This window comes from Carettochelys insculpta, chromosome 22 (assembly GCF_033958435.1).
Source record: "Carettochelys insculpta isolate YL-2023 chromosome 22, ASM3395843v1, whole genome shotgun sequence".
Taxonomy (NCBI): Eukaryota; Metazoa; Chordata; order Testudines; family Carettochelyidae; genus Carettochelys; species Carettochelys insculpta.
In genome coordinates this window covers 3,492,898-3,562,474 of record NC_134158.1, presented here as the reverse complement: position 1 = coordinate 3,562,474, position 69,577 = coordinate 3,492,898, and the positions used below count along the sequence as shown (strand labels likewise).

At 52.3% G+C, this 69,577-nt stretch overlaps 3 protein-coding genes across 4 annotated transcripts; 2 read left to right on the top strand and 1 right to left on the bottom strand.

Annotated features, from left to right (window-relative positions):
* Window positions 1–1,905: 1,905 nt before the first annotated feature.
* LOC142024771 (uncharacterized) lies at window positions 1,906–9,428 on the bottom strand. Of its 2 annotated transcripts, none has more exons than XM_075016976.1 (3): window positions 9,352–9,428; window positions 5,189–5,267; window positions 1,906–4,490 (listed from the first exon to the last, which is right to left on the bottom strand). In XM_075016976.1, exons 2-3 carry the CDS (start codon window positions 5,256–5,258, stop codon window positions 2,497–2,499), a joined length of 2,064 nt encoding a protein of 687 aa, XP_074873077.1. In that variant the 5' UTR covers window positions 5,259–5,267; window positions 9,352–9,428; the 3' UTR covers window positions 1,906–2,496. The 2 variants fall into 2 exon arrangements, with proteins under 2 accessions (XP_074873077.1, XP_074873078.1); XM_075016977.1 differs by having other exon boundaries at window positions 1,906–4,427.
* A 12,168-nt stretch (window positions 9,429–21,596) lies between these two features.
* Window positions 21,597–34,792, top strand: LOC142024902 (acetylcholinesterase-like). The gene is made up of 3 exons (XM_075017238.1): window positions 21,597–23,104; window positions 26,645–26,808; window positions 34,210–34,792. The coding sequence occupies exons 1-3, from the start codon at window positions 21,603–21,605 to the stop codon at window positions 34,290–34,292; spliced, it is 1,749 nt and encodes a 582-aa protein (XP_074873339.1). The 5' UTR covers window positions 21,597–21,602; the 3' UTR covers window positions 34,293–34,792.
* Window positions 34,793–36,776: 1,984 nt separating this feature from the next.
* LOC142024624 (uncharacterized) lies at window positions 36,777–68,612 on the top strand. Its single transcript, XM_075016764.1, has 7 exons — window positions 36,777–36,900; window positions 40,113–40,182; window positions 41,338–42,869; window positions 52,289–53,079; window positions 57,942–58,213; window positions 64,953–65,063; window positions 67,228–68,612. The coding sequence occupies exons 2-7, from the start codon at window positions 40,122–40,124 to the stop codon at window positions 68,331–68,333; spliced, it is 3,873 nt and encodes a 1,290-aa protein (XP_074872865.1). The 5' UTR covers window positions 36,777–36,900; window positions 40,113–40,121; the 3' UTR covers window positions 68,334–68,612.
* Window positions 68,613–69,577: the final 965 nt, after the last annotated feature.

Sequence of the window (69,577 nt, the reverse complement as noted above, 5' to 3'; positions counted from 1 at the left end):
CCCCTGCCTCCTTGGGCGGCCCACAGCTGAGAGGGGTTAAGCCTGGGGAATGGGGGGGGGGGGGTTTGTGGGATGAAGGGGTAAAGCTTGGGGATGGGGGGGTGGATTTGGGGGCGGGGGGCTAAGGCAGATAAAGCCTGGAGATGGGAGGTGGGTTTGGAGGCTGAGCGGGGCAGAGCCTGGGAATGGGGTTCCACAAAATTCTTTCAAGTTGAAAAGGGTTCTGTGGCTAAATAAAACCAGAAAACACTGTATATTAATGCATCCCAGAATCATGTTTGCTTTTTGCAACAGCGTCACACTGTTGACTCGTATTTAGCTTGTGGTCCACTACGACCCCTCAGTCCCTTTCTGCAGTAGTCCTTCCGTGACAGTCGCTTCCCATTCTGTATATGTGAAGCTGATTGTTCCTTCCTAAGTGGAGCACTTTGCATTTGTCCTTATTAAACTTCATCCTGTTTACCTCAGACCATTTCTCCAGTTTGTCCAGATCATTTTGACTTCTGAGCCTGTCCTCCAAAGTAGTTGTAACCCCTTCTAACTTGGTATCATCTGCAAACTTGATAAGCATAGTCTCTATGCCACTACCTAAATCGTTGATGAAGATATTGAACAGAACCAGTCCCAAAACAGACCACCGCAGAACCCCACTTGTTATGCCCTTCCAGCATGACTGTGAACATTTAATAACTACTCTCTGAGAACGGTTATCCAGCCTGTTACACACCCACCTTTTAGTAGCCCCATCTAAACTGTATTTGACTAGTTTATTGATTAAAAAGTCATGCAAGACCATATCAAATGCCTTACTAAAGTCTAGGTGTACCACATCCACTGCTTCTCCCTTATCCACAAGACTTGTTATCCTGGCAAATAAAACTATCGGATTGGTTTGACATGATTTGCTCTTCACAAATCCATGCTGGCTGTTACCTTTCACCTTATTTTCTTCCAGATGTTTGCACATGAATTCCTTGTTTACTTCCTCCATTATCTTTCCCAGCACAGAAGTTAAACTGACTGAACTGTAGTTTCCTGCATTGTTCTTTTTTCCCTTTTTATAGATACACACTGTATTTGTCCTTTCCCAATCTTCTGGAATCTGCCCCCAAACTTCCAGGACTTTTCAAAGATAACTAAAAACTCAGATACCTCCTTGAGTATTCTAGGATACATTTCATCAGGCTCTGGTGACTTGCAGACATCTAACTTTTCTAAGTAATTTTTAACTTGTTCTTTTTTTATTTTATCCTCTAAACCTATCCCCTTCCCACTAGCATTCACCATGTTAGGCACTCCTTCATCAGACTTCTTGGTGAAGACTGAAACAAAGATGTCATTAATTATCTCTAACATTTCCAAGTGTCCTGATATTGTTTCTCCCTCCTCACTGACCAGTGGGTCTACCTGTCCTTGGTCTTCTTCTTACTTCTGTTTATAGACTGTCTCCTTGCTACCCTTTATGTCTCCAGCTAGTGTGAGCTCATTTTGTGCCTTCACGTTTCTCATCTTGCTCTGCATATATGTATCGTTTGCCGATATTCATCCTTCATAATTTGTCCTAGTTTCCATGTTTTATATGATTCCTTTTTTATTTTGAGATCATGCAAGATCTCCTGGCTAAACCAAGCCAGCCTTTTACCATACTTTCTATCTTTCCTATGCAGTGGAATACGTTGCTTTTGGGCCCTTAATAATGTCCCCTGGAAAAACTGACAACTCTCTTCAGTTGTTTTTCCTCTTAGTCTTGCTTCCCATGGGACCTTACTTAGCAGATTTCTGCATTTACCAAAATTTGCTTTCCTGAAGTCCATTGTATCTATTGTGCTGCTTTCCCTTTTGTCCTTCAGTAGACCCATGAACTTTATGATTTCATGATCACTTTCTCCCAAGCTGCCTCGCACTTTCAAATTGTCAGCCAGGTCCTCCCTATTTGTTAAAATCAAATCTAGAACTGCTTCCCCCCGCCCCTCCCCGTAGTGTTTTCCACCTTCTGAAATAAAAAGATTGTCTTCGGGCAGTCCAAGAACTTACAGAACTTTACAAAAGAGTAAAGCTCTGCATTTTTATGTTTTAAAGAAGCTGTTGTAAGTAGGATGATTAGAGACTTTAAAAAGTATCATCAGCACTCAGACTGTACCGAGAGGTAAAAACATCAAAGTTCGGCACTCCACCCCAGAAAGTTTGCTGACCCTGATTTAACCTGTCCCGTCTGGAAAAGGCTCTCTGGTGTTGCTACCAGTACCAGCTACAGTGCTTTGAAGGGAAGGGAGAAGTCTCTGACCAGGAGCCTACACAGTGAGTGACAGGAGCGCTGGAGTCCAAAGGCTCACTCTCGGAGGTATAGAGGCCAGTTGGCCTGGGCACAGCCCGGTCCTTTTAAATCCGTAAAGGGTATCCCATAAAACTCTGTGGAGCATAAACCCCATCATCCCCATTTGACTGAGTACAGTAGAACATGGTGACAAAAGCAGTAACAAAACCCATTGTGACCATCTATCCCATGTGAATTTTCTGGTGCCTGATCAGGTGGGAGCTCTGACGGAAGTTCTTTCCGCACTCAAGGCATTTATAGGGCTTTTCCCCTGTATGGATCCGCTGGTGCATTTTAAGAAGCGAGTTTGACTGGAAACTTTTGCCACACTCACTACATTGAAAAGGTCGCTCCTCTGTGTGGGTTTTCTGGTGTCTAATGAGGCTGGAGGTCACACCGAATCGTTCCCCACAGTCGGGGCATTTATAGGGCCTGTCTTCTGAGTGGATTCGCCAGTGTCTCCGCAGGGCTGAGCTGTCCGCAAATCTCTTCTCGCATTCAAGGCATTTAAAGGGTCTCTCTCCCGTATGGATTCGCTGATGTTTCAACAGGGCTGAGCAGTGGCTGAAGCTTTTCCCGCATTCGGGGCATTTATAGGTTTTCTCCCCTGTGTGGGTCGTCTTATGCTTAGTAAAGCTCGAACTGTCACTGAAGCTCTTCCCACATTCAGGGCACATATAAGGTTTCTCTTCCGTGTGGATTCTCCTGTGCTTAATTAGGCTTGAGCAGTTACTGAAGCTTTTCCCACAGTCAAGACATTTGTAGGGTCTTTCTCCCGTGTGGAGCCTGTTATGTACAATGAGGTCGGAGTTCACACTGAATCTTTTCCCACAGTCTGGACACACATAGGGCTTCTCTCCTGTGTGGATTCTCTGGTGGGTGAGAAGAGTTGACCTCCGATTGAAGTTTTTCCCGCACTTGAGACACATAAAGGGTCTCTCTCCTGTGTGGATACTTTGATGTCTGACAAGGTATGACTTTGCATTGAATCTTTTCCCACAGTCAGGGCAGTGGTAAGGTTTATCGACCGTGTGTATCCTCTCATGCATGAGAAGGTAGGAGCTGACTCGGAATCTTTTCCCGCACTTGAGGCACTCATAGGGTTTCTCTGCTGTATGGATTTTCCGATGGGTACTAAGGGTAGAGCTCAGACGAAAACTTTTCCCACACTCGGAGCATTTATAAGGTTTAGCACCAGTGTGGATTCGTTGATGTGTCATGAGGCATGAGTGCTGGCGAAAGCTTTTTCCACACTCAGCACACTGGTATGGGCTCTCTCCCCACTGTGCTGTCTGAGGAGCGCTAAGGGCTGAAATCACACCAAAGCTTTTCCCCCCATCAAGACAGCTATAGGGTTTCTCTACCCCGTGGACTTTCTTATGTTTTCTGAAGGCTGAGCAGTCGCTGAAGCTTCTCCTGCAGTCAGAGCATTTGTAGGGTCTCTCTCCCGTGTGGGTTCGCTGGTGTTTCATAAGGTCCGAGCTGGCACAGAAGCTTTTCCTGCAGTCAGAACATTTAAAGGGTTTAGCGACTTCGTGGGTCCTCTCATGAGTGAGGAGGTAAGACTGCATGCGGAAGCTTTTCCCACATGTGAGGCATTTATAGGGCTTCTCCACCAGGTGGGTTTTCTCCTGTGTCCCAAGGGTTGAAGTCTGATGGAAGCTTTTCCCACAGTTGGGGCATTCACGGGGCTTCTCTCCCAGGTGGATTCTCTGGTGAGTAATAAGAGTTGAATTCTGATGGGAGGTTTCCCCACACTCAGAGCATTTATAAAGTCCTTCTTCCATGTGGATGTTCTGATGCTCAACAAGGTCTGAACTCACACTGAAGCTCTGGCCACATTCAGGGCAGCTATAGGGTTCCTCTCCAGCTGTATTTCTCTGATGCACTTTGTAATTTTCAGTTTCCCTGAAAGCTCGGCTTGGAGAAGTGGCTTTACCCTGGGGTGTCTCTTCAGAGATTTTTTTCCAATCTTCTGACGTGCATAGGGAGTCACAGGCTGCCCCTTGCTCAGGACTCTGGGAAACTTTCTCTGCCAATATTCCCAATAAACTCCCATGTGATTCTGCTTCCTCCAAACAATTATCCATCTTTACCTTCACCCTCCTGTTCTCTGTTGGAATAAAGGTCAGAGGGGAATTCTGAGTCACTCCTTGTGCTGAGAAGGAAAGAAAGCCTGGGAAGTGGAACCAGAAGAAATAACTAATAACATGAGCTGAACGTAGGGGCCAAATCCCCCCAGGCAGAGGGACTAACTCTGCTCCCACATCACAACTTGCTCTATGCTCAGGCTAGGTTTACACTGCAGAGCTATGCTGTGATACTGAGAAGCAGTCCAGTTTTGTTTTGACAGTATATAGACTAGCACAGCTTTCTCTCTGTTACTTGGGATACTGAGGTATCCGGAAATAGTAACTCCGCAACTAGTAAACACACCCAGTATTTCAAAATATTTTTCAAAAATACTGGGTGCTATTTCGGTATCCCTCTGCCCCTCATTGTGAGAGGGGTCAGGGATGCCTCGAAATAGTGCTGTATTTTGAAATTTGGTGCTGTGTAGACAGTGCCAAATCCCAAAACAGCCTATTTTGAAATTAACTCAATTGCGTATCTTGAGTTGGGACAGTGTAAACATAGCCTCAGGGAAGGATGGAGAACAGGGAGAGAGAGGTGTATTCGGCCGTCAGAGGAGCAAGGAAGGGAGTCATGACTGACACATCTGCCAGGAAAATATGACCCCTGCCCCCTTACTTGAACAACTTTGACCTGAGTGAAGAGGAGCAGATATGGGCAGTTCACAGGGCCCTTGGTGCAAATCCCAACTGTTTCCTTCACTTGACAATTATTTCTGGGTTGGCTTAACAAACTCCTCACCTGTGCAGGAACCTCTTGGGTTCTCCCCTTCCTCTGCATTCAGGGGGACCGGCTCCTCCTCTGTCTCCATTGGTGAGATCTGAAGGAGAAGCAGCTACAGGTCAGACGGAATGTGGACTCCCTACCTGCCGGATGAGTTTATACACCCCCGGGAGCCATGTGCAATTTGCACTGACCCTTTATTGTGGAAGAGGAAGTCGTGTTTAAAAGTGAGGAGTTAAAATCAGACACCTGGCTTTTCTATGGACGGAAGGAAGCTTTAATTCCTTCTTCAGTCACAGACCATGGCCACCTCCAGTTGGTGTGATAGCATGGGGCCTTGCATGCAGCCAGCTGAAAGACAATGCAGCCTACAGGTTGGGACTACACATGCTCTAAGGAGACTCCTCTGCATCTGTTTCCATAACTGTGGCAGCACGCTAGCATTCCACACTCAGGGCATGGGGAGAAGGGCCCCGCTCACCAATGTCCAACAGTCAGAGTTTTATCCAGCATCAGTTACCTCCCAGTCACTGCACCTCTCTCTAGGGAGAGCTCTTGGCAAAGCTTCCTTTGCTTCTAGACTAGAGGTGGGCAAGTTGCAGCCCACGAGCTGAATCCAGTGCTCCAAGCCCTTTAATCCAGCCCATGGCTCGCTCCTACGCTGGAAAGAGGGAAGAGTTTCAGGTGCCTCCCCCAGCAAAATCTCTCAGCTCCCATTGGCTGGCTGAGAGATTTTGCTGGGGCGGGGCGGGGGGAAGGGAGGCACAAAACCAGCCAGTGGGGTCTGAGAGATTGTGCTAGGGGCAAGGCAGTTCAGCAAAATTTCTCAGCTCCCATTGGCTGGTTTCCAAGCCTTGCGGACAGATCAAGGCAGAGCCCAGACCCCACACCCTCACCCTTGATCATTTACCAAAATCATAGAGTGACCCCTCCCCCGTGAAAATTATTGCCCACCCTTGATCTAGACTCTGTCACACTGAGAAAAGGCACGGCCAGTTTATTACAATGCAGGCCAGGTGAAGGGTCAGAATCTGCTGAAGAAGAATTATATTTTGCTCCCTGTTTAAAAAACCCCAAACCCCTAACACATTCCTCTTCTCTGTAGACACAGGAGAGTGAACTCTAGCAGAGAGGGGTCTCTGCCTCAGCTTCCCTCACCTCTCCCAGCTGATGACCATGCAGGGACCTCTCATGGTCCCTTCCAGTCCTAAGAGTCTGTGATGGCACTTGTTGCATAAAGCCTCTGCCCAGTCCAGTACAACGCAGACGTAAGCCTGTAACTTTCTGTACACTTTGTTTTGTGGCAGCTGCTGGGTCTATATTGATAAGCTAGTAAGACATAGTTATCGACACCCTAAGTCTGTAAGAAATTCAGGCTGTTCCTTTGTCAAAGAACCTGCTTTCTCTGGAAGCAGCTGTCATTTATGTGTGTGAGGAAAGTGTGAACGTGGGTGTGTGTGCAATGGAATCAGTCCCTGTCTGGATAACTAGCTGCCGGCAGCACCGGGATGGCCAGAGAACAATAGGAGCTGAGCCCTGCAAAAGAATCCACTCAGGAAAGAGAAAGAGGCCCCATCAAGAAAAGATTAAAGTCCCGTCTGCTGTTAACTGATGACTCATGGTCATATGGAAACTGGGGGAAGTGGGACAGGACAGCTGCTGGCTAGGGAGGCAGGCAGAGGCCCAGGACCCTGGCCCCCTCCCCAGGATGGATAGTACTGATTGCTCCTGAGTACTACACCGATAAGAGCAAAGTAGCATTGTGAGCCTGGCCAGCTCAGTGGGTAGAGCATCAGGCTCTTAATTTGATAGCCCAGGGTTCAAGTTTCTGGTCAGACAAGGCTTCCTCTGCTACTGAGTGGTGATGGTATCTCCAGCCCTAAAGGTTAAGTCTCTTGCTGGGATGAGTTAGTTGGGGTTGCTCCTGCTTTGGACGGGGGGATGCTTAGAGTAGATGACTTCCTGAGGTCCCTTATAGCCCTTGAGTTCTATGACAAGGGGGTCATACAGCGTGCTGTGGATTCATGACTGTAGCCAATGCTCTGAACTTGCTGTCCTGATCACACTCTTCACCTGCATGAGTTTCCCTAGGTGGGGGTGGTTGTGTGTTCAAACGTTCTTTTCCTTCAGTCTAAGAGTAGCACTTAATAGAAGACAGAGGAGACTGTGGTGATTCACGGGAGCGGCCCTGTCCCTGGTGGGAGGAGAGGGAGTATCGTTACAGTGACCAGTGCAGAATTCAGAACCCTGACCAGCAGCCTGGAGAATGGAGACGCTGCTGACCTGGTGAGCAAAACACCCACTTCAGATTCCACAGCTGGGCTGGGCAAGCAGGAGACTGTCATGGAGTGTGGGGGGCCCCAGGCACAGTCAGATGTGACTCTCACTCAGAAGGGTGATTAGGTGACAGGAACACAGCATAGAACAGACTTGTCAGCACAGGAACCAGAAGCTGCCAGTATAAGCTGGCTTGGGGGGAGAGGCCCAGAAGGGTTTGCTAACCTGGGGCTCTGGCCTCCTTCCTCCCTCTCCAGACTGCCCAGCTCCAGTTCAACCCAGCCAGGTCCCTCCTTCCACCTTTGCCTTGTCTCTGCGGGAAGAACAGTGCCACCTGGTTGCCTAGCTTGCAAGGAGGGCCACTGTGTGCATCTGAGAAGTCATCACATCAAAACTCCCCTCACTGCTATGCCCTGATGCTGTGCCTAGGGAAACTGAGGCACACACCTGGGGTTACTCCAGGACAGTAGGAAACATACAACTGAACCATGGGAAATAAATCCTCACACATCTCACTGTGCCACAGAGGCAATGGGCTGTGGAAAGGAGATCTGGTGAGCTGAGCAGCTGAGGCGGGGGAGACAGAGGAGAGCAGAGGAAGAGAGGGACCCAGGAGACCCTGTTTACCTGGACAGAAGAAAAAGGCCAATGGGGGGATCCTGGAGACTTAACTGGAAGCAGGGGGTTGCTGGACTGGGCAGAGCGATCAGGCAGCAACCACCTGGCTGCAGGGGATACTCAGACCTGCTAAGCTTGGGAAGCCAGGCCTACAGGCCTAAGAGCTCCAGTGCTGGGTTCAGTGCTCAGTACACCTCCTGGTTTACCCCAGCTGAGAGACACTCGAGGCTGGAGAACAGGGGTGCATTATTCCCTGTGGGAGTCAGGGGTCTCAGAGCAAGGGGACTCCCCGTAGGGACTCCCTATGGCAGCAACAGGTGTGCTGAAGGTTTCAAGAGGTGCGGTTCCAGGAGGCAGAGGGGCTTTGGAAGAACAATATTCACATGGAGGACGGTGGGGTTACATCGGAAGAACTACACTGGCCTAAGTGGTAAAACTGGCCAGCCTAGAGAATTCCTCGGTGCTGGAGAGAGGTAAAAGCACCTTGGCACGAGGCCGTCCTTCTTGGTGGCTCTGAGGAAAAGGAAGACCATGGAGCAAAACCTCGGCCAGGGGCACGCAAGGGGGTGGGGGTGTTTGAAATGTCCTGAGGTGGGCGTGGCACGATGGGCTGCTGGGGCTCAGGCTCATCCCTTTCATTACACATGGCGAACTCTGTGAGTGGTTTTCTGTCTGTGTATTCACCTGTACAAACCAACCGATAACGTTTTTACGGTCTACAGACTTTTCTTTCTTTCCCATAAGAACGTAATGGACATTTCCATGTTTGGATGACATCAGAGAGTCGGGGGGGTTGGGGGCTGCTAATCGCAGGGACGAAGATTGAGGCCCGAGGGAGGTGAAAAGTTTGCTCCCTTGACCGAGGCTCTCAGAACGCCTCGACATGAGGGGAGAGCCGGGATGAACCTCGCGCTAAGGGGCCATGAACAAGGACCCGAAATGGTGGGAACCGCACAGGAAATGTGGCACTGCAGAGGGGCGGGGGCCGCTCTCCCCTGGGGTTTGCGGGCTTAGTTACCGCTGAGGGATGGGTGTAAGTGGCACAGCGCCATGTACTGCCCAATGTTCATCAGAGGGAGGGAGGAAGGGCCACCCTGCGGCCCAGCCTCCCGTAAACCCGCCATCCCCCCAGCAGCGGAGCTGGGGGCAGTCACTCTCCTGCCCCGGCCGTAGGGGCTGCACCTCGGGGTGCCTGAGGGGAAGGGGTTTGCATCCCCGCCCGGGTTTGCAGGCTGGCTCAGTACACCGCCCCCGCACCCCGCCCCTGCGCCCGGGGCTCCCCTCACCTGCAGGCGGCCGCGCCAGGGCCGGAGCCCGGGAGCTGCAGGAGCGGGGCGCACGCACCCGGCTGGCGGGGAGCGGCGGCGACTGGCGCAATGGAGGCGGCGGCAGGAAGCGCAACCCCCGATATCCTGCGGGCGGGCGGGAGCAGAGGCGGCCTCCTCCCGCTGGGGCCGCCTGTCGGGCGCGGGCTGGAAAGCTGCGCGGTCCCCGGTAAGCCCCGGCAGGTGATCCCTGGGGACAGGCCGGTTACCGGCCTTCCTCCCCAGCTCACGCCTGGGCTGCAGCTGCAGCGAGGGAGGCTGGGCTGGACGTGAGGGAAAACTCCCCGACCGCCTGCCGCGGGGTCGGACCCTGGAGTAAATCGCCCTGGGCTTGTGGAGCCTCCAGCCCTGGAGAGATTCAGACAGACACCTGCTGGGGATGGGCTGGACCAGGGGTCGGGAGCCAAAACAGCAAGAAGAGCCATTTTTCCAATTTGGTAAAGTCTCAGTGCTAACGGGATGCCAACCCTGATGGGACGCGTTTGCTGCAGGGTGCTCAGAAACTTCCTACACGTTCTGTTTTCACACTTTACCTGCACGTGTTTCCTGACTTTCATTCCCAAACCTATTTTAGTGACGCCAAGTTTACTTCACGTTTCAGTTCTGTTTTCTTTTTTAAAATGTGCGTTGCCCTTCCCAGCAGGAATGGCACAGGCTTCCTTTTCCTTTCCAAAAACAAGAGTGTATCGGCAGCATGATCAAAACACAGCCACACTATCATACCTCACAATGCACTGCACATATTAAAGCGGGAGTGATTCAATTTTGGGAGATCACAAATAGTTTGCTATTTAGATAGGAGTCGTTCCTTGTCGGGCTTTTAGATGTTCACCATTTATCAAATAATCCGGAGGGTTTTTTTTTTACTTTGCAATTGTAGTGTCAGGAGCCACAAAGAATCATAGAATCCTAGGGCTGGAAGGGATGTCAGGGAGGTCATTGAGTCCAGCCCCCTGCCTAAAGCAGGATCAACCTCAACTAAGTCATCCCAGCCAAGACCTGGTCAAGCCAGGACTTAAAAACCACTAGGGATGGAGAATCCACCACCTCACTAAACAACAGATTCCAATGCTTCACCACCCTCCTGGGGAAGTAGTTTTTCTTAATATCCAACTTACACCTCTCTCTCTGTAACTGCAGACCATTGCTCCTTGCTCTGCCATCTGTCACCACTGAGAACAGCCTTTCTCCATCCTCTTTAAAGCTCCTGTTGAGGAAGTTGAAGGCTGCTATTAAATCACCCCTCAGTCTTCTCTTCTGTAAACTAAAGACGCCCAAATCCCATGTGCACCAGTCTCTAAATCACGTTTGTTGCCCTCTGCTGAACCTGCTCCAGAACATCTGCATCCTTTCTGTCCTGGGAGGCCCAAAACTGGACACAGTATTCCAGATGTGTCCTCACCAGTGCCGAACAGAGGGAAATAACCACTTCTGTAGATCTGCTGCCAATGCTCCTCCTCACACCCCCTAATGTGGCTCTGGAGCCAGAGGTTGCAGATCCCTGGTCTAGATCATACTTGTTACTGCTGTGAGGGCAGGGTACTGGATTCAAAGCTCCTTCCAGTCCTAGTGTTCTATGGTTCTCTGCACAAGAGCCTGCAGAAATATGGCCTGGCTAAAATCATTCATTTGTTTCTGTTGCCTCTTTAGTCAGTTGAATAGCCTGTGGATTATTTCTACCAAACAGCGTTGCTCCTGAGCACTTACATTGTGAATTTAGTTGCTAGCTGTAGGTTAACTGTCCACTCCTGGCAGTGAGATATGTTGAAAGTGAACTAGGGTACCCAACAATCAATTATTTTACCAGCTGCTGTAGTGATGGAGTTGTGTAACTTGTCTGGTTTTATTGTGTATGTGGTCTTGTTTATAGATGCACTAGATGTATCTCTCTCTTGTAAATAAGCCTGTCTCAGACTCGTAGATTCATAGAATCCCAGAGCTGGAAGGAACTTCAGGTGGTCATTGAGTGCAGCCCCCTGCCCAAAGCAGGACCAACCCCCAACTAAATCATCCCAGCCAGGGCTTGGTCAAACCAGAACTTAAACATCTGTAGGGAGTCTTCTGAGTTATGGGTTCATTTTTTTAAAGTGTACATTTATGCCCTCAAGTAAAAAGCTGAGAACTGTGTTAACACCTCAAGGCACCTTCAAAGCTGACCATTTGTAGGGTGAAAATCCCAAGTTCATGATGCATATTTTATGGTTTCTGTTAAGAACTCTCACTTTTATGCACAAATTTCATAGTCTGGTATAAGATCTAACTAACTCATAACATGCATCTTGGTTCACAAATGCAGCTAGTGTGAGAAGGAACTTACAAGCAAGGCCAGAGTTTTCTCAGTCTGGAGAAAGAGATAATAACCACAGCAACTGTGCTGCAAGGCCAAGTCCAGAGTCTGTAAGACAAGCCTGAGCTTCCAGGGATGACACACCCTCCTCCCCTTCAGTAGTCTCTACAAGACATTTCCCTAGTTCACTAACCCAGGGCCCTGGATACAAGAACAACATGTTACAAATAAGTGACGTTTGTTATATACTCTCGTTGTCTTATTTTAACTCCTTCAGATGTGGACCTGTGGATCATACCCAATAAAACAAAGGCATCACTGTTCCCATGGATACATAAGCAGGACTAGAATCTATGTATATGTCGTGTGAACAGATGACTAAAGTTAAAAACACCTGATTATTGTGTAAAATGCTGCACGTAAATCATTGACGGAGTCATTGTGTAACCTGTTAGTTTATTGGTTTATTGAGCTCGTGGTGTCGTGCTTCTAGCACTGGTCCAGGAGCTTGGGACCTCGCACCCTCTATCTAATCTCTTGTAACCTCTGGCTTGGCAGTGCTTCGCTGAGCCTAGCCTGACAGGCAAGGTGGCATTCCACCAGCGCTGGGTGTAATAAACCCTCCTACCCAGCATCCAGACTTTGTTCCTACACATTGTTTTACATGTTTGTCCCAACTGTAAAACAGGTAACTCGTGTTACCTTTTAGTTTAAAACACAGAGCTGAGAATTGTTAAAAAAAGAAATACTGTGGGGCCCAGGGCTGCAACAACAGGGCATGTCTCCTCCTACTGCACATACACCGGGGCAGAATTAATCCTGTCGGGATTGCTCTGGGAACTGGCCCAGCCCAGTTGTGCATGTGTGACTGAGCAATCAAAACCTGTTTTTTTTGTTCTGTGTTCTAGTTCCTGCAGGTAATATTTCCGAAAACCTCCCCAAAGTGCTGCTCTTCTGCATAACACGTAACATGTTCTCTCTCACTCTTCCCACCGATGGGAGGAATAAATTTTATTACATGCACTGAGGCATAGGGGGATGCACACCACCAATGGAAACAGAGGCTGCCGGCTGTGGGCGCTTTGCCAATGAGCTGGGTGGCCCCCGAATCCCCTGGGCAGCCGCCCCAGTGCTGCACTGAGAGGGCACGTTGGTAGATAGCCAGTTGTCTCCAGTCTGGGCCCAGTCCTTACCACTAACCAAACCCTGCTGCCCTAGCAGTCCAGCTTTTTGCTTTTGTCACCAAAACCCCCTCAGATGCTGGGCGCTTTCTGCTTATTGATTGTTAAGATGTAGGCAAAATGATGTCTAATCACAGACCCGCAGGACTGGAAGGGCCCTGGAGAGGTCATCTCGTCCAGCCCCCTGCAGGCCTAAGTGTTATCTTCTAGAGCAGTGGTTCCCAAGCTGGGGTCCGCGAGGCTAGAAAATAAGTTTTAAATAAATTACAAAGTTACGATCATTACTTTTAAGTTCAGTCTCTTCCAGTCACATGATTAAGGGCTGTCCAAAAATCAATGTGATGGTTTCCTTTTTCATTGGAGGGTGTGTAGGGACTGGCTGGCACTGGCTTTGGCAGGGTCTGTTTGTGGGGCTTGGGGTCCGTACCAGTGAACAGGCTGACAGCTGCTGCTCTAGACCATCCCTGACAGCAGCGTTCCCTGTGAGCTGTGCACTTGGGCAGCCACTCAAGGGGCGATGGAGAGGGCCAGGATAGCTCAGTGGTTAGACCACTGGCCTTGTGAGCTCAGTCCTTGAGTGGCCTTTCAAGCTTCTGCGGCAGGTTAGATTAACAAATGTGTCAGGGATGGTGCTCGGTCCTGCCATGAGGGCACGGGACTGGACTTGGTGACCTCTGGAGGTCCCTTCCAGCTCCATGAGACATGTGTGTCACTCAGGGGAGACCCCAGCTTGGGCCCCAGACAGGTTTGTGTTCTAGCTGTGCTGCACATCCACACATTCCTCAGTGCACATAACATTATTCCACACTTGGCTGGAAAGAGCGGCCCTACTACCCAACACTAATATTTCCCATCTGAGAACTACAGGCACTACACTGCAATGCGGGTGCAGAACTTGGGGCTTCAGATCACATTTGTCAATGCAGTTTTTCAACTTTATAGCACGTATGAAGGGCACAAACTAAGCTATGTTGAGAAGGAAACAGGCAAGCAAGTGACAGACTAATATAGAAGCACAGCTAATAGCAGAACAATTTGAAACAACTGTAAATACCCAGAGGCAGGCTAGAACAGGGGACTGCTGGAGCCTCTACAGTGTGAGTTAAAACCCAGCTGGTGCTCAGCTAAGTCTGCAGAGGAGACTCAGTGGCTCTCTGAGTATAAGTGGGTGAAGTGCCACCACGTGGGACAGTGACTCGTATGTATGTGTGTGAGTTACACCAGTGTTTCTCAATGGGGATACCTGTACCGCTGGAGTACGCTGAAGCCTTCCAGGGGGTACATCAACTCAGCTAGAGATTTGCCTAGTTTTACAGCAGGCTACATAAAAACACCAGTAAAGTCAGTGCAGTCTGAAAGTTGAGCCAGTGACTTGTTTCTACGGCTTCACATGCCTTATGCTGAAATGTGTGTACAATATTTCTGCTCCAGTGCATTTGTCTGACAGTTAAGTGGTAGAAAGTCAGGAAGTTTTCAGCAGTGCTCTGCTAGAATATTGGTGCATGCGTTTGTCAGGAAGTCATTTTTCAGTGAGGTGTAACTTGGTGGGATGCAAAACACATCTGACTCCTGCAAAGGGTACAACAATCTGGACAGGTTGCCTGGCCCTTGTTTCAGGACCTCAGATTGCCTCCTAGGACCACAGTAACAAAGAGATAGTCCAGGACCATGTTTCTCAGTCGGTGGTCCGCACACCCTTGAGGTTCACAAGAGAAGTCTGGGGGTACTTACCATTTTGTTTTGAAAAAGATTTACTTTATAAAAACAAAAAGTTGAGAAACACTGGGTCACAGAGCCATTAATTATTAGCTGAATCCAATCAATGATCAGCCCATGCCAGCGTGGGCGTTAACAATCTGTCACTACCCCAGTTCCTGTAGCTACCAGCCCAGTTAGGTCTGCGCCTGCTCTCTGACCAAAGTCTTGATGGGCAAGGAACCAACCCTGAAGATACAACTAGTGGGGGGACCATTATGTCTCTGCCTAGATTTCAAGGATGCAGCATCTCACCCAGGCTGCTCAGCCACGCGCAAAGGGAGAACAGCCTCCTCTCCCTTACCAGCACACAGGGACTTTGGGTAGCAATTGTGTGTTGCTGTGGGGGATTTAAAAGCTGCTGGGCCCCACCCCAGAGGTGGCTGCATTCGGGATCCCTGTGCAACTGTGGCTGTTACCCAGCTGCCATGCTCCATGTCAGAGCAAGGTGCCCATCAGTGACCACGGCTCTCCTCTCTCTGCAAACCACCGGCTGTTTATTTTTGTGTTCCAGCCGCTGACCCCTGCACTGGACTCCCTGCTGTCCGGGCCTTGTCTCCGCCTCTCTCACTGTCTGAGTCTAGCAGGGTCGATGCTCTTGGGATCAATAACCCCCTGGCCGCTGCTCCCTGGAGGTTATTGCAGCATTAGGAGACTCCTGCTGCCCCCGGACCCCGGCACGCTGAGCTGCAACACGCAGCGGAGGGCTGCCGCAGGAAGGTGAGTGTTTGGTTCCACCAGCTCTTACCCAGCATGCTGGCAATCAGCATCATCATCAACAAGCGGGGGCTCAGCACCCATTGGTGCCCGATGCCTCCCTTGCTATTTCCTTCCATCTTTCCCTATCTAGTGCGGAGCGGCGTAGTTTCTGTAGACTAGCTCTGCACCAGCCTACTAGATCATCTACCCATTCTCTGTGGGGTCTGCCTCTCCTGTTCAAACCATCCTTTATGTCAAACACCAGGGTCTTGATTTTTTGCTCGTTATTCATTCTGCAGATGTGCCCAAATAGCTGTAACTGCGTTGTATAGCCTTCTGCAGTAGGGTCTGTGTCTGCTGTATCTTCCTGTATAATTCCTCATTGGTGACCTGCATCCATCCCATTCTCAGGCTCTTTCTATAACAACTCCTCAAAGGCCAATACCCTTCTCTCCAAATCATTCGTTATCACCCATTTCTCACATCCGTACAACATGCTGCTGAATACACACATTTTCTAGACACTCTGCTTCGTTCCTAAGCTAATTGCTTTGCTTTTCCACACCTTATCCATCACTTTCAAACCCGCTCTTGCTTTCACTATCCTAGTCGCTATTTCCCTGGGAAACAATGGGATAACTCAGTGGTTCCCAATCTTGTCACCTTGTCAGACCCCTAGCCACACCCCCAAAAAATGCTCACAGACCTCCAGTCACCCCCAAACTGTTTGTGGATCCCCATCAAAGCAAATTCTATTCTCTATGGTCATTTTTATGTCTCTCTTTTTCACAGACCCCCTGCAATGCCCTTGTGGACCCCCCTGCCCGGGGTCCACGTCCCCAGCCTGGGAACCACTGGTTAAACCACATCTCGGAAGGACTGAAAGTGAAATCTCTTCTCCCAAAGCAACCACCCTGCAGCTCCAATTTAGCCTGTCAAGGTGCTGTAAGGGCTGGGAATAGAAGAGAGTCTAAGCCCCAGCCCTCACTCTAACCTGCTGCACCCCACTCCCACCCTACAGCTGGGGATAGAACCCAGGAGTCCTGGCTGCTAGTGCCCCTCTGACCCACGACCCTCCCTCCCCCTCCAGCAATGATAGAACCCAGGAGTCCTCACCCATAATCGCAGCACCAAACTGCCCCAAGCTGGGGCACCTGTGCTGCATGGGCAATGGAGGCCAGGGAAAGCTCTACCTACCCCAAATCACCTACATTCCTGCCCCCAGCCCTTTAGGTGGCCAGAAGGGATTGGCCTGAAGTCGGGGATGCTTAGCTCCATGGTGGGCAGAGCCTTAGGGGCAGAATGGGCAGGACCTTGGGTGGAAGGGCAGGGCCAGGGTTTGCCCAGCTGGGCCTTCACCCACCGCTGCCCATGCCAGGCCACACACTGGGATCTGGGACTCCGGGAAGGGAGTGGGGGTGGAGTGGTTAAAGAAGGCAGGTTGGATGCTCAGGACTCCTGGGTCCCATCCCCAGCTCACAGGTCTACCATAGCATCCAAAGGGTACGTGCATTGGCCCTTCTCTGGTTGGACCCCACCCCCTGCCTTAGGCCAAGGGATTTCACTCACTAAGTGCTGGGGTTCATTGTTCACTGTAGCCATGTCTACACGTGCACGCTACTTCGAAGTAGCGGCACTAACTTCGAAATAGCGCCCATCACGGCTACACGTGTTGGGCGCTATTTCGATGTTAACATCGACGTTAGGCGGTGAAACGGCGAAGCCGCTAACCCCATCAGGGGATGGGAATAGTGCCCTACTTCGAAGTTGAATGTCGAAGTAGGGCACGTGTAGATGATCCACATCCCGCAACATCGAAATAGCGGGGTCCGCCATGGTGGCCATCAGCTGAGGGGTTGAGAGACGCTCTCTCTCCAGCCCCTGCGGGGCTCTATGGTCACCGTGGGCAGCAGCCCTTAGCCCAGGGCTTCTGGCTGCTGCTGCTGCAGCTGGGGATCCATGCTGCATGCACAGGGTCTGCAACCAGTTGTCGGCTCTGTGGATCTTGTGTTGTTTAGTGCAACTGTGTCTGGGAGGGGCCCTTTAAGGGAGCAGCTTGCTGTTGAGTCCACCCTGTGACCCTGTCTGCAGCTGTGCCTGGCACCCTTATTTCGATGTGTGCTACTTTGGCATGTAGACGTTCCCTCGCAGCGCCTATTTCGATGTGGTACTGCGCAACGTCGATGTTGAATGTCGACGTTGCCAGCCCTGGAGGACATGTAGACGTTATTCATCAAAATAGCCTATTTCGATGTCACTACATCGAAATAAGCTACTTCGATGTAGGCTTCACGTGTAGACGTAGCTTGTGAGAGCAGCTGCCTCCCCAGGGTGAGACCCTCCCTCAAGCTCCCAGCAGGTGCTTCACCTCCCAACTGGAGGTGGGGGTGGCCACGCCTCACCCCTGGTAGAACAGGTTGTTTAGCATAGGTAGTTGGTGCCTGTCATAGGGGAGCATTCTGGGGACAGCAACCTGGAACAGACACGTGGGGGTAGCAGGCTACAGATGGTTGGAATAAGCCAGGACCCCCGTGTGTCTGGTCAGGCCAGGGTTTCCATGTCTACCACAGTAAAGAATTTAAACCTCCCCCTTGGAGGAGGGGGGCTGAGAGGTCAGCCATACACTGTTGGTTTTGGGATCAAGGTTCACCCCCAGCTGGCAGGGTATCTGGGGACTGACAGCTACACCTGAATTGCATACACCTGCTTGGAGGGAGACAGCCTCCTCACAATGGGCCCCATAGCAGAGGGGAAAGGTGCACTCGGTTGCAGGCAGAGACCCTTAATCCCAGATCTCCCACTGACCTCACGGGCCTTGGTCACCCATCCCTCAACCTCTTGCATTGCATAGTGACGGAGAGACAGCTGTGTTTGTCTGTATTCTATCAAAACTGTTTTTCTCTTTCAGTGAGTTATGTTAGCTGCAAGTGGACAGTTGTCAGCTGGGGGATTCCCAGGGCCAGGAAAGGGGTCCCTGCAGGTCTGATCCACCAAGGCCACCTCCCAGCGTTAGTCCCTGGGGCAAGCACCCCACTGAACAGCAACACAACACTCTTACCTAACCAGGGAGCAGAGCCAGGTCAGGATTCGTGTTCCCTGTGAGCTGAGTGCTTGGGCGGCTGCCCAGGAGACAGTCAGGTGCCGCCCAGCTGGTTAGCAGAGTGCCCAGGGCCGGCAGCCTGTGTTTCTACTGGTGGTGCACACCCACACCCGCCTCTGTTCACAGAAGAAAATTTATTCTGCATATTGATGGAGAAAAATGAGAGGGAGCCCTGGTCCAGGTCTCTAGCAGAAGCTGCAGAGACTTGGCACAGCATACAGCCGAGCAGCTCTTCTCTTTGTCCTCTCTGGTCCTGGCGGTGAGCTCGGAACCCTGTGCTGGTTCTGTGATCTCAGCTCCCAGGCTGCGGGTTTATAACGGTCCCACCTTTAGTCAGCTGCTACTAAAATTAGAGTTCGACTGGCGCGGAGCCCAGGAGGCCCAGTTTGTGCAGGGGAGGAGGAGACAGGAAGAGGCTGTCTGGCAGGCACTGCACAAATTCACATCAAAGAGAGCTGGGAGAAGCCTGGGTGCCCTACCCCAACATTTTGCCAGGACACTCTTCACAGGAAAGGGGCCAACTTTTCTTCATGCTCTGCTTACCCAGTGAGGCTCTTCTCATCCAGGGCTAATGCCCTTTGGGGCTCCTAAGAGGCTCTGGAGCCAGGCCAGCCCGACCCATCCTAATGACCCATCCTGCCCCTTTCTGTGCTGTGTCCAGCACGAAACTAAACCATGTCTCCTCTTCTGGACAGGGTTCTGCTCCCGGCCTCAGCTGTGGAGTGAGTTTGGGGAGCACAGTGTCAAAGGGGGGCATCAGCAGCCCCACTCTTAAAAAAGTCCCCCCACCACTGCTGCCAGCAAGCTCCACAGGCGCCGCCCTGATCCTGGAGTTAGTAGCAGCAAGCAGCCAGAACTTGCCTTGGTATTAACAGCTTGGAAGGCGGTTTGCGAGATTGGAGATTTCCCAGCGTTTTTGACCCCAGTCTGGGCCATGAGCAGGTGGCCACGAGGCCTCCTCTTGCCGCTAACACCCGAGGCTTGGGCTAAGTGACAGAGTTCGCTGGACACCAGGCAGCTCACTTCAGCATAATATGTCAGGGCCACGCTAGACTGCCACGTCCGCCGCTACATGAACGCTGCCGCGTCCGTGTGAGGTGCCGGTGTAGTTGGGGAGAGGGCGTCAGCCTTTCCCAAACAGGGTGACGAAATGTGACCCATTGACCTCTCGGTACAGGCCGAGTGCCGGTGATACTTTTTAAAGTCACTAGCAGTCCTACTCACAACAGCTTCATTCACAAACAAGTGAAGCTGCAGAGCTTTACCATTTCGGGCTTTAAATCTCCACCCAGCTGGATTTTTTAAATGTCCAAAATTGTCTGGGATCTTAACACTGGTTGAACCTCCCTTACCCTGGATTCTCTGGTCTGTTAATATCTGTGGTCCAGCAGGATGACAGATGTTGCTGAACCAGGGAGCCCCAGCCACAGAGATTGCTAGTGGCTAAGCCGATCTGGCATCTGGCTGGGAGTGAAGCTGCTGGCAGCCCTTAGGTGGGGATCCCTGAAATCTGGGACATAAGAACATAAGAATGGCCATACTGGGTCAGACCAAAGGTCCATCAAGCCCAGCATCCCATCTGCCGACGGTGGCCAATGCCAGGTGCCCCAGAGAGGAGAACAGAAGACAAGTGATTTATCTCCTGCCATCCATCTCCTGCCCTTGTTATGAAGGCTAGGGCACCATACTTTATCCCTGGCTAATAGCCATTTATGGACCTGACCTGCAAAAATTTATCAAGCTCTTTTTTAAACCCTAATAGAGTCCTGGCCTTCACAGCCTCCTCGGGCAAGGAGTTCCACAGGTTGACTGTGCGCTGTGTGAAGAAAAATTTCCTTTTATTAGTTTTGAACCTACTACCCATCAATTTCATTTGGTGTCCCCTAGTTCTTGTATTATGGGAAAAGGTAAATAATTTTTCTATATTCACTTTCTCCACACCATTCATGATTTTATATACCTCTATCATATCGCCCCTCAATCGCCTTTTTTCCAAACTGAAAAGTCCCAGTCTCTCTAGCCTCTCCCCATATGGGACCCTTTCCAAGCCCCTAATCATCTTAGTCGCCCTTTTCTGAACCTTTTCTAATGCCAATATATCTTTTTTGAGGTGAGGAGACCACATCTGCACGCAGTACTCGAGATGTGGGCGTACCATAGTTTTATATAGGGGAAGTATGATATCTTTTGTCTTATTATCGATCCCTTTTTTAATAATTCCTAACATCCTATTTGCCTTACTAACTGCCGCTGCACACTGCGTGGATGTCTTCAGAGAACTATCCACTATAACTCCAAGATCCCTTTCCTGATCTGTCGTAGCTAAATTTGACCCCATCATGTAGTACGTGTAATTTGGGTTATTTTTTCCAACATGCATTACCTTACACTTACCCACATTAAATTTCATTTGCCATTTTGCTGCCCAATCACTCAGTTTGCTGAGATCTTTTTGTAGTTCTTCACAATCCCTTTTGCTTTTGACTGTCCTGAACAACTTGGTGTCATCTGCAAACTTTGCCACCTCACTGCTTACCTCATTTTCTAGATCATTGATGAACAAGTTGAACAGGATCGGTCCCAGGACTGAGCCCTGGGGAACACCACTAGTTACCCCCCTCCATTGTGAAAATTTACCATTTATTCCAACCCTTTGTTTTCTGTCTTTTAACCAACATACAGCTGCTGCTAGCCCCAGGCAGGGAGCCATTGTGGGCAGCTGTGAGAAGGGAAGTGGGGGGAAGGGGGACTGAGCTCCGCCACATGCCACAGAAAATCAGTTTGTATGCCATTATTGGCACACGTGCTGGGAGTTGCTGACGCCTGGTCTCTGTGGACGCTGCTGGTGCTGGCTGTCACTCTTGTCAGTCTCAGGCCTGCCTCTGGCTCTGGGCAGCCCTGGGGCTCAAAGTCAAGCCCTGAAACTGACAAGGCTTCAGGCTATGAACCTGTCCAAGTGGTGGGCTCTGAGCTACCCCTGGCCAGCTGCCCCTAGGCACTGGGAGCTCACAGCTGCAGTCCTCGCCCTGCCTTTCCTGAGCCTCACGCCAGGCTCGGAGTCAGCGTAGCATGACAGCAGGTCTCTGCCACATCACGCAGGTCCCTCACCGCCAGCCCAGCTTCATGTCCCCTGCAACCATGATACAGGCCTAACAAATAATGCCCTGTGGTTTCCTTTCCAGCTGCTGCCATGCTGGGACCCCTCCCTGCACCGCCTGGCCTGCTATTGCTCCTCTCTCTGCTCAGCCCTGGCTTGGCCTCCGACGCCAGCACCGTGGTGCACACCACCACCGGCCCTGTCCGTGGCACACCCCTCCGAGCTGGCTCCAGCACAGTCATGGCCTTCTTGGGCATCCCTTACGCTGAGCCCCCCCTGGGGCGCTTGCGCTTCAAGAAGCCAGTTCTCCACAAGCCTTGGAGGCGTGTCTGGGAGGCCACCAGCTATGGCAACTCCTGCCCACAGCCAGTGTTTTCTGGTTACCCCGGCAGTGCCATGTGGCAGCCTCTCCCCCCACTCTCAGAGGATTGCCTCTTCCTCAACATCTGGGTGCCCCACCCCCAGCCCCCTGCCCCAGTCCCCCTCCTTATCTGGATCCACGGTGGGGGATTCTTCATTGGCACAGCTTCCCTGGAGCTGTATGATGGGCGCTTCTTAGCTGCCACCGAGAACGTGGTCGTGGCCTCCATGAACTACCGGCTGGGGGCACTGGGCTTCCTGTCCCTGCCCCCGGCTGCCCCAGGAAACGCTGGCCTGTGGGACCAGCGCCTGGCCCTGCGCTGGCTGCGGGACAACGTGGATGTTTTTGGCGGGGACGGTGCACAGGTGATGCTTTTCGGCCAGAGCGCTGGGGGTGCCTCGGTTGCCTTCCACCTCCTCTCCCCAGGGAGCTGGTCCCTCTTCACCAGGGCTGGGCTGCAGAGCGGGGTCGCCAATGCACCCTGGGCGTGGCTGAGCCCCCAGGAGGCCCAGGAGAGAGCCCGGGCGCTGGGCCGACAGATGGGCTGCGCCCAGGGCAGCGCCAGCGCCGTGGTACACTGTCTGTGGGGGAAAGATTCAGAGGAGTTTGTCCGACATGGTTTCGCCATCACAAGGAACAAAGGGCTGGTTGACTTCCCCTTCTTGCCCACAGTGGATGGGGATTTCCTCCCGGAGGCTCCACAGCAGCTGCTGGAGGCCGGGCACCTCCACCGCAAACCCGTCCTGGCTGGCATCACCGCTAACGAAGGCTCCATGTTCCTGATGTTTGGTGCCCCGGGGTTTAGCCTGGGGAACGACAGCCTGATCAGCTGGGAGCAGCTGCTGGAGGGGGTCAGGTTCATGGTGCCAGGGCTGCCCACACCCTCCGTCCAGGCAGCGGTGCAGAGGTACAGCCAGGAGGGGAAGGGGCATGGCCCGGCCCGGCACCGCTGGGCCATGAACCAAGCGGCCAGTGACTACCTCTTCCTGTGCCCCCTGATGGAGCTGGCCGGGCAGCTGGCCAAGGCCGGGACCCCAACATACGTCTACTCCTTTGCCCACCGCTCTACCGCCTCACTGTGGCCTCGCTGGATGGGGGCGGTGCACACTGCTGAGTTGCCCTACCTCTTCGGGACCCTGGCGGCCGAGCACGGACCCAACCACACGGCTCCAAAGGCCGACGTGGCGCTGAGCCGCAGGGTGATGCGGTACTGGGCAGAGTTTGCCAGGAGTGGGTAAGGCATCCTCCCCTCCCTATCTTCATAGTCCCCTGCCCTCACTGTCCTCCCCATGCCCTCACTTGTTTGTCGGCCCCCCTGTTCCCCCTCTCCCCACTCTCGTCTGTTCCCTAACCATGCAGCCATGCTCCCACAGCCCAGCCCAGCCTCTATCCCATTAGCAATGGTGGGAACCAGCAGCCACCATGGTCCCCTCTCATTTTTCCATCCTCTGTAGAACCAGTTTTGCTACATGCACTGAGGCGTGTGTGGCTGTGCACTCGCCATAGCAACACGGGCGGCCGGCTCTGGGCGCTCTGCTAGTCACACCGCCCCAGTGCTCAGCACACAGGGAACACAGAAGGTGCCCATCTCAACAGAGGGCATTCTGGGGTTTCAGCCTGACCAAGCCCAGTGGAAGATGGTGCCCATTGCACTAAGGCAGGCATGGGCAAGATGTAGCGCACAGGCCAGATCTGGCCCACCAACCCTTTCAGTCTGGCACGTGGCCAGCCCCAGCCTCTGAGGGCAAGAACTTGGAGAGCTTTGGGTGATGCCCCCGCCCCCTGCAAATCTCTTGGCTCCTGTTGGGCAGAGGCCCCACTGAGAACAGGAGAGGGCAGCCATTTGAAACGGCAACACTTTGCTCATTGGCACCTGACTCTTCCTGGAGCTGAAGGAACTTTGGAAAAGAATTTTGCCCTTGGTCCAAGAGGCTCATCAAAATCTGGGTCTTGCAGTTTAGGGTAGGAGGGAAAGTGGGTTAGATGGGTTCGGTGGGGGCTGTTTTTGGTGGGGTTGGAGTTTGGTTTGTTTGTTTGTTTGTTTGGCAGAGTCCTGTTGATTTACAAAATATCTATGCAAAGTCCCAGTGCCTGAACATAGCAGGAATAGGAAGCACACAGTTTCCTTGTTCACAACATCCAGGCAGTCATCTCCAGCAAGTTGTGCTGTTCGTCTGGCTTCTTGGTCCTGTCTGCTTCTGACACACCCAGATCTCCCAATTAAGACCCCAGCCTTTGGGTTTGCAATCAGTCACAAGGCCCAAGGACATCTCTCTTATTCTCCCAGAGCTAGTGCTTAATTCAAGTAGTTATGTGTGGCCCAGCACTTTGGGTGGTGGCTTTTATTGGTTCAGCTATCTTTAAATAAAATGGCATTTAATGCTCTTTAATTTAATTTACTTTAATTTAATTTTGCTCCAGCCACTCAAGAGAGAGATCTGGGAGTCTTTGTGGCTAGTTCTCTGAAACCACCCATGCAGTGTGCAGTGACAGGCAAACAGAACGTTAGGAATCATTAAAAAAGGGGTAGAGAATAAGACAGAAAATATCTTACTGTCTCTATGTAAATCCATCATATGGATCTTGAATACTGCGTACAGATGTGGTCGCCTCATCTCTAAAATGATATCTTGGCATTGGAAAAGAATCAGAAAAGGGCAACAAAAATTATTAGGCTTTGGAATGGGTGCGATAGGAGGAGAGATTAAAAAGACTGGGATTTTCAGTTTAGAAATGAGGAGACTAAGGGGGGATATGACAGAGGTCTATAAAATCATGTCTGGTGTGGAAAAATCAAATAAGGAAAAGTTATTTACGTGTTCCCATAACATAAGAACTGGGCGTTACCAAATGAAATTAATGGGGAGCAGGTTTAAAACTAACAAAAAGAAGCTTTTCTTCACACAGCGCAGGCGGCCTGTGGAACTCCTGGCCAGAGGAGGTTGTGAAGACCAGGACTTCAACAGGGTTCAAAAAGTAACAGAGAGAGAGCAGCGCTAGTCTGTATTGTATCAAAACAAAAGAGCCATCCAGCAGCACTTTAAAGACTAACAAAATAATTTAAGAGGTGATGAGCTTTCATGGGACAGACTCACTTCTTCAGACCAGAGCTGTACCAGAACAGACTCAATATTTAAGGCACAGAGAACCAAACACAGTAATCAAGGTTGACAAATCAGAAAAATATTATCAAGGTGAGCAAATCAGAGAGCAGAGGGGCAGAAGTGGAGGGGAGTCAAGAATTAGATAAAGCCAAGTATGCAAAAGAGCCCCTACAATGAGCTAGAAAATTCCCATCCTGGTTCAAACCACGTGTTAATGTATCGAATTTGAATATGGAAGAGAGCTCAGCAGCTTCTGTTTCCAAACTGTTGTGAAAAATCCTCTCCAGTAAGATGCAGACTTTCAGGTCGTTAACAGAATGGCCCACTCCATTAAAGTGCTGGCTGACAGGTTTGTGAATCAGGAGTGTTTTTATGTCTGTTTTATGCCCATTAATTCTTTGTCTAAGAGAGTTTGAAGTCTGTCCAATATACAAAGCATCTGGGTATTGTTAGCACATGATGGCATATATGATATTAGTTATTATTAGATATTAGATATGGTATAATATATATGCCATCATGTGCCAACAATGACCAGATGCCTTGTATATTGGACAGACTTTAAACTCTCTTAGGCAAAGAACTAATGGGCATAAAACAGACATAAAAACACTCCTGATTCACAAACCTGTCAGCCAGCACTTTAATGGAGTGGGCCATTCTGTTAACGACCTGAAAGTCTGCATCTTACTGAAGAGGAATTTTCACAACAGTTTGGAAACAGAGGCTGCTGAGCTCTCTTCCATATTCAAATTCGACACATTCACACGTGGTTTGAATCGGGATGGGAATGTTCTAGCTCATTACAGGGGCTCTTATGCCTACTTGACTTTATCTAATTCTTGACTCCCCCCCATCATCTTCTGCCCTGCTGCTCTCTGATTTGCTCACCTTGATGGTATTTTTTCTGATTTGTCAACCTTGATTACTGTGTTTGGTTCTCTGTGCCTTAAATATTGAGTCTGTTCTGGTCTGGCTATGGGCTGAACAAGTGGGTCTGTCCCATGAAAGCTCATAACCTCACAAATTATTTTGTTAGTCTTTAAAGCGCCACTGGACTGCTTTTTTGTTTTGAGGGTTCGAAAAGAACTAGAGATAAACTCATGGCAGTTCGGTTATCAACGGCTGCTAGCCAAGCTGGGTAGGAATGGTGTCCCCAGCCTCTGTCTGTCAGGTGCTGGAAATGGGCGACAGCAGAGGGATCACCCAGTGACTACTTGCTCTGTCACTCCCACTGAGGCACCTGGCATTGGCCACTGTCGGAAGGGAGGACATGGCTGGACGGCCCTTTGGTCTGACCCAGTGTGGCCATTCGTATGTTCTCCCTCAGGTAACTTGAATGACAAGTGGCTAGCACACCGTCCTCACTGCACTGAGGTCTATGATTGCCCATGTATCAGCCACATGCCAGTATACTCCACCGTGACAGCACTGTGCACATACGCATGCGTGTGCGTGCGCATGCGCGTGTGTGCGTGTGTGCGTGTGACAGAGAGAGAGAGAGACTCTGCTGCCCTTCGTGTATGGGGATAAATGACCTCCCTGTGTATGAGCCCCACTTCCGCACCCCTCACTCCCTTCCTTCCCCCCCCGCCCCAGACAGCCAAGATACATTTCCTTCTCCAGCCCCTCACCTGACCTGTCTGTCTTGTGCTGAATTCTTGCCGTAGGAGCCCCACAGGCACAGGCACAAACAAGGGGCACTGGCCACCCTACAACTCCACAGAGCAGAACTTCCTGGACATTGGCAGGAACAAGTCCCGCGTCCGAGCGCCTCTGCCCACCCAGCACTGCAGTTTCTGGGCACGTCTTGAGAAGATCTTTGGAGCCAAGGGTGAGTGAAGGGTCTGGGACAGGGAAGCATCAGCCTCCCTCACACCACCAGGGGAGGAGGAACCTGGGCTGCCTGTCAACGAGCTCTGGGGGCCAAAAGGGGCAAGCAGGGCAGGCCATGTGGACAATGAGGAAGTTGTGGAAGAGTGACATGCATGGGGAAGGAGCGGGCAGGTAGCAGACCCCCAGCCAATGCTGTGCAGCTGTTCAGGATGAGTGTTACCCACACACATTTCTCATCCCTTCCACACTCAGGGACATACACACCTTTACCCAGTTCGTAGGGCTCAAGGCGTGACCCTGTTGATTTAAACTCCCACCCTTACCCAATTCCTAGGGCTCAGGGCATAATTCCCTGCAGGTATGCAGAATCTGTGCCACTGAAAAAGCCTTACACAGTAATATTCTTATTCTCTATTTATTTACAATTACCAAGAAAGCAGAATACATGCTAAGCACACAGTATTCCCATACTCACCAGTCCTGATAAGGCAGGCAGGCAGGCAGACTTCCACTGTTGGGACAGACAAAGTCACTCTCTGGATGCTGGTTGCTGCACCTCAAGGTCTTGGGGGTCAGTCCTTTAGGTGTTCCTTCTTCCCTCCTGTTGGATGTTCTGTTCTTTTTTCTCTCCTTGATGTTCTAGTCTTCTTTTTCCCCCCTTGATGTTCTGTTCCTCCCTTCCCTTCTTGGACCCCAGTTTTTAAGTAGTGAAACTGAGTCCTGCTTAGCTATACTTTGACCAATTATTTTAGTACAATTTTCCTAACCAATAATAGCCCACGGTAACAGAATTACCTAACCAATCATAGCCCACCACCTTAACTGATTTACACCTAATAAAATTAATTACGCAGCAGACAGAAGCAATTACAAACCAGACAGAGAATGTACAGAAAACAGTAGAAAAGTGAAGACAATCAGCAGAGAATGGTGGTTCCACCTCAGCCATTGATCAGTCATTGCCGCCAGACAAAATGTCGTTCACTGAGTTTTCTTTACCTGTCTTGAGATCTGTTTAACAGTGGGCGGCATTAGGATGTGGTCTTCTTCTTACCAGCCTGATGTGACACTATTGTACTGGAATGTACATGGAATGTGAGTGTGTGACTTGTAGCTTCACAGTCAAGGGCTGCTGCTCTTTAGCCTGGCTGCAGACAAGCTACAGGCCTCTCAATATGGCTACAGAGAAACCACATTGGTTATACTGTTACATAAGACATGATGGGAAATCTCCAGTTCAACAGAAAACACGGGGCGGGGGGGAGGGTTTAGTGCTGGCAGAGCACAACCCACTGCTGGTCAGAAAAAGCATCTGGAAAAATGATCATCTCCCACAACATTCTTGCCCGCAAGTTAAGGAAATATGGATTGGATCCTTGGACTATAAGGTGGATAGAAAGCTGGCTTGATGGTTGGGCCCAACGGGCAGTGGTCAATGGCTCAATATCTGGATGGTGGTCTGTTTCAAGCAGAGTGCTGCAAGGCTCGGTTCTGGGGCCGGTGTTATTCAACATCCTTATTAATGACCTGGATGAGGGACTGGATAGATTCGTTAGAGAGTAGCGAGAGAATCCAGAGTGACCTGGATAAATTGGCGGACTGGGCCAAAAGAAATCTGGTGCGGTTCAATAAGGAGAAGTGTAGAGTCCTGCACCTGGCGCGGAAGAATCCCAAGCATTGTTACAGGCTGGGGACCGACTGGCTCAGCAGCAGCACGATGGAAAGGGACCTAGGGGTTATGGTGGATGAAAGGCTGGACAGGAATAAACAGTGTGCCCTCGTAGCCAAGAAGGCTAACAGCGTACTAGGGTGCATTAGAAGGAGCATTTTGAGCAGATCTAGGCTACGTCTACACGTGCACCCAACTTCGAAATAGCTTATTTCGATGTTGCGACATCGAAATAGGCTATTTCGATGAATAACGTCTACACGTCCTCCAGGGCTGGCAACGTCGATGTTCAACTTCGACGTTGCTCAGCCCAACATCGAAATAGGAACAGCGAGGGAACGTCTACACGCCAAAGTAGCACACATCGAAATAAGGGAGCCAGGCACAGCTGCAGACAGGGTCACGGGGCGGACTCAACAGCAAGTCGCTCCCTTAAAGGGCCCCTCCCAGACACACTTTCATTAAACAGTGCAAGATACACAGAGCCAACAACTAGTTGCAGACCCTGTATATGCAGCACGGACCCCCAGCTGCAGCAGCAGCAGCCAGAAGCCCTGGGCTAAGGGCTGCTGCCCACGGTGACCACAGAGCCCCGCAAGGGCTGGAGAGAGAGTATCTCTCAACCCCCCAGCTGATGGCCGCCATGGAGGACCCCGCTATTTCGATGTTGCGGGACGCGGATCGTCTACACGTCCCTACTTCGATGTTGAACGTCGAAGTAGGGCACTATTCCCATCCCCTCATGGGGTTAGCGACTTCGACGTCTCGCCGCCTGACGTCGATTTCAACTTCGAAATAGCGCCCGACGCGTGTAGACGTGACGGGCGCTATTTCGAAGTTAGTGCCGCTACTTCAAAGTAGCGTGCACGTGTAGACGCAGCTCTAGAGAAGTAGTTATTCCTCTCTATTCGGCACTGGTGAGGCCACATCTGGAATATTGTGTCCAGTTTTGGGCCCCCCGGTATAAAAAGGATGTGGATTTGCTGGAGCAGGTTCAGCGAAGGGCAACAAAAATGATTAAGGGTCTGGAGCACAAGACCTATGAGGATAGGCTGAGGGATTTGGGCTTGTTTAGTTTACAGAAGAGAAGACTTAGAGGTGATTTAATAGCAGCCTTCAACTTCCTGAAGGGGAGCTCTAAAAAGGAGGGTGAGAAACTGTTCTTAGTGGTGTCAGATGGAAGAACAAGGAGTAATGGTCTGAAGTTGAAGTGGGAGAGGTGTAGGTTAGATATTAGGAAAAACTACTTCACCAGGTGGGTGGTGAAGCACTGGAATGCATTGCCTAAAGAGGTGGTGGATTCTCCATCCCTTGAGGTTTTTAAGTCCCAGCTGGACAAGGTCCTGGCTGGGATGACTTTGTGGGGGTTGATCCTGATTGAAGCAGAGGGCTGGACTAGATGACCTCCTGAGGTCCCTTCCAGCCCTGTGATACTGTGATCTTTTGGTGGGATTTTTTATTAAAGTCTTAATTTTCCAAACTCGTTCGAAATGGAGTGTTCTGGGGAAGAACAATCTGGGTTTTTTTCCAGACCAAATGTTTTTTGGGGGAGAAAGGGAAATCCTTTTTGAAATAGTAAGTTTGCCACATTTTGATCCTCTCTCTCTTGCCTTCTGTGCACACACGTGCATGGTGGGGGCACGGGGGAGGGAGCAGCCTTTTAATTTTCCTGTTTTAAGTGCCCAGCAGAACTTTTTTTAAACTCCCATTTAAAATACAGTCTCCTAATATGTGTGATGTCTGAGTGAAAAAGTGTTTCATTTGAAAAGATCGATTCAGAACCACACAGCTGAAGGTTGTTGTGCAGTTTCATTTGGGAAATCCCCATGGAAACATTAAATTTTTGGAAGTTTTATTTCTTGGGTCCCTCACCCCCCACTGCTGAGAAATTCCATTTTTCTGACCAAACATTCAGGAATCATTAGAACAGCTTGATGGACGGGAAAGCTACAGAATATCTCTGTTCATCCCAGTTAGTTTCATACCTCTCCCCATGAAACATGGAAACTACAGCAGTCCAGCACTGCCTTACAACAAGGGCTTTAGTAATGCTGCCCAGAGGAGAATGTCTTCTGTCCAGTTGTCCATTGCACTATGAAAAACAAACAAAAGGAAGAATGTCTTTGTGCAATGTTAACCCATGGAACTCCTTGCCAAAGGATGTTGTGAAGGACAACCATAATATAATAACATGACCATATATAATACAATATATAAAGTATATAATATATTATATAATGTAGTACATAATGTGACCATAATATAATAATGTTTAATATTCCTGTGTTGGGAAGAACACCACAGCAGTCCAACACTCTGGCATTTAATTTCAAAAAGGGGAATTATACAAAAATGAGGAGGTTAGTTGTTAAAGAAGAGATGTAACTCTCCCCCTCACCCACGCAGGTGTCGGGTTCAACTCTAGGATCCCACAGAGTTCCAAGTTCAGAGTCCAATCCACAAGTATCCTTTATTGAGGTACAGAATTACAGCTCGAGCTGGGTGCCTCCGGAGAGGGACCCCGCCTCCCAAAATTCACTGACAATTATACTCTTCACAGTTCATAACACTGCCCATACCCCAGTCCAAAGTCCAATCCCCTAATTTGAGTAGGGGTCTTTACTACTCCTCATTGCATGATTCCGTTGCTAAGAGGACAGTCTGTTGCTGGGTGTTTGATCTTCTTTAGGAGGCGGTTATCTCGACTCCCTATGTTCTTCTTTTATCTCTACTTCGCAAACTCCCAATTAGTACAATACCAGCCAGTTTTCACTGGTTCTGCAGCTGCTGTTTTCAGTATTCTTCTCAGGTCAGCTTGACCTTGGGCCTAAGGCTTCAGCTACTTTAGCTACTAGTGCTAAGCTAAGAGAACAAACTCTTTAAAACATGCATATATAATGACCTATAAATGATTTTCCCATAACATTAGTTAAACAGAAATTAAAAGGTAGAGTAACTAAAGTAAAATCCCTGCAGGCTGCATGGAAACTTTTCAAGGGCACCATATTAGAGGCACAACTTAAATGTATACCCCAAATTAAAAAACACAGTAAGAGACCTAAAAAAGAGCCACCGTGGCTTAACAACCATGTAAAAGAGGCAGTGAGAGATAAAAAGGCATCCTTTAAAAAGTGGAAGTCAAATCCTAGTGAGGAAAATAGAAAGGAACATAAACACTGCCAAATTTCATGTAAAAATGTAATAAGAAAAGCCAAAAAAGATTTTGAGGAACAATTAGCCATAAATTCAAAAAACAATAGTAAAATGTTTTTAAGTACATTAGAAGCAGGAAGCCCGCTAAAAAAGCAGTGGTACCCCTGGACGATAGAGATATAAAAGGAGCAATCAAGGAAGATAATGCCATTGCAGAGAAACTAAATGATTTCTTTGCTTCAGTCTTCACGGCTGAGGATGTTACAGAGGTTCCCAAATCTGAGCCATCCTTTGTAGGTGACAAATCTGAGGAACTGTCCCAGATTGAAGTGTCAGCAGAAGAGATTTTTGAACTAATTGATAAGCTAAACAGTAACAAGTCTGCAGGACCAGATGGCATTCACCCAAGGGTTCTGAAAGAACTCAAATGTGAAATTGCAGAGCTATTAATGATGGTTTGTAACCTATCCTTTAAATCAGCTTTGGTACCCAGTGACTGGAAAACAGCAAATATAACACCAATATTTAAAAAGGGCTCTAGAGGAGACCCTGGCAATTACAGACCAGTAAATCTAACGTCAGTGCTGGGCAAATTAGTAGAAACAATAGTAAAGAATAAAATTGTCAGACACGTAGAAGAACATGATTTGTTGGGCAAACGTCAGCATGGTTTCTGTAGAGGGAAGTTGTGTCTTACTAATCTATTAAAGTTCTTTGAAGCGGTTAACAAACATGCAGACAGGGGGGATCCAGTGGACATAATATACTTAGATTTCCAGAAAGCCTTTGACAAGGTCCCTCACCAAAGGCTCTTATGTAAATTAGGTGGTCATGGGATAGGAGGAAAGATCCTTTCATGGATTGGAAACTGGTCAAAAGACAGGAAACAAAGGGTTGGAATAAATGGTAAATTTTCACAATGGAGCAGGGTAACTAGTGGTGTTCCCCAAGGGTCAGTCCTGGGACCAACCCTGTTCAACTTGTTCAATGATCTAGAGAAAGGGGTAAGCAGTGAGGTGGCAAAGTTTGCAGATGATGCCAAGCTGTTCAGAACAGTCAAAACCAAAGTAGATTGTGAAGAACTTCAAAAAGATCTCAGCAAACTGAGTGATTGGGCAGAAAATGGCAAATGAAATGTAATGTGGGTAAGTGTAAGGTAATGCACATTGGGAAAAATAACCCCAATCATACATACAATGTGATGGGGGCAAATTTAGATACAACAGATCAGGAAAGGGATCTTGGAATTATAGTGGATAGTTCTCTGAAAACATCCACGCAGCGTGCAGCGGCAGTCAGTAAAGCAAATAGGATGTTAGGAATTATTAAAAAAGGGATAGAGAATAAGATGAAGAATATCATAGTTCCCTACATAAAACTATGGTACACCCACATCTTGAGTACTGCGTGCAGATGTGGTCTCCTCACCTCAAAAAAGATATACTGGCATTAGAAAAAGTTCAGAAAAGGGCAAATAAAATGATTAAGGGTTTGGAAAGGGTCCCATATGAGGAAAGGCTAGAGAGACTGGGAGTTTTCAGTCTAGAAAAGAGGCGATTGAGGGGCAATATGATAGAGGTATATAAAATCATGAATGGTGTGGAGAAAGTCAATACTGAAAAGTTATTTACTTGTTCCCATAATATAAGAACTAGAGGACACCAAATGAAATTAATGGGTAGTAGGTTCAAAACTAATAAAAGAAAATTTTTCTTCACACAGCGCACAGTCAACCTGCGGAACTCCTTGCCAGAGGAGGCTGTGAAGGCCAGGACTCTAACAGAGTTTAAAAAAAATTTTGATAAATTTTTGGAGGTTAGGTCCATAAATGGCTATTAGCCAAGGGTGAAGTATGGTGCACCTAGCCTTTAGTCAAAGGCTGGAGACAGATGGCAGGAGACAAATCGCTTGATCATTGTCTTCGGTTCACCTCCTCTGGGGCACCTGGCACTGGCCACTGTTGGCAGACAGGATACTGGGCTGGATGGACCTTTGGTCTGACCCAGTATGGCCATTCTTATGTTCTTATGACAAGACTCTAAGAGAGGTTCAAAACAAAAGTAGATAAATTCATGGAGGTTCGGTCTGTCAACGGCTATTAGCCAGGTTGGGTAGGAATGGAGTCTCTAGCCTCTGCTTGTCGGAAGCTGGGAATGGATGGATCACTTGATGATAAATTGCCAAGGGAGGTTGTGGAATGTCCATCCCTGGAGATACTTAAGAGCAGGTTAGACAGACACCTATTGGGGATGGTCTAGATAGTGCTTGGTCCTGCCTATAGGGCCAGGGACTGGACTTAATGACCTCTCGAAGTCCCTTCCAGTTCTAGTGTTCCATGAGTCTATGATTCCCTGATCTGTTCTTTCCCTCTGGGGCACTGAGCCTGGCCATTGTCAGGAAACAGGACACTGGGCCAGATGGACCTTTGCTCTGACCCCACCTGGCTGCTCTTATGTTCTTACGTCCCGTACCACCTGGCTTGTTCTCTCCCATCCATGTACCCTACAGATCCAGGCCCTGCCTGGCTTGTATTCACAGCCCTTCACAACTATTCACAAGTTGCTTTGCTTTGTGCAGGCCGACAGATCCACCTGGCTGGGCAGGTGAGTGGAGACCAGAACCAAGAAGTCCCACATGCGGAAATCACACCGGCCGGGTGAAGGAAGGACCATTCTGCAGCAGGGCAGAGGAGAGAGCACCTCCCCCACATCTCCCCATTCACGGACACCCCTCGCCCCAGATTCATTCTGTGCAGACTCTAGTGCTAGGTACATCTGGAGACTGCCCTGCCTCTGCCAGCAGAGGAGGCCACCCTACTGGGGGGCCATCATCTCTCTTCTCCCATTTGTGGGCCCTAGGATCATGCCCACCCCATGGGTGGAAAAGGCTTGAGGGAACCCTGGTGGCCAGTCTGCCTTCACATTTATTTTAGGACAAAACCTTTACAGAGACCACACATCATAAAATGACCACCTGTCTGCATGCACTTTATGGGATAATAATACGTGAATAGGCAGGCAATTGAGTGAAGTTTAGTTAAATTAAGACCTGTCTGTGCACACAGGTGCTTCTCCTGAACTAGGAATCAGTGTTGGGTTGGATTTCCGAAAGGCAGGTTCACCTGCCCCTCATTTATGACCACTGCTGCTCAGGGCCTGGTGTATATCGCACAAATAAATAACTCCCAATAGGATATCCCCTGACTCTGCATCCTCACTTCCTCCTGCAATGTGAAACTGTCCCGCTGGGGTCTGAGCTCTGCTGACGGCTTGGCAGAGGGGGTGACTGCATAAGAAAGGTGTAAAATAGCTCTTCTCATTGCTTGTGTCAGTATTCAACCACACTCATCCGTTCAGCCCAGACCCAGAGGAAGTCTGCAGGGCTGGGAGGCAGGCTCAAGGTGCGCTCAGGTGGGGACATGAGAAGCTGCCATGCCTTCTGCACTCAGCCCACGCCAAAAGCTGCTGCAGCCCTGGGTTATCCCCAGCATGTCATTCCCTTCCATGCGGGACAGAAATGGGGGAATTCTCCACCTCCCCCACCCTCCCGCCCTGCAGAAGCAAACAGCAGCTCCACTAACAACCAGCTCCCGGACACAATTCCCCATCCCCTTCCTTCAGCTTTTATCCAGCCTAGGACAAACCACCAGCAGGTCCCTGTTGGATAGTCCCTGACTCGATCCACCTTTGCTGCAACTCTTTGCCCCCCAGGGGATGGGAAGATCTGGAAGAAAACGTTTGGTTACGTCTACACCACACCACTTAGCGTCGAATTTCCAAGGTCTGGTAGGGAGGCGCAAAATAGACCTCTCAGGCATCACAGTCGATCCCAGTACTCCCCACGAGCTGGGAGGAGTAAGGGAGGTGTGGACCTTCCCCAGTATGGACAGCCAAGTTAGCCAAGCGCAGATTCGTCAATTTTAGCCATGCCATTGACATAGCTAGAATTGCCTATCTGTGGTCAACTTGTTTTGTCTAGTGTCGACATAGCCTTACCATGCAGCTGGTGAGGGCCAGGTCTAGCCTAGACATTAAAGTCAATTGCAGATACACAATTCTAGTTATGGCAACTGCATAGCTAGAATCGACTTATCAGCAATCAACATACGTGGCTGTCCTATGCCTCGCAATATGGAGGTGTACAGGGTTAAGAGTCAACCCCAGATAAATGGATTTTGCACATCCCTACCAGGTGTGCAAAATAGAACCCCGGAAGGTCAACCCTAAGCAGGTCACTCTTCCATGTAGCGAAGACGTACCTGGGGACATGGATAGTTGGGGAGGTTTCAGAAGGGGCCTGGTCCATTTCACACGAATTCCCCTTGGCTCTTTCCCTGCATGTGGTTACTGGCTATACACCAGGACAAAACCCACAGAGACATTTTTATCCCCTCTCCCCCTCATGTCTCTGAGCCAAACTTCAGAAAAGAACAAGATAAAAGGAGCTGCTTTGGGTGATTGCACCTGACCCCACCCCCAGGGCCGGGCATCCTGCCAGCAGCACGAGGACCTTGTTGATCCTCTCCCTGCCTTCTCTCCAGCACAGCCACTTCAGCTCTGGGATGTGCAGACACGCTAGGAGCAGAGGTGGGTGTCAAGAGGGGTTGTGTGTACAGCATGGGCCCAGCCATCACAGAAAGTCTCTCCCTCAGCTGGCTTTGGCTGCCCCCAGGCTCCTCCTTGCATTTCTGCCTCTGCAGTGTTCCTTGTGGTTATTCTTAGGCTGCAGGTCCCACCCTAGAGGTGGCTGCTAGTTAGCACTTCGGGAGCAGCCCCAAGGCAGCATAGCAATTCAGGGATCATCACAGCCTGGCCAGCCCTGAAGACTAGGCACTGGTTTGTAACAGGAGCTCTTGCTGTGGATTCCTCCTGGACTGAAGCTTCTCCCATTGCCCAGAAGGGGGATAGAGACGTCCTCAGGGGCCACTCCCTGGCCCTTGTGCCCAGTAACAGAGGTTCTCTTACCGCTCTTCCCTTTGTTCAGCAGTGAGAGCTGCTCAGGTAGCACCTGGGGCATCTGTGCCTCCCTCCCCCTTCCCTCGGGCTCTGCCTCTCCGGAAGCCTGATCCCCCCACTGCTTGCAGGGTAACAACGCCCCCCCTTAAACTCCGCCCACAGTTCCTCCTCCCACCACAGATACCAGCTCAGCTGCTCCTGAGCTAGGGCCAGAACCCAGGAGTTCTGGTTCCCAACCTGCTTTGAGGCCACTCACCTGCCAGAGCTGGGACTTGACCCGGCCGCCAGCCCCCTCTCCTGCCAAAGAACCCAGGTATCCCGGTTCCAACCCTCCTCGACCCCGTCCCAGGGCTGGGCCTTGAACCCTGGAGTCCTGCTCCTCAGCCCCGCCCCTTGCTACTACCCCCCGCTAGAGAACCCAGGCGTCCTGGCCTCCCGGGGAAGGGAGCCCGGCGGCTGTCCCGGGTCTCTGGGCTCTGGCTAGTGCTGCAGTGCGCGGGGGGGCCGAGGCTGTGAGCCCCGCAGAGAGAAGGGGGCCAGGAGCGCAAAGGGGGGCGGGGGAGCGCTGCCCCGGCGGGCTCAGGTCACAGGGGCAGATTTCAGCCCCCAGGGCAGGGCTCGGCTCGCAGACGGCGCTGGGAGCGGCTGCCACCAGGGGGCCCTGCCCGGGTCGGGCTCGGAGGCGGCTAGGGCTGCGGTCCCGCCTCCCTGCAGCTCCGCGCCCGGCCGGATCCGACCTCCGCCCCCCTCCGCTCCGCGCCCGCAGGTGAGGGGGCCCCGAGGGCCGCAGGGCAGCCGGGCCAGGCAGTGACCTCGCCCGGCCCCTCCCCGAGCGCTGTAGGGGGCGGGGCGGGCCGGGCCGCGCCCGAGTCTCCCCGCCCGCGGGGGGGAGTCAGCGCCTGGGGGGCCGGGAGCCATCCGTGGGGAAGGGGGGTCCCGGCTCCCAGCCCCCCCGGCAGTGACTGTGTGGGGAGAAGGGGAGAGGAACAGCCGGGTCCTGCCCCACGCCCCTACGCTGCTGGGGGGACGCGCCGCGCTGGGCCAGGCTCGGGGAGCCCCGAGGGGCTGCTGCCTCCGGCTCCCGGCCGGGGTTTGGGGTGGAGGCTCTGGGACCGGGGCGGGGAGCGGGGTTTCAAGCGTCCCTTTGGGTTTGGTGCTGGTCGGAGGGATCCATTACAGCCCCCTCACGGGTGGCGCTTTGCTCCGGTTCCGCCGTGTGCACGCGCAGCCGCTGGGCACCCGAATGCGCCCTGTGGTGCAGGGGGCAGAGGGTGTGAAGTCGGGGGCCCGTGGCAGTTCACAGGCCCTGTGCGCACAGGCTGCCCAGCCTGGTGAGCAGGCCCCGGCGTTTCTGTGTCTGTGCTTTAGTGCTGTGCCTGTGCTCTGTTTTCCCGCCCCAAAGGGGCCAGCCACGTCCCCAGGTCAGTCTACACTTAGCACTCACCCAAGGCAGCACGCTGGGCCCGTCCTCCGGAACTGAGCACAGGAAGGTTATTACCAAAGAATTGGGTGAGAGAGAAAATTTGTTCAAGTGGTTAAATTACATAGGACAGTCCAAGCTACTGCTGCAGGCCCCAGCCCATGGTGCAAGCTGCTGTCTTGAAAGTCTCTGAAAATACATCCTCTGCGGGAGGGAGCCCCAGCCCCGACAGGCGCAGTTCACAGCAGAGATCATAGCATCCTGGTAGGGGCTGATCCTGGTTTGTGCAGGGGGCAGGACGCGTTGGCCTCCTGAGCTCCCTTCCAGCCCTGGCATTCTGTGAGTTTGAGCGGTGGCCATACCATGGCCAAGACATATGGAACCTGGCAAAAAGTATTTAACTAATCCTGGCTTAAGTGATGAAAATTTCACGTCTGTCACAGGCTCCATTAGGAGGTGAGGCCCACTGTGACGTCTCCCGTGGCTGGAACATGTAAGCTCGTGACCATGCCAGCCACAAACATCAACAAGAACTTGTTGTCTACTCACTCCTTATTTTAATTGAAACACAAAATTGTTGTGTATATTTTGATCATGTGTACAGAGGTCAACACAGAGGGGCAGCGGGTTAGTCTGTAGTGTCACAAAAAACAAGCCGTCCTGTAGCACCTCAGAGACTAATCAATTTACTTATTAGGTAGTGAGTGTTCAAGGGCCACAGAAGAAGGGTAGGACCTACTGTGGAAGTGGGTCTTACCCACGAATGCTTATTACCTAATAAAAAAATTGGCTTTTCTTTAAGGTGCTGCAGGACTGGTTGTTTCTGGGGAAAACCACAGTATGCAGGACCTCTTGGGGTTCGCTACCACTCCCCTATAGTGGTTCCTCTCGTATTCTGTCACAGATTGTGGCTGATTGTTGATAAGTGTGCCCAACAGTAAGAACGGCCACTCTGGGTCAGAACAAATGTCCATCTAGGCCCGTATCTTGTCTGCCGACAGTGGTCAAAGCCAGGTGGCCCAGAGGGAGTGACCAGACCAGGGAATCACCAAGTGACCCTCCCCTGTCGTCCATTCCCAACCTCTGACCCACAGAATGTGGTTGCTCTTCTTGATGTGCTTCATCTGGCCTTCTATATGCAAATGAGATGATCCCTTATAGCGCATTAGGCGTGGGAAAATGAATGGAGACAGGGTGGAGTCTGTTTTATTTATTTTTATTTTATCCTTAGCTAGGAAAATAAAGGGCGGGTGTCCACTATTAATCGTAGGCATGTTGGTGTACAGAGGCTGTAATAGTTACCTTGCCAGGTTTTCCATCCGGGCCAGAATAAATGTTATGCTCGTTGAGGCATGTGCAGCTGTGCACCACCAGTAGACACACAGGCTGCCAGCTGTGGGTGCTCTGCCAGTCAGCTGGGCAGCACGTAAATCTCTCTTGGGTAGATGCCCAAGCGCTCAGCTTACAGGGAACGCTGTCAAGGAGTCATGCAATTGCAAGGAAATCTGAGGTTTCATGTGAAAAGCAAGAGTGCAAAGTAACCATCTAGCCGTGATGGTAGAGGAAAAAGTGACCCCAAAGATGGAGCAGTTTAGGAGAACTGAAAATGTACGACTATTGTTCTGTTATCTTTATTCAAATCATGTTTTTTTCCCAGAAATTCTCCTGATTGTGGAGCTTTGACTCGCGATGTTTGGCGAGTTAAGAGTGAGGTTATTGCTCTTCAGGTCAGTGGCTGAACTGGGTCTAGATCAGAGTCTCAAGAGGGTCTGCCTAGTACTCTATCCACTAGGCCTCATTGCCCCTGTGGAGGGTAGCTTGCACTGACCCCTCCTTGAACAACAGTGCAAAGTGGCCTCCATCTGAGACCGGAGGGACAATGAAAACTTAATTTCTTTCAGTGGCAACTGGTGAGGGACCTTCCCGGGGGCCTGATTTTTTCCTCATAGCAAACCCACAGGTCTGATTTTCACTCTTCAGGATGATTCAACTGTTCCTGGCTAATCAATCAGTAAAAACCACACATGGACACGTGGGGCTGACTAAGCTCACCCCTCTTGCAGGGAGTTCACGCTCCATCTAACCTGGGGCTATTTCTACTCCAGATCTCTTGGATGGAGCCAGGAGAGGAGCCTGGTGCCAAAGAAGGGAGGATCCTGAAAGGTGCCGGCACAGGTGAGGAGCGTGTTAGACGAGCTCAGAAATGACGGGTGAGTGAAGGGAACAGCTGGAATTCTCCCTTCGGTCTCCCAGTTTTGCACCTTCTCAGCCAGCTCAGGCGCTTTCCCAGCAGCGATTGCATCCTCCTGGGTGCTTTCAGCTTTCCGCTCTCCCTGACTGATGCACGAATGCACTGCTCTTCCCTCCTCCCCGTTCTTTGCACAGAAGCAGAATTCGTCCCTCTGCTTTGGGAGATTTGGCCCCTAATTTCAGATCATATAATTGTTGTACAATCCTAGAATCCCAGGGCTGGAAGGGACCTCAGGAGCTCTTCATGTCCAGCCCCCTGCCCAAAGCAGAACCAGCCACAACTAAATCATCCCAACAGAGCTTTGTCAAGCTAGGACTTAACAACCTCAAGGGATGGAGAGTCCACCACCTCTCTAGGCAACGCATTCCAGTGCTTCAGCTCCCTCCTGGTGAAATAGGTTTTCCTAATATCCAGCCTACACCTCCCCCTCTGTAACTTCAGACCATTGCTCCTTGTTCTGCCATCTGACACCACTGAGAACAGCCTCTCTCCATCCTCTTTAGAGCCCCCCTTCAGGAAGATGAAGGCTGCTATTAAATTACCCCTCACTCTTCTCTTCTGCAATCTAAATGAGCCCAAGTCCCTCAGCCTCTCCTCATAGCTCATGTGCTGTAGCCCCTTAATAATTTTCATCACCCTCCACTGGATCCTCTCCAGTGCATCCACATCTTTTCTATTTTGGGGGGGACTAGAACTGGACACAATACTCCAGATGTGGCCTCACCAGTGCCAAATAGAGGGAAATTACAACTTCTTTAGATCTGATCAAAATGCTCCTCCTTATGCACCCTAATATGCCGTTAGCCTTCTTGGCTACGAGGACACACTGTGTACTCATATCCAGCCTCTCATCCACTGTAATCCCCAGGTCCTTTCCTGCTGCACTGCTTCTTAGCCAGTTGGTCCCCAGCCTGTAACAATGCTTGGGATTCTTCTATCTCAAGTGCAGGACTCTGCACTTGTCCTTGTTGAACCTCATCAGATTTCTTTCGGGGGTTGTTGGGGCCCCTCCCCAAGGATTCTTTACTTTCCAGCACAAGGAATGACTCAGATCTCAATTTCCCTCTCTATTCCTGCAGAGGATGGGATGGTGAAGATAAAGGAGGAGACTGGCCCACAGCAAGTGGAGGGGAGGTTATTGGGACCATTCAAGGGGAACGTTTCCCTGATTCCTGACCAGGTAGAACCCTGTGAGAGTCATTGGCATTCCAAAGATCCAGGGAAAATTCCCGAAGTGGAGTCACTAGGTAAAGCCTGGCCTCTCAGGAAATCTAACATGATAAAAGCCCATCAGAGAATTCCCCGGGAAGAGAGAGCCTATAACTGTCCTGACTGTGGGAAGCTCTTCCCCCGGCGGTCATTTCTTATCACGCACCAGAGAATCCACACGGGAGAGAAGCCCTACCAATGCCCCGACTGTGGGAAAAGCTTCGCTCTGAGATCAACCCTGATTAAACACCAGCGAATCCACACGGGAGAGAAGCCCTATAAGTGCCCTGAGTGTGGTAAAAGCTTCCGCCTCAGCTCCACCCTTTGTACCCATCGGAAGATCCACACAGGAGAGAAACCCTACGAATGCCTCAAGTGTGGGAAACGATTCCGCATCAGCTCCTACCTCCTTGCACACGAGGCCATCCACACCGTGGACAGCCCTTACAAGTGCCCTGACTGTGGGAAAAACTTCAGCATGAGCCGAGACCTACTTGTGCACCGGCGAACCCACACTGGAGAGAGACCCTTTAAGTGCCCCGAGTGCGGGAAAAGCTTCAGCCGACGATGCATCCTGATTGTCCACCAGAGAGTCCACACGGGAGAGAAGCCCCATCAGTGCCTTGAGTGTGGGAAAAGCTTCAGCGTGAGCTCTGACCTCACAGCACATCAGAGAATCCACACAGGAGAAAAACCCTACAAGTGCTTCGATTGTGGGAACAGCTTCCGCCTCAGCTGCCACCTGACACGACATCAGAGGAGCCACACTGGAGAGAGACCCTTTAAATGCCAGATCTGCGGGGGAAACTTCATTGACAGCTCAGGCCTCATTAAACATAAGAGACTACACACAGGAGAGAAGCAAAGGCCAGCACGTGTTACACATCAGGGCCCCCCCACAACAGCAGCACCTTACAAATGCCCTGACTGTGGCAAAAACTTCAGTGCAAATTCAACGCTTATGAAGCACCAGAGAATCCACACAGGAGAGAAACCCTATAACTGCCCTGAGTGTGGGAAAAGCTTTAGTCAGTGCTCAGGCCTCATGAAACACCAGAGAATCCACACTGGAGAGAAACCCTTTAAATGCCTCGACTGCGGGAAAAGGTACAATGACAGCTCCACCCTGCGGAGGCACCAGCGTACCCACTCGGAAGTCAGGCCCTATAAATGCTCTGACTGCGGGGAGCAGTTCAGTGCGACCTCTGGCCTCGTTAGACACCAGAAAACCCACACGGAGGAGAGACCTTTTAAATGTAGCAAGTGCAGGAAAAGTTTCCAGTCAAACTCGCTTCTTAAAACACATGAGAGGATCCACACAGGAGAAAAACCCTATAAATGCTCCGAGTGCGGGAAAAACTTCCGTCAGAGCTCCCACCTGATCAGGCACCAGAAAATACACATGGGATAGATGGTCACCCTGGTTTTGCTCCACACGCTTCTCTGGGGATTGCGGGATCTGGGGGTGGCTGGCATGGGCGCTGGGGCATTGAGAGATTGGGGCTCCAGGAGGCGTGATGGGTGGGAGTAGGGCGTATTTGGAAACTGAGCTGTTGCTGGATGGGCACAGCCAATGGCAGAGGCAGGTTGGGTGCTGGTGGGTGGGGTATCTGAAGACTAGGAGGAAGAGGAGGGGAACAAATGAACTAGCCTGTAAAAGTTCCACCAGATTTGGGACTTTTCAGCTTAGAAAAGAGGAGGCAAAGGGGAGAGATGGTGGAGATCTGTAAGTCAAGACTGAGGTGGACAAAGTAAGTAAGTAAAGAAAAGTTATATACTTGCTCCCACAACACAAGAACTAGGGATCACCCAGTGAAATGAAGAGGCATCAGGTTTCCAGCAAAGAAGAGTCAGGATTTCTTCACACAGCCATCCTGTGGAGCTCCTCGCCAGGAGGTGTTGGGAAGACTGAGACTTTAACAGTGTTCAAAAAAAGGCTAGATCGGTGGTTCCCAACCTTTTCACTAGTGCGGCCCCACAGACCCCTATCACCCCCAAACTATTCACAGACGCCTGATCACTCTGCAGACCCCCAGCCATCCCCAAACCGTTCACAGACCCCCCAATCACCCCCAAACCCATTCGCAGACCCCCCAAAACTCCCCCAAACCATTCACAACCCCCCAATCATCCCTAAACCATTCAGACTCCCATCAAATCCAATTCTAGCCACTATGTACACCTCATTAAATGGGAAGGGACACCACCAACTAAATTTTCGGACCATCGGTAATCACATTATCGGAAGAGATTGAATTTCCAAATAATTGATTGTAACTTTGCAATTTATTTAAAACTTATTTTTAGGGTCATTTTTATTTCCTTTATTTTTTTCGTGGATCCCCTGCAATACCCCCACGGAGCCCAGGTTGGGAATCCCTGTGCTAGGTAAACCCACGGAGGACAACTCCATCAATGGCTGCTAGCCAGGATGGGTAGGAACGGTGTCCCCAGCCTCTGTTTGTCAGAGGCTGGGAACGGGGCATTGGGGGATGGAAATGGGTGACAGGAGAGGGATCACTGGTGATTCGCTGTTCTGTTCATTCTGCTGGGAACCTGGCATTGGCCACTGTTGGAAAACAGGACGCTGGGCTGGATGGACTTTGGGTCTAACTCAGTGTGGCCGTTTTTTGCCTAGGGTGGTTGTAGATTCTCTATCATTGAAGACAGTTGAGAACAGGCTGGATAAATATCTCACAGGGATGACCTAGAAGGTGCTTGGTCCTGCTGTGAGGACAGGGGGCTGTACTCCATGGCCTCTTGAGGTCCCTTCCAGTGCTAGAGGTCCATGATTCTGTTTCTTACGTACAGCAGAGACTGCAAAGCAACGTGCCCCCCTGCTGTTGTCCCGTTCGTGCTTCGACACAAAACCTCGGCATTGACCTGCGCACTGTCCAGGCAGATTAGCTCCTGAATGTCCTCAATGTGCTGACCTGCTGCTCCTGTGGAGTACATATGAACCGCCACGCTGAGTCAGACCAATGGTCCATCCAGCCCAGCGTCCTGCCTTCCGACAGCGGCCAAAGAGAGAAGCTGCAGGAGTACCAGTGAGCCATTAGGGTTTGTGTTACAGCATGAGTGGGATGGAGTTTGGTGCATGTTACCATTGGATTCCTGCCAGGTATAGAGGCTAGAGCCCTGGGCAGTTTGGGCACCTGTGAGTCGAGATGCTGAAATCAGTGTGATGAGCAGGAGGAAGGACATGACGGGACACTGGCCATGTGACCAGCCCTCCCATGTGACTTTTCCCTCCACCACTCCTAGCCTGGGGAGGGCCAGGCCACACCCCTTTCCCACCACAGGCCACGCCTCCTTCCCACCCTTGCTTCATCCCTGCCCTACCTGTCCCCCGCAGCCCACCCCAGCAACACAGCGCAGGGTAGCAGAAGTCAGCCCTGCCCCCTCGTTGTGCCAGGGTGAGGGCGGGGGAAGTGGTGTGCTGCAGCCACAGCCCATGCCGGTCCCCCAGCTGCCAATCATGTTGCTGTGCTTCCCGCCAGCGAGCTCAGAGGTGGTGCCTCCCTTCCTCCGAGCAGCGTGGGCGGCAGCTGGGGGAGTGGACGTCTGAGGCCCCCACCACAGCCGGGGAGTGTGGGTGGGCTGACCCCTGCTGTGCGTGCCTGGTCCTGCCCTGTTACCCACAGGCTCTGAGCCCTGGCCTCTGCGCTCATGGTGTATGGGGGCACACATGCCCTTAGCTCCCCCCTCATGCATCGACCCTGGTGACCTCTTTTCCCCTCTTCTCACGTTCTAAGGCAGTGACCCACGGCACGTGAGGCAGGAGCTCAGCCCCACCCCTCCTGCCCCAAGCAGCTGGGAGCGCGCTCAAACCAGACCGCCTGGGAACTAGCAAAAGACCAGCTAATGCTGCCAACCACCATCCACGCGGTAAAGCTCTGCAACCTTGTTGATTTATGAATGAAGTTGCTGTGAGTAGGATCATGAGGGACTTTAAAAGGTATCACCAGTGCTTGGGCTGTACGCAGAGGTCACAAGGTCAAATTCCGGCCCTCTGCCTTGGAAAGGTTGCTGACCCCGGTCTCAGGCTTTGGGTAACCCCTGTGGGAACCTTTGCACTCGTTAAATCTCATTTTTGTTTCTGATCATTGTATTCAGTGCCTTTCCTACAACTGGTTTCCCTGGTATTTTGAGTTCATATATTTTTCTTTCCTTTGATCCTGCAAACTCTACTTTGGATGAAGACTGTGCCGGTTGGGTTAGTGTAAACTTCTGAAGAAAATCAATTCGCCATGGGAAAACTTCTCTTACAATTTCCTTTCCAAGGTCTGTGTCCATCATTGGCAATGTAACTGGGATCTGACTTGCAGCCCCTCTCGTTTCTCTCTTCAAACAGAAAATTTCTCCCCTTCTGCAGCTCGTTCCAGTGAATGCTCTGGGGCAGGGAGAGCATTTCCAGAGCATGTCCATGTTGTGGAATTAGTTGTTTTTGAGAGGCAGACTCCTCCAAGGCCAGGCAGGAGAGGGAGGGGAAAGATAGGGTGTGTCTACACTATGGAGAAGAGCAACCCAGTCAGGATTACTCTGCCAGGGACAGATTTCATGCACAAGGTAGGGATGCGTGAAATCAAACTGTCTGGGTTCGGTACCTGACCCCCTGCTCCTCAATCTCGTGAGGAGTCAGGGAGGTCAACGAGAACTTCTCCCATCAGCCTCCCTCTGTGAGCATGGCCAGGTAAGTCGCTTGTGGATAAGTTGATTCTAGTTATACCATTGTTGTAGCTGGGACGGCGTAGCTAAAATCAGCTTGTCTCTCTGCCCAACAGAAATTGGTCCAGTAAAAGATATCAACTGACCCACCTTTTCCCCTTGATATCCATGGGAATGTTCGCACTGTGCAAAGTAAAGCCCTTGCTTAATTTTGTTGGGGTACAAGCTTTAATTTGCAAGCTGATACTGAACCATGGACCCACTGTTCACAGAATCACAGGGCTGGAAGGGACCTCAGGAGGTCACCTAGTCCAGCCCCCTGCTTCAAGCAGGATCAACCCCCACTAAGTCATCCCAGCCAGGACCTTGTCCAGCTGGGACTTAAAAACCTCAAGGGATGGAGAATCCACCACCTCTCTCAGCAATGCATTCCAGTGCTTCCTCACCTGCCTGGGGAAATAGTTTTTCCTAATATCTAACCTACACTTCTCCCACTTCAACTTCAGACCATTACTCCTAGTTCTGCCATCTGACTCCACTGAGAACAGTTTCTCACCCTCCTTTTTAGAGCTCCCCTTCAGGAAGTTGAAGGCTGCTATTAAATCACCTCTAAGTCTTCTCTTCTGTAAACTAAACAAGCCCAAATCCCCCAGCCTATCCTCATAGGTCTTATGCTCCAGACCCTTAATCATTTTTGTTGCCCTTCGCTGAACCTGCTCCAGCACATCCACATCCACAGCACATACCGGGGGGCCCAAAACTGGACACAATATTCCAGATGTGGCCTCACCAGTGCCGAATAGAGAGGAATAACTACTTCTCTAGGTCTTCTCGAAATGCTCCTCCTAATGCACCCTAGTATGCTGTTAGCCTTCTTGGCTACAAGGGCACACTGTTTACTCCTGTCCAGCCTTTCATCCACCATAACCCCTAGGTCCCTTTCCATCGTGCTGCTGCTGAGCCAGTCGGTCCCCAGTCTGTAACAATGCTTGGGATTCTTCCGCGCCAGGTGTAGGACTCTACACTTCTTTGGTGTGCGTACCTGCCCTAATAGTCTTACACCAGCTTCACTTACGAATAAACTAACATGTAGAGTTCAATTTTGTGCACACAACTGGCTGGTTAGCAGAGCTCCTGCAGCACAGCCAGCCAGCAGTGTGTGTCTACACATGATGCACATCCACTGCACATAACAAAATTTATTCTGCCCGTGGATAGAAAAAACACAAGTGGGAGCCCAGGCTACATCTACACTGCAGAGTTATTTCAAAATAACTTTGCTAGCATCTATGCTGTGCACACGCTACTTCGAAACAAATTTTGCAGGGGCGTTGTTTGGAAATCAGCACACCTCATTTCAGGAGGAATAAAGTTAAGACACAGACTAGTGCTATTTTGAAATAAGCCGTAATGGCATCCAATGGCACTATTTCAAACTCACGGTACGTGTCTGGAAATGCTATTTTGAAATAACTGGGTGCTATGTCGAAATACATTTTATATGTAGCTGTGGTATTTTGAAATAAGATAAAATAGCTGTATCTTATTCCAAAATACCTCGGTAGTGTAGAACATTTGGGGTTGGCGACACTCTGTGTGTGTGTTGAGACCAATAAAGTAGTACTGGTATAAATCCCTATCAGTGTTTCCTGTAATGTTTTCCATGTGGGGTGGAATAACTTTTGTCGTGTGCGGCAAGGGACGCTCAGATATGCACCACCCTAGCAACACACACTGCTGGCTGCGGGTGCTCTGCTAATGAACTGGGTGGCCACCCATGTGCTCAGCTTACTGGGAACACTGGTTCCTAAGGACGGACACTCATTTTGGTTTAACTTACCTCCTTTGGGAAGGGCACTCAGACACACAAAAAGTCACTCACAGCAGAATAAGAAAATCCACACGAGGAATTTCTCAGTAGAATTAGGACTGTGGAATCTCTGTTCTCACTGGAGAGAGAAGCAAAACAGTGGTGGAGAAAAGGAGTGCATTTTGATGGTAACTGAGGAAGTCAGAGAGCACGGAAGCTGCACGACGGCAGGGGGAAACTTGTGCCAGAGGAAAAAATAAACAGACCAGCTTGGAAAGAAAAGCAGTAAATTACCCAGCCACACTCGGACTTCCAGAAATGGTGCACTAGGATGCAGTGTGAGGTGTGAGCGCTGAGCTCCCAGCATCCATGAACATTTTCCCCTGTTTCAGCTGTACAGTCAATAGCACAAAGAGGTCCGTGCACACTGCATGGACCACCATCGACAATGGGCTGCTAAGGGCGAGGGCAGCAATCCAAATGCTGTTTGTAAAATCTGTTAATGGATGAGGATTCCATTGCCGGTGGATTACAGCGGGGGGTTGTACTTCAGCAGATTTACTGCTGTGGTGTCCACATGGGTCTTTGGCTCCATTGATGATAACCGGAAGGCTGGTTGCATGTGTGTTCAATTATATGGGACCAATAATCTGAGCAGACCCCCGAGGTTCCCCAGAGACTACAGACCAGATAAGGATTGAAGGTGTCTGGCCAGGGTTTATTGCCAGGCAAAGTACAAATAACAGTTGTCAAGTATAGTAAACTGTACTGATGCACCTGCAGAAATGGACTGAGACAGCTAGTGGGAATTCTACTGCCCCCCCGGGTCAGACAAAGACGGTCCCCCAGACATCACCTTGTACACAGGTACAAACAAAGCACACCCCACTGTTGACGTATCATGTTACCACCCTCTGACGTTGTCAGGTCACCACCCATCTCCCTCTACCTCATGGTTTGATTAGCTCATCTCTTATCCATCAGGCTGTCATTTTAGACCCTTTTCTGAACCTGGGTGTGTCTCTGTGTGGAGTAGGTGCCAAGGTCTCTTTTAATGAGCTAATGGTACCTTGTGATTTCCACTTGTACCAACTACTGTTCTGCCCCCGGGCCAATTACCAAGGAGTGTTCTGTACCCTCAGCCCTGTCTGGGCCAACTTCTGTTAGCAGAGGCCAGCATCTTGCTCACAGGTCAGCTTTGCTTGAGACATGTTTTGTCCGTTGTTTGCTAGCCCTTGTATCTCAAAGCAGGCCTGTGCTGTATGGGCTTAGGCCTTCCATCTTACTAGCGGGTTCAAACAGTGGGGGGCCAGGCTCCCTTGGGGGGCATGAAATGGCATAAGGGGGCACAGCACCATCAGCAGCTGGGTCTCAGGCTCATCCCTGTCATTAAACATGTTGAAATCTGTGACTGTTTTGCTGTCTGTGTATTCACAAGTATCACAGAGGCAGCTGAGTTAGTCTGTATCTTCAAAAGCAACAGGAAGTCCTGTGGCACCTTATAGACTAACAGATGTTTTGGAGCAGAAGCTTTCATCAGCAAAGACTCGCTTTGTCAGACGCGTGAGTGTGGGGGGGTTCAGAGGAGGATTTAAAGGGGGGTCTCAGTAAAAGGGAGGGCCAGATAATGCTGATAATGGGCCATTTCCACCCTGACTGAATAGACTTTGTCATCTGTGGCCCCCCCTTTACTCAGACCCCCTCTTTAAATCCTCTTCTGAAACCACCTCCCCCCACATTCATGCATCTGGCGAAGCAGGTCTTTGCCTGTGAAATCTTATGTTCCGATATACCCGTTAGTCTATAAGGTGCCCCAGGACTTCTTGATGTTTGTGTATTCACAGTTATAGACAGTTGAACAAAGTTTTTACATTCCACAGACTTGTTTCTGGACACAGGCTGAAGGGGTGGGTTTTTTCCATATGAACAGAACCAATATTTCTGTCAGTTTCAATGACATCAGGCAGACTGGGGGGATGACAAGTAAAAGTACACCACCCAATTACAGGAAATCCCACCTGGATTCTCCCAGGAGCTGGTCGGTGTTGTGCTGCAAGGAGGCCGGCGTAGACAGGTCACATCCATGTGACTTGCCAAAAAATAAAAAAATCCCACCCTCTTTTAAACACCAAAACCGTTCCAGCAACGAGACACATGTTAGCTACATTGCAGCTTTAAGCCCATAGCCACCCCGCCCATGGCAGATAATTCACTGGGCCAATGGGCCCTGCCCCAGGGTCCCCAGCCTACTAGGGTGTCCTGGAAAAATGGGCACCTCTGAGCCATGAGTCATTCTGCCCTTCCAGCACTCCTCCAAGGGGAGAGGGTTGTACCCTCTGTCCACCGACCCGTCACTCCTGCCAGGCAGCCAGGGAAGCCCCTGTGCCTGGGGGGGCGAAGTGGGGCAAGCCCCCCACCACCCTGTGGGGTAGGGTGTGGGGGGAGGACTCCCTTTGTTCCTGCCCAGGGACTCACAAAACCATAACCCATCTCTGGTCACAACCAATCCCACTGGGGTAACTCCCCTGCTTATCCCCCTCTGCAACCCACAGGGGTAACTCCTCCCGCCCTTATTCCCTCTCCCAGCCCCAGGGCGCTCCAGCTGGTGCATCCCATGGGGGTAACTCCCCCACCCTTATTCCCCCTCCTCCCAGTCCCACGGCGCTCCAGCTGGCGCATCCCACGGGGTAACCCCCCCCCGAGCCACAGGCTCTCCCCTGCGTTCCCAGCCTGCGGGGGGGCGCCAGCGCCTTTCACCCTGCCCCGGCTGCTCCAGACTCGGGCCCGCGCGGCGGCAGCCCGGCCGGCGATCCCGGGGCACAGGAAACGCCGGGATCAGCTGAGCGCGGATGTATCCGGGGCTGGCGGAGCTCAGGGACCCGGGACCGCGCACGGCTGGTGGCTGCCCGTGGGGTGTGCGGAGGATCCCCGCTCCGCGCCCGGACGGATCCAACCCCCGCCCCGCCCCGCTCCGCTCCGCGCCCGCAGGTGAGAGAGGCTCCGGGGGCGGGGCCGGGCCGGGCAGTGACTCCCCCGCTCGGACTTCCCGGCTCTGCGCCCCGATCGCGGCAGGGGCCGGGCCGGGCCCGAGTCTGCCCGGCCGCGGGGAGGGAGCCGGGAGCAGCGCCGGGCGGGGGTTCCCGTCTCCGAGCCCCTTCCCTGCCCCCCGGCTGTTACCGTGGGGAGAAGGGGGGCAGGAGCCTTCCGTGGGGAGAGGGGGCCCAGCTCCCAGCCCAGCCCCTTCCCTGCTGCCCCGGCAGTGACTGTGGGGAGAAGGGGGGCGGGAGCCATCTGTGGGGAGGGGGGTTTCTTGTAACCCGTGTCAGGCCACTAAAGCGACTGCAGGAACACCCGGCCAGGCCCACGCCAGACACGGGTGACTGATGCTGTCCTTGGCTAACTGCTGCGGCCTCTTTCTCTCTCTGTGGTGCAGCTTTTCCTGTTTCCCAAACCTCCTGTGGTTTTCCAGCCAGACCCGGAGGCAGACCCGTGATTCCCAGATCTCCGGGGCTTGGAGGAAAGGGGGCCTCTTAAAACATGAACACAGGTGAGGAGTTGGTACAGAAATGATCAGTCCCTGATTCCCAGCAAGGCTTTGTGTGTGCCCCAGCCTTCTGCCTCATCTCCCCCAGTCTTCAGCTGCCATGGTGTGCTCAGGGCAGGGGCTGGTTACAGCTTCCCATCTGCCTTCATGCAGGGCAGATGCTCCCTCCTCAGTAAGGGCTCAGATGGGCTGTGGGGACTGAACTGGTCACAGAGTCATAGAATCCCAGGGCGGGAAGGGGCCTCTGGAGGTCACTGAGTGCAGCCCGCTGCCCCACACAGGACCAACCCCAACCAAGTCATCCCAGACAGGGCTTGGTCAAGCCACGCTTTAAAACCCTCTAGGGATGGAGATTCCACCACCTGTCTCAGTGGCCCCCTCCACTCTGCTGGGGAAGGGTTTTTGGTGAGCACAGGGGACTCACCTCTTAGTTTTTCACTCTCCCCCTTGGTTTGCTGCCCTCTGTCCCATCCTCCTCTGCGAGGTTCCCTGCCTCTGGCACAGGGTCTGACTCCTGGCTGGATTTTTCCTCTGCCCCACAGGAGATGGCCCAGTGACTGAGCACCAGAAGGAGAATCCACAGCAGGAAGGTGCTGGGCAAGCAGAACCACAGGGGATGGTCCCAGGAAGCTCCAAAGGGGACATTTGTCAAAGTCCCGAACGAGGAGAAGGCCACGAGGCTCAGCGCCGGTCGGAGAGGCAGAAGAACAGCCAGCGAAGGAAGAGACGAGATGAGTCCACTTGCCAAGAGAAAGGTTTGGAGGAGTCTCATGAAATCATCATCCAAGTAGGAGACCACACCAAAGACAAACTGTACAACTGCCCCGAGTGTGGGAGAAGCTTCGCTCAGATCTCAAACCTTCTGGTGCATCAGCGAATCCACACCCAGGAGAGACCCTACAAATGCCCCGACTGCGGGGAAAGCTTCCCGCTAAACTCCGACGCTATGTCCCATCGCTCCGTCCACACGGGAGACAGGCCTTACAGCTGCCTGGAGTGTGGGAAGTGCTTTGCTAATTTCTCCTCCCTCATCTCCCATCGGCGAATCCACACAGGGGAGAGACCCTACACGTGCCCCGACTGTGGGAAGAGCTTCAAGCGCAGCTCGGACCTTAGCAAACATCGGCGGCTCCACACCGGCGAGACGCCCTATAGGTGCCCAGAATGCGGGAAAAGCTTCACTCAGAGCTCAAACCTGGTGTCACACCAGCGGATCCACACGGGCGAGACCCCCTACCAGTGCCCCGACTGCGGGAAAAGCTTCAAGCAGCGGTTCAGCCTCATCGTGCACCAGAGAATCCACATCGGCGAGAGATCCTATAAGTGCCCTGACTGTGGGAAGCGGTTCAGCAACAGCTCGCAGCTGATTCGCCACCGCCGAATCCACACGGGTGAGAAGCCTTACAACTGCTCCGACTGTGGGAAGAGCTTCAGCCAGAGCTGGGGCGTCCTCCGGCACCAGCGGATCCACTCCGCGGAGATGCCCTACAAGTGTCCCATCTGCGGGAAGAGCTACAGGGGGAAGGACTCGCTGGTGTCCCACCAGAAAGTGCACACCAGCAAGGAGGTTGCTGGAGCTCTCCCTGTGGGGTGACGGATCTGGGCCCACCGGAAGCATGGTTCATCTGAGGATGGTCCGGGGAGGGGGCTGGGCTGGTCTTCTGTCTCTTGGTAGGGATACAGGTTTAATGGCAAGGGAGGGCCATGCGGCTCACCGAGAACACAGCTAGTCCACCTTCTTCTCCATGTCTCCAGACCATGCTGCGATTTGGAAAACGCAAACATGAGTACTATGTACTTTGCGTGGGCTTTAACGGAAAATACAGACCAGGGCTCAGCTACCTTTTTGAGGCAGAGCACCGAAATTTGACCTTTTGACCTCTATCTGCGGTCTGAGTGCCAATGATCCTTTTTAAAGTCACGAATAGTTCTTCTCGCAACAGCTTCATGAATACATACAGTAAGCTGCAGAGCTTTACCATTTAGGTGATGACTGGTAGCATCAGCTGGTCTTTTGTTAACCCACAGGCAGCATGGCTTTGAGCAAGCTCCCAGCTGCATTGGGGAGGAAGGGTAGGGCTGAGCTCCCTCCTCAAGTGCGGGTGAAAATTGGCTTGCATGTCACTCTTGGCACCCGTGCCGGAAGTTGCTGACCTTCTGATCTAGAAAATAAACAAGTATATAGTTACAAATTCACTAAACTCACGTGGATTTGATCCTGGGATGGGTTCAAATTTTCAACGAAGATTGCCTCGATACATCGCTGGCTGAACAACGTCTTTGGTTTCGGATAGTCGGTTTCAAATCGGATTAATACTGGAAGTCCTCAAATCCTGATGCTGCCGAAAGAAAGACGTGCCTTTCATTTATCCGGCAGCAGGAGACTGAAGGAGCTGGCTTTCAGCTGACACCCTCTGTGACACATGCAAACCATTGGAAGCCTGGACACATAAAAGACTGTTGTACTGCTGTAGCTGTGAATGAGGTACATGCCTTTGGGAGCCAGGGAGTCTATCACTGCCCCAAGGGACTACGTTCCAGAGCTAAATCCGGTGGTGGGTAATTACCGAAGATCCCAGGCAGGTAAACAGTCCCAGAGCAGCCTCACCTCATCAGATGAGTCATAGAACCCGAGGGCTGGAAGGGCCCTCAGGAGGTCATCATGTCCAGCCCCCTGCCCAAAGCAGGACCAACCCCAGCTAAATCATCTCAGCCAGGGCTTTGTCAAGCTGGGACTTTTAGAAACCTCTAGGGATGGAGATTCCAGCATTCCTCTAGGCAGCGGATTCCTGTGCATCATCACCCTCCTGGGAAAATAGTTTTTCCTAATATCCAACCTAGACCTTCTCTCCTGTAACTTGAGACCGTTGCTCCTTGTTCTGCCATCTGTCACTGCTGAGAAGAGCCTCTCTCCATCCTCTTTAGAGCCCCCTTCAGGAAGTTGAAGGTTGATATCAGATTGCCCCTCACTCTTCTCAGTCTAAATAAGCCCAAATCATGGGCTCCAGCCCCTGAATCATTTTGTTTGCCTTCCACTAGACCGTCTCCAGTAAATCTATATCCTTTCTATACTGGGGGCCCCAGAATTGCATGGCCTGGCTCAGTTTGGATAAAGAGATCCAGGAGTCAGAGGAGGAGTTTTTGTACAAAAGGGCCCGCCTAAACTGGCTAAAATCCCCCACTTTGAAATAGTATCAGAGAGGGAGCCATGTTAGTCTGTATCTTCGAGAGCAACAAGAAGTCCTGTGGCACCTAAGAACATAAGAATGGCCATACTGGGTCAGACCAAAGGTCCATCGAGCCCAGCATCCCATCTGCCGACGGTGGCCAATGCCAGGTGCCCCAGAGAAGGAGAACAGAAGACAATGATCAAGTGATTTATCTCCTGCCATCCATCTCCTGCCCTTGTTCTGAAGGCTAGGGCACCATACTTTATCCCTGGCTAATAGCCATTTATGGACCTAACCTGCAAAAATTTATCAAGCTCTTTTTTAAACCCTAATAGAGTCCTGGCCTTCACAGCCTCCTCGGGCAAGGAGTTCCACAGGTTGACTGTGCGCTGTGTGAAGAAAAATTTCCTTTTATTAGTTTTGAACCTACTACCCATCAATTTCATTTGGTGTCCCCTAGTTCTTGTATTATGGGAAAAGGTAAATAATTTTTCTATATTCACTTTCTCCACACCATTCATGATTTTATATACCTCTATCATATCGCCCCTCAATCGCCTTTTTTCCAAACTGAAAAGTCCCAGTCTCTCTAGCCTCTCCCCATATGGGACCCTTTCCAAGCCCCTAATCATCTTAGTCGCCCTTTTCTGAACCTTTTCTAATGCCAATATATCTTTTTTGAGGTGAGGAGACCACCTCATAGATAACAGATGTTTTGGAGCATGAGCTTTCATGGGCAAAGACCCGCCTTGTCAGTGATGAAGCAGGTCTTCACCCACGAACGTTCATGCTCCAAAATATCTGTTATCTATAAGGTGACACAGGACTTCTTGTTCACTTTGAAACAGCAGCTGAGAAGGCAAACCTCTGCGGGGTGTGCTGGAGCCCTTGGGGGTCCCCTGTGGAAGACAGTGGATAGTGCGGTCAGCGCACACGCAGACGGGGTCATCCTATGATGTGTGGTCTCTGTAATGTTTTTGTCCTAAAATAAAAGTGCTGTGCTCTGTGGATGCTGGCTGGTCACCAGGGCTCCCTCCCATTGTTTTCACCCAAGGGCAGGATAGTGTTCGTTATGCACACCCAGGCAGGTGTGGATGTGTGCCACCTGGAGGAAGCACAGGCTGCCAACTGTGGGCACTCTGCTACTCTGCTGGGCAGCGCCTGAATCTCTCCTGCGTGGTCGCCCAAGTGCTTAGCTGATGGGAACACTGGCCAAGCCTCCTTCATCCAGTCCCCACATACACCCTGGTATCAACTGACTGTCTCATGAGCCTCCCTTTTGAGTACGTCGGTGTTAACTGTGCCACGTTCCCAGCTTAGAGCAAACTGTTTCGTGTGCCAGAATTAATCGCCACCAGTCACCGTGAGCTGGTACACTGCAGCCAGTCGATGGCTGGGAACCTCTGGGAGGGACTCAGGGTCGTCATTCACCCCCTCAGACACAGCCCTCTGGAAAATGGGTACACCCAGCTGCACCGGTAGAAAATGAGAGAGTAAGACTGCTCTCCCTGACTCTTGCAGGGCAGTGTGGTGTACTGGTTAGAGGCAAGAGTGTGGTGTGCTGTGGTGTACTGGTTAGAGAACAAGCAGTCCTGCAGCTGATGAGCAATCAGACTAACACCTTTATGAGGTCATGAGTGTTTGTGGCATTCTGGCGATTTCAGCCACCTGTGTCCTGGTGCAATCTTCCCTGTCCTTTGTGTGTAGGTGAACAGCTGGCAATGGCTTGTGTGAACTCGCAGGGAACACTGGTAGCAACTCGTGTATGTGCTCTGCTCAGGGGCTTCCCATCTCTATGCCTGTCCAGCACAGCCTGGCTCTCCCTCACCAGCCCTCCACACAGAGGGCTGCCCTCTGGGGCAGGCCTGCAGGACGAGGAGATGGGCAGAGGATATACGGACTTATGCAGAGTCCCGAGGGGCTATTTTTAACAGGCATGAACACAAGGAGAGTGGGTGTAGGGAAGCAAGGCTGAAAACTGCAAACCCAGGGGTGCTGGAGCTAGGATCTGCCCAGCCCAGAAAGGCCGGGAATAGGCTCTCCCCAGCCCAGAGGTGCCCAACGCCCAGAGGGGCTGGGACTCGGCTCTGCCCAGCCCAGAGGTGTCCAACTCCCAGAGGGGCTGGGACTAGACTCTACCCGGCCCAGAGGTGCCCAGTGCCCAGTGGTGCCAGGACTAGGCTCTGCCCAGCCCAGAGGTGCCCAACACCCAGAGGGGCTGGGACTAGGCTCTGCCCTGCCCAGAGGTACCCAACGCCCAGAGGGGCTGAAACGAGGCTCTGCCCGGCCCAGAGGTGCCCAATGCCCAGAGGGGCTGGAACGAGGCTCTGCCCGGCCCAGAGGTGCCCAACTCCCAGAGGGGCTGGGACTAGGCTCTGCCCGGCCCAGAGGTGCCCAACGCCTGGAGGGGCTGGGATGAGGCTCTGCCTGGCCCAGAGGGGCTGGGACGAGGCTCTGCCTGGCCCAGAGGTGCCCAACGCCCAGAGGGGCTGGGATGAGGCTCTGCCCGGCCCAGAGGTGCCCAACTCCCAGAGGGGCTGGGACTAGGCTCTGCCCGGCCCAGAGGTACCCAACGCCCAGAGGGGCTGAAACGAGGCTCTGCCCGGCCCAGAGGTGCCCAATGCCCAGAGGGGCTGGAACGAGGCTCTGCCCGGCCCAGAGGTGCCCAACTCCCAGAGGGGCTGGGACTAGGCTCTGCCCGGCCCAGAGGTGCCCAACGCCTGGAGGGGCTGGGATGAGGCTCTGCCCGGCCCAGAGGGGCTGGGACGAGGCTCTGCCTGGCCCAGAGGTGCCCAACGCCCAGAGGGGCTGGGATGAGGCTCTGCCCGGCCCAGAGGTGCCCAACTCCCAGAGGGGCTGGGACTAGGCTCTGCCCGGCCCAGAGGTACCCAACTCCCAAAGGGGCTGGGACTAGGCTCTGCCCGGCCCAGAGGTGCCCAACGCCCGGAGGGGCTGGGATGAGGCTCTGCCCGGCCCAGAGGGGCTGGGACGAGGCTCTGCCTGGCCCAGAGGTGCCCAACGCCCAGAGGGGCTGGGACTAGGCTCTGCCCGGCCCAGAGGTGCCCAATGCCCCGGGCTGGGCCCTGCCACGACTAGAGCGGGTGGGCTGAGGCCGGGCACACTTCAGCACTCCCCCGCCCCCGGCCCCAGCGCAGGCTGCAGTCCCTGGTGGCAGGGCGGGCGAAGGGTTCAGCTGCTGCAACTGAGCATGCGCCACTGCCCCCCCCCACGCCCCTTTTGTGCTGGGGGGCGGGTCTGATTGTTCTGCGGCGGGGGGCGGAGGAGGCGCCGGGGCCCATTGCACGCGCCCCTTCCCGGGCGCCCGAGCTCTGCAGGCGGCGCGGCGCGGCCAAATCCGGCCCGGCCCGGCCCGGGCGGTGCGGAGCGGAGGAAGGCGCTGGATCCCAGGGCGCTGGGCCGGGCCTGGCCGGGCCGGGCCACGTTGTTTTCCGCAGGCGGAGGAGAGGCGGCGGCTCCCGCATTGCAGCCGCTGCTGCTCCCCAGTCCGCATCCCCCCTTTCTCGGCCCGGCCCGGCGCGGCTCGCAGCCGGCAGGTAAGCACCGACCCGGCGGGAGTGGGGCCGGGTGGGAACCGCACCGCACCGTACAGGGGGCTGCTTTGTGCCTGGCCGCGGCCCTGGCCGCAGGGGCGGGCGGGCCGTAACCCCTCCCTCCCGGACATTATAGTCGCCGTAACTGCTCTAGGAATACCGCGGGCCCCACCGAGCCTCAGTTTCTCCCGAGGGGACCAGGGCGCGCTGCCGTCCCTCGGGGGCTGCGGGTCAGGAGCAGTGCGTTTTAAAACCTCCGGGGGCCGGGTTTGGGGGGCCGGGGAGGACCACGGGGAGCATAGCAGCCCCCCCCCGCCCCCGGGTATGCCAGGTGCCAACTGTCCCTGGCAGGAGAATGCCAACAATCCAGCATGTGAGCTCTGTTTGAGACCCCCCTGCACCCCCAGACCCAGGGTTTAAAGCACATGGAAGTCATGAATGGGGCCATGTGCTGTGCAGTCAGCCCCACCAGCAGGCGGAGGGGGTGGGCAAGGAGGGCAGTTCCTAGGGAGAAGGAGGGGCCCAGCCCCAGGGTTGCCTGTAGCGTGAGGTGTGGGGCGGCCGCCCAGGCGAGATGCGCATGGAGCCCAGCTGGTTGGCAGAGCGCCTGCAGCCGGTGGCGTGTTTGGGCTGGTGGTGCACGTCTGCACAGGCCTGCTGCATGGAACAAAATGTGTTCCTCCCATGGGTGGAGGAGACGAGAGGGACATTGGGAGCCCGGCCCCATGCTCTGGGTGGTGCTGCAGGCTAACTGCCTTGGGCCCTGCCCCTTCCTTGCCCCCGGGCCCACAGGGGCCGCACAGTGTCAGGCATAGGTGCTGCCGCAGAGACCCAGCTGGGCCACGGCTCTCTAGGAAAGGAGACTGCTGGCAGAGATCACTCCCCGGTGCAGCGTGGAGCACACACACACACCCCCCCCGCCCCCCGTCCGGGAGGGCTCACGCCCGGCTGTGCCCAGTAACTGTGACACATGCAGAGACCAGTCGGGAGTAGCTGTTCCATCGGGTCAGCTTCCAGGTGGCAGAACTGGGGGCCCTGGTCGTCAGACCCAGGTGGGGGCCTGGTCTGTCTGCCCTGGGCCCCAAGAAGTCTTACTGCTGCCCTGTTTGGCAGAGCCCCTGAAGCCCTTTATTGGGCCCCCTGGATCCCAGGCATGTTACAGGAATCTGAGTCACGCCTGTGTCTGAAAGGGGTGGGGATGTGGGCGCTATAGGCGTATCGACTCCCCGCTCCGCCGGAGAGGTGCACTCCTCTAGCACGTCCTCATGTGGTCTCACAGGAAGCCGCCTGTCTTCCCCTAATCTTTTCCATCCGTGTGTGGCTGTTTCCCACCCGTGTGCGGAATAAATGTTCCTGTGCACCAAGGCCGGCGTGCATGTGCACCACCAGTGGGAACGCGTTGCCGGCTGCGGGCGCTCCGCTCATCTCTCCTGGGTGGCCACCCACACGCTCAGCTCACAGGGAGCCCTGGCCTGGGCTATGCTACGAACCTGCTCGACTTCACTCCGTTGCGCAGGGGGGTGAAAAATCCCAGGCTGCAGAGGGTGACCCCTGTGGCAGGAAGGGGAGCGTGTGGGGGAAGTGTATCATAGAATCATAGAACCATAGAGCTGGAAGAGACCTAAAAAGCCATCGAGTCCAGCCCCCTGCCCAAGGCAGGACCAAACCCATCATAGGAGTCCAGCCAGGGCTTTGTCGAGGCGAGACTTAAACACCTCCAGGGATGGAGACTCCACTACTCCCCTGGGTAGAACATTTCAATGCTTCACCACCCTCGTAGTGGAAAAGTTTTTCCTAATGTTCAGCCTGGACCTTTCCAACCACAACTTGAGACCATTGTTCCGTGTTCTGCCATCTGTGACCACTGTGAACAGCCTCTCTCCAGCCTCTTCGCAGCCTCCCTTCAGTAAGTTGAAGGCTGTTATCAAGTTCCCCCTCAGTCTTCTCGTTTACAGACTAAACACTCCCAATTCCCTCTACCTTTCTTCATAGGTCATACGCTCCAGCCCCCTAATTATTTTGGTCGCCCTCCGCTGGACCCTCTCCAGTGTATCCACATCCTTCCTATAATTGGGGAACCAGAACTGGACACAGTACTCCAGATTTGGCCCCACCAAAGCCGAATAAAGAGGAACAATCACTTCTCTGGATCTACTGGCAACGCTCCTCTTGATGCAACCTAATATGCTATTAGCTTTCTTGGCTACAATGGCACACTGTTGACTCATGGCCAGCTTCTCGTCCACTACAACTCCCAGGTCCTTTTCTGCAAAACTACTACCGAGCCAGTCGGACCCCAGCCTGTAACAATGCTTGGGATTCTTCTGGCCCAAGTGCAGGACTCTGCACTTGTCCTTATTGAACCTCATCACATTTCTTGCAGCCCAGTCTTCCAATTTGTCTCAGTCAGTCTGGACCCTATCCCTACCCTCCAGCATATCTACCTCTCCCCCTAGCTTAGTGTCATCCACAAACTTGCTAGTCTTTAAAGTGCTACTTGACTGCTTTTTGTTTTGAAACTTGCTGAGGGTGCAATCCAACCCCTCATCCAGGTCATTGATAAATATGTTGAACAGAACAGGACCCAGAACCGAACCTTGGGGCACTCCACTAGAAACCGACCGCCATCCTGACATCGAGCCGTTGATCGCTACCAGCTGGGCCCGACCTTCTAGCCAACTTTCTATCCTTCTTACCGTCCATTTATCCAATCCACATTCCTTTAACTTGCTGACAAGAATATTGTGGGAGACCATATCAAAAGCCTTGCTAAAGTCAAGATAAATCACATCCGTTGATTTTCCCCTATCCACAGGGCCAGTTATCTCATTGTAGAAACTAATCAGATTGGTCAGGCATGACTTGCCCTTCATGAATCCATGCTGACTATTCCTGATCACTCTCCCCTCCTCCAAGTGCCTCAAAATGACTTCCTTGAGGAGCCCCTCCATGATTTTTCCAGGGACTGATGTAAGAATGACCGGCCTATAGTTGCCTGGATCATCCTTCTTCTCTGTTTTAAAGATGGGCACTACATTTGTCTTCTTCCAATCATCCGGGATCTCTCCCGATCTCCACGACTTTTCAAAGATAACGGCTAAGGACTCGTCAACAACATACACCAACTCCCTCAGAACCCTTGTATGAATTAGGTCCAGGCCCATCGATTTATGCACATTTAGCTTTTTTAGATAGCTCCTAACCAGTTCTTTCCCCACCAAAGGCTGTCCACCTTCATCCCACAATTCATCACTTATCGCATTAGTCTGGGAGCTGTCTTTGTCCGTGAAGACCGAGGCAAAGAAAGCATTAAGTACTTCAGCTTTCCCTACATCATCTGTCACTGGGTTACCTCCCTCATCCAGTAGGGGCCCCACACCCTCTGTGATCACCTTCTTCTTGGTAACAGGCCTGGAGAAACTTTTCTTGTTATCCTTCACATTCCTCGCGGGTCACAGTTCCAGTTGCACTTTCGCCTTCCTGATAACTGCCCTGCATTCTCGAGCTATATCCCTCCCTAGACATCTGTCCAAGTTTCCACTTTTTGTAAGCTCCCTTTTTGTGCCTAAGCTTTCCAGGGATTTCCCCATTTAAACCAATCTGGTCTCCTACCGTATTTACTTCTCTTGCTGCGCATCGGGACAGTTTCTTTCTGCGCCTTCAATAGGGCTTCCTTAAAGTACTACCAGTTTTCCTGGTCTCCTTTTCCCTTCCTGGTTGCATCCCAGGGGATTCTGCCCATCAGGTTCCTGAAGGAGTCAGTCTGCTTTTCTGAAGTCCAAGGTGTGTAATTTGCTGCTCTCTTTCCTTCCTTTGGTCAGGATCCTGAAGTCTACTGTCTCATGATCACTGCTTCCCAGGTTGTCCCCCACCTCTACCTTCCCTATTAGTTCCTCCCTGTTTGTAAGCAGCAGGTTGAGCCGCGCACGACCTCTGGTCGGGTCCTTCAGCACTTGTACCAAGAAGTGATCCCCAACATTCTCCAGAAATTTCCTGGGCTGCTTGTGTACTGCCGTATTGGTCTCCCAACAGATGTCAGGGTGATTGAAGTCCCCCACGATAACGGGAGCCTGCGATCAGGAAACTTCTCTCAGTTGTCCAAAAAAAGCCTCATCTACCTCATCATCCTGATTTGGCGGCCTGTAGCAGACACCAACCACCACATCTCCAGTGCTGCCTACACCACTAAGCTTGGCCCATAGATTCTCAACAGGCTTTTCTCCCTCTGGACTGGAGTTCCAAGCAGTCATAGCGCTCTCTTACATACAGTGCAACCCCTCCTCCTTTTCCCCCTTGCCTGTTTTTCCTGAACAGTTTATACCCTTTCATGGCAGCGCTCCAGTCATGCGAGTCATCCCACCAAGTCTCTGTTATCCCAGTCGTCATAGTTCTTGGACTGGGCCAGGGCTTCTAATTCTTTCTGCTTGTTACCCAGGCTTCTGGCATTGGTGTACAAACACCTTAGATAACCAGTCGATCTCCCCACCCTCACTACTCGAACCAAGGGTCCACTTTTGGTGTACATTCCTCTTTGCATTTCTTCCCGGCCTCCAAGTTCCTTTCTACCCACAGGGTTTCGGTCACCTTCCCCCAGCAAACATAGTTTAAACCCCTCCTCACTAAGTTTGCAAGCCTACTTGCAAAAATGCTCCTTCCTCTCTTGGTTAGGTGGATTCCATCTCTTCCCAATAATCCTTGTGCCCGGAACAGCGTCCCATGATCAAAGAATCCAAAGCCCCTTCTCCGACACCACTGCGTAACCATGCATGTACTTCCTCAATTCGATGGTCCCTACCTCGCCCTTTCCCTTCGATAGGAAAGATGGACGAGAGCACCACTTGCGCTCCAAATTCTTTGACCCTTCTTCTCAGCGCCACATAATCCGCAGTAACCCGCTCAAGGTCATTCTGGGCCGTATTGTTAGTTCCCACTTGCAGAAGTAGGAAGGGTGGTATTCCGAAGGCTTGAGCAGTTCTGTAAGGCTCTCAGTCACATCCTGAATTTGAGCTCCTGGTAAACAGCACACCTCATGAGATTGCAGGTCCGGTCGGCAGATGGATGGTTCAGTCCCTGTGCCCAAACCAGGCTCCTTTCGGCAGCCCCTGCACAGACACAGGCTCGAGCCAATCAGAGCCTCTTGGCATGGCGTGGGTAAGAGTTGGCCACCTTGAGTCTGTGATGCAGCCATGTGTGAGCCATCCAGGTTGGGGGGAGTTCCATGCCGCATTGGGGTCTGATCCTCCCAAGCCCCCTCTGCCAGCAGTCATCTTTCCTGGGCATTGCTGGGTTGCCAGCAGGGTTTCTTGTGAGCCGAGCACTACGATGGCCGCCCAGGAGAGATTCAGGGGCCGCCCAGCTGATTAGCGGAGTGCCCACAGCCGGACTCCTGTGTTTCTACACGTGGTGCACGTCTGCACAGGCCTCAGTCCACAGAACAGAATTTCTCCTGCACGTGGGTGGAAGAAGCTGGCGGGAGCCCTGTTACCAGAGGTGTGCAGGTGAAGGTGCTGGCGAAGTGCAAGGTGCTGTATCCAGGTAGCACTCCTGGTAGACTGTGGGATGCCGATCAAGAATGCATCAGAGCTCACCTGAATCGTTTGAACCAGTTCAGGTCGGTGGGACCTGGTGCTCTTCCCCATGGGGCGCTGAAAGCATTAGCTGCTCTTTGCAGACTCCTGGATGACAGGAGAGGGGCTGAGGCGGTGCCTGTCTTTCAGGAGCACCGGCGGTCTGAAGTTACAGAGTGGGGAGGAGTAGGTTGGATATTCGGAAAAACTCTTTCCCCAGGAAGGTGGTGGAATGTGTTACTGAGAGAGCAATGCCTAGAACGTTCCCTTTGCGAATCCCTGGAGGGTGAAAGGCTGGTCGCTAGCAGCCAGCAGAGATTTACTAAAAACAAATCACGACAAAGCAGCCTTATTTCCTTCTTTGACAAGGTGATTGGTTTGGGGGATGGAGCCATGCAGTGGACATAGCGTGGAATCCTAGGGCTGGAAGGGACCTCAGGCAGTTGAGTCCAGCCTCCTGCCCAAAGCAGGACCAAACCCAATTAAATCATCCCAGCCAGGGCTTGGTCAAGCTGGGACTTAAAAACCTCTAGGGATGGATATTCCACCACCTGTCTTGGTAACACATTCCAGTGCTTCACCACCATCCTGGGGAAATAGTTTTTCCTAATATCCAACCTACTCCTCCCCCTCTGTAACTTGAGACCATTGCTCCTTGTTCTGCCATCTGACACCACGGAGATCCAGCTTTCTCCAGCCTCTGTAGAATCCCCTTTAGGAAGATGAAGGCTGCCATCAAATTGCCCCTCAATCTTCTCCTTTGCAAACTAAATAAACCCATGTCCCTCAGCCTCTCTTCATAGGTCAGATCTCCTGATACCTGGACTTCGGCAAGACTTTTGAGGCAGTCCCACCATGATGATTTTGATACACAAGCTGGAAAAATGCTGGCATGTTAGAGGTGCCGTTAATCGGATACATAACTGGTTAAACACCCCCGCACCTGTTAATGGAATGAAGTTACAGTGGAAGAAGTTCTCAAGTGGGGTCCCACAGAGATTTGTTTTGGGTCTGGAGTGATGGAGGGGCTGCAGACACTGCAGGGGCAGAGCTACAATTCTAAGGCGTCTTGACCAATTTTGGAATTCCATGTTGTCTGTAGCCCCATTCTCCAAAGACACGCGTAAGGTGCTCTGTGGTGTGGAGGCTTTGATCTTGTCTGTTTTCTTTCCTAGGAGAAAGTTCTCCAATCCCCAAACCCATCATGATCGCCTGGAGGAAGCGGAGGAAAGAGCTGTGGATGTCCGACTCTGTGGAAGGGGTGACCGTGGGGAACGTGCACACAGGTGAGGCACTGGTGAAAGCGATACAGAAACTGTTCATTGTCTGTGCAAACAGCTGGGAATCCCCACAAAGGCCTTGTTAGGCCAGTTGCTGCTTCATCTCACCCAGGACTGGAGTGCCCCCCCCAGCCCCCCAAGCCCGCAGACAGCGTGTGTGACTTCCTACTCACCCTGAGTGGCCTCTGGCAGTCAGTCCCTTCCCTCTGTGCGTTCAGGTGAGACATGGAGGTAGATTTGCCGGTTTAGGGTTCCCTCTAATTTTTTTCCACCCCTTATGTGGAATAAATTGTGTTATATGCACCGAGGCATGTGCAGATGTGCACCACCATACAAAGGCACGCTGCTGGCTGGGGGCGCTTTGCTAATCAGCTGGGTAGCACCTGACTCTCTCCTGGGCAGCTGCCCAAGCGCGTGGCTGACAGGGAACACTGCTCCTCTCTGTCTTCTGAAGAAGAGTGTGAGGGCACAGTATCTCCCTTCCCACAGAGTGTTAACTTGGGGCAGGGCATTGAGCCTGGAGAAGGGCTCCTGGCTTGTGTCTGGGGGGAGAGAGAGTCGGCTCCTGGTGGGTTTATTTCCCCAGCAGGTGTTTTGATTTGATTTATTTTCCCCCTTTCCCTCTCTCTGAAGAACAATGGGATCTAAATTAGCTGTTACCGCTTGAGAGATTCTGGAGTCATAGAATCATCAAACACTAGAACTGGAAGGGAGCTGGGGAGGTCATTGCCTCCAGTCCCCTGCCCTCATGGCAGGTTAGCTGTTTATCGGACCTGTTCTTAAATGTCTCCAATGATGGAGATTCTACAGCCGACCTCAGCAATTTATTCCAGTGCTTAACCTACACCCTGACAGTTAGGAAATTTTTCCGAATGTCCAACCTCAACTCCCCTAGCTTAAATTTGAGCCCATTGCTTCTTGTCATAAGGGAGTACGATGTTTCTCTCTCATCCTTGTGAAACCCTTTTAGGTACGTGAAATCTGCGATCATGTCCCCTCTCACCCTTCTCCTTCCAAACTGAACAAACCCAGTTTTTCAAATCTTCTCCCATAGGTCGTATTTTCTAGACCTTTACTCATCTTTCTTGCTCTTCTCTGGACCTTCTCCAATTTCTCCACATATTTCCTGAAATGCGGTGCCCAAAACTGGACACAAGACTCCAGCTGAGGCCTAATCAGTGCAGAGTAGAGCGGGAGAATGACTTCTTGGGTCTTGCTCACCATGCTCCTGTTAACGCAGCCTACAATCACGTTTCTTTTTTAGCAACAGCATCGCGCTGTTGCCTCATACTCAGCCTGTGGTCCACTCTGACCCCTAGATCCCTTTCTGCAGTTCTCTTTCCTAGGGAGTCCCTTCCCATTCTGTATGTGTGCAACTGATCGTTCCTCCCTAAGCAGAGTACTTTGCTTTTGTCCCGATTGAATTGGTTGCATCTGTGTGTATCTGTATGCCCACATCTTGAATACCGCCTGCAGCTGTGGCTGCCCCATATCAAAAGGGATACCTCGACATGGGAAACGGTTCAGAAAAAGGCAACAAACATGATGAGGGATAGGGAACGGCTGCCATTTAGTAGAGATTAATAAGCCTGGCACTTTTCAGCCTGGAATAGAGATGGGTAAGGGGGGGATGCGAGAGACAGCTATGAAATTATGACTGATGTGGAGGAAGTAAATAAATAAGTGTTATTTGTGCCTCATCCCACAAAAACGAGAGGCTACCCAATGAAATTTATAGTCGGCAGCTTTAAAGCAAACAAAAGGAAGTTTTGCTTCACACAAGGCGCAGTTAACCTGTGGAACTCCCGCCAGAGGAGGCTGTGAAGACCAAGGCTTTAACAAGGTTCAAAAAGAACTAGATAAATCCATGGAGGACAGGTCCTTCAGTGGCTGATAGCCACGCTGGGTGGGAACGGTGTCCCCAGCCTCTGTTTGCCAGAAGCTGGGAGTGGGCGAAGGGGGTGGGGGTGTGGGGGAATCACTTGATGATTCCCTGTTCTGTTCACTTCCGCTGGGGCACCTGGCGTTGGCTGCTGCTAGAAGACAGGACGCTGAGTTGGATGGACCTTTGGCCTGACCCGGTGGGAACGTTCTTGTGTTCCCAGTCCCCCGAGGTTCCTTTTCTCCTGGGAATGACTCCGGTCTGGATGCTCTCTCTCTCTCCCGGCAGGTGATGGGCTGGTGATTAAGATTAAGGAGGAGGACCTGCAGCAGGATGCTCCTGAGGCAGTGGAAACGCAGGGAACGGTATCGGGAAGACCCAACGGGAATGTTCTGCAGAGGCCTGAGCAAGGAGAACCCCGGGGGAGTCAGCGCAGGCCGGAAAGGCAGGAGGGCGGCAAGCTGAGGCAGCGACGGGCTGAATGCGCCCGTCCGGGGGGCGCGTTGGAGGATTCTAAAGAGGGCATCCTGCAGCCCAAGAGCCACCCTAAGAAGAAATCGTACAGCTGCCCCGAGTGCGGGAAAAGCTTCACGCAGACATCGAATCTCATCATACACGAGCGCATCCACACAGGGCAGAGGCCGTACAAGTGCCCGGAGTGCGGGAAGAGCTTCCGCCAGAGGTCGGACCTGAGCAAACACCAGCGCATCCACACGGGGGAGACGCCCTACAAGTGCCCGGACTGCGGGAAGAGCTTCAAGCAGCGCTTCAGCCTCATTGTGCACCACCGCGGCCACACCGGCGAGACGCCCTACAAGTGCAACACCTGCGGGAAGGGCTTCACCCAGAGCACCAACCTGGTGTCGCACCAGCGCATCCACACGGGCGAGACCCCCTACCGGTGCCCGGACTGCGGGAAGAGCTTCAAGCAGCGCTTCAGCCTCATCGTGCACCAGCGGAACCACACGGGCGAGAGGGCCTACAAGTGCACCGACTGCGGGAAAAGCTTCAAGCAGAGCTCAGAGCTCATCTCCCACCAGCGCATCCACGCCGGGGAACGGCCCTTCCAGTGCCCCGACTGCGAGAGGTGCTTCAGCCAGAGCTCGGGCCTCATCCGCCACCGGAGGACGCACACGGGCGAGAGGCCCTACCAGTGCGGCGACTGTGGGAAGAGCTTCAGCCAGAGCTCGGGGCTGGTCAGGCACCGGAGGACACACACGGGGCAGAAGCCCTATGACTGCCCGGAGTGCGGGAAGGGCTTCTCCCAGAGCTCCGCCCTCACTGTACATCGGCGAGTGCACACGGGAGAGGCGCCCTACCAGTGCCCTGTCTGCGGGAAAAGCTACAAGGTGAAGGACTCCCTCGTTTCCCACCAGAAGCTCCACATGGGCTAGATGGCAAACGTGCAGCCTGTGAGGGCTGCCTGAGGTGGGCTGGAGCACAGGCACCGACGCCGACATCGGGGGGCTCTGGGGCCTGAGCATCCACAGGAAAAGTAGCAGTGGGTGCCAGCGGCAGCCCCCGGGCCAGTGCCTCTCCCTCCCTCCCTCCCTCCCACCAGCGCCTCATGGGGCAATGGGATCCTCCCCCCGCAGCCCCTCAGCTCTTCCCATGGGGTGCAAGAGGCTGGGGGGAGGGAGAGGAGCGGGGAGGAGGAGGTGGGGGGCTGGAGGAAGAGGTGGACGGGGGGCAGGGTTGGTGTGAGAAGGGGCAGGGTAGGGATGGGGCCTGGGACGGAGCGGAGGTGGGAAGGGGGAAGGCTGGGGTGGGGGCTTGGAGGAAGGGGAGGGGCCCAGAGCAGAGCAAGGCAGGAAGAGGCGGGGCTGGGGTGGGAATTGCAGGAAGGGGTGGAGCGGGGGGGGGGCAGGGCCTGATGTGGGAGGAGGCAGGGGAGGGGCCCAGGACAGAGCAAGGCAGGAAGAGATGGGGCTGGGCTGGGGTGGGAGTTGGGGGAAGGAGTGGGAGTGGGGGCAGGGCCTGGCGTAGAGTGGGAGTTGACCCCCTTCCTGGAATCCCAGTATGCTGGCGACCATGGGGTGGGTGATTTCAGCTGGCGGGGAGGGGGCTGGGCATTCGAGTCGGCCTGGAGATGCATCTCTTCCTGAAGCCTTTTTGGCTTTCTGGTGGAACCTTTCCTTGGAGAGGAGAGAACCCGCTCAGGCTGCAGCTCCCCAGAGCAGTCGGCAGTCTGATTGCGTGTTGTACATAACACCCATAATAACGGCTTTGTCCCAGCGCCCCTCTGCTCGTCGGAAAGACACCACGTGGCACCAGCAGCAGAGGGCACCTTGCATGCTGGTGAGAGAGGTCAGACTGAAATGGCTGCAATAGGTCCTTCACAACTACAGATAACTTCTCCTCGCCCCTGGGGAATGGGGAAACCTGAATAGGCCTGAAGAGGGTTCAAGCGACACCGTGAGCTGGAAATAAAAGCCAACCACGGGGACAAATAAACTGAGAGAGATGCAAAAGATTGCCACGATCCTTCCCAAGGCAGGCACAGAAGTCCCAGAGGGTGGCGGCAAAAGTTGTGCAGAAATATCGCAAATGATTGGGGGTTGTTATGTTCTTAGAAAAAAGGTTACCTACGACAGAGAGGAACAGGTTAAGGTGAGAACACAGAATGAAGGGGAAACAG

Bases quoted from the DNA above. Each gene is read 5' to 3' on its own strand.
- LOC142024902 (XM_075017238.1), top strand. From the start codon at position 21,603: ATGCTGGGACCCCTCCCTGCACCGCCTGGCCTGCTATTGCTCCTCTCT. The intron at 23,105-26,644 runs GTAAGGCATCCT...TTCTTGCCGTAG, and splicing joins GCAGAGTTTGCCAGGAGTGG to GAGCCCCACAGGCACAGGCA. The intron at 26,809-34,209 runs GTGAGTGAAGGG...TGCTTTGTGCAG, and splicing joins GAAGATCTTTGGAGCCAAGG to GCCGACAGATCCACCTGGCT.
- LOC142024771 (XM_075016976.1), bottom strand. From the start codon at position 5,258: ATGGAGACAGAGGAGGAGCCGGTCCCCCTGAATGCAGAGGAAGGGGAG. The intron at 4,491-5,188 runs GTGAGGAGTTTG...TCCACTTCCCAG, and splicing joins CCCAAGAGGTTCCTGCACAG to GCTTTCTTTCCTTCTCAGCA.
- LOC142024624 (XM_075016764.1), top strand. From the start codon at position 40,122: ATGGAGCCAGGAGAGGAGCCTGGTGCCAAAGAAGGGAGGATCCTGAAA. The intron at 42,870-52,288 runs ATGGGATAGATG...GTAGGAGACCAC, and splicing joins TCAGGCACCAGAAAATACAC to ACCAAAGACAAACTGTACAA. The intron at 65,064-67,227 runs GTGAGGCACTGG...CTCTCCCGGCAG, and splicing joins CGTGGGGAACGTGCACACAG to GTGATGGGCTGGTGATTAAG.